This window comes from Quercus lobata, chromosome 9, assembly GCF_001633185.2.
Source record: "Quercus lobata isolate SW786 chromosome 9, ValleyOak3.0 Primary Assembly, whole genome shotgun sequence".
NCBI lineage: Eukaryota > Viridiplantae > Streptophyta > Magnoliopsida > Fagales > Fagaceae > Quercus > Quercus lobata.
In genome coordinates, this window is record NC_044912.1 from 19,444,522 (window position 1) to 19,516,610 (window position 72,089).

A 72,089-nucleotide genomic window follows, 5' to 3' on the forward strand; every position below is an offset into this window, starting at 1 on the left:
TATCATCATATCATACAAATAGACAAATAGTTTTCTATCCTGATAATCAACCATCACTCTCAAATTATCTTCCTTTACATTATGATATTATGGTCGAATCTTCAGAGATTTCGACTGAACTATTTGATATGGATAGTATAGCTACAGACTATTATTCAACAACAACAACAACAATATAAGGTTATAGGCTATATATCCCACCCCAGGTTCCTTTTATGTGGAACTATAGGTCTGGCAATACGTCAGTTCTGACTACTACCCATTCCAACTCAGAAGTTATGTAGTCCATTGTATAGTACTAGGAGTTCAAAAACTAAAATGATAAATAGTATTTTCATACATGGCACATGTTCACAGACTCTTATATTCTTTTACTTAAAAAAGGATAGCATTTTAAGTTGTAAATACAAGTAATTATGGTTTAAATATAAAATGCGTGTCCTAATTTTATGAAATATGAATTTTTTATTTTTAGTTTTTTATTCTTTTACTTTGAGAATGTGGTTTTTATTTTTAATGTGAGTTTGTGTGTGAGGTTAATGAGAGTAAAATTTGATGGACAATTTCAAATTTCTTAATTTACCTTTGTATCAATTTGTTTCGTTTGTTAGATTGCGATCAATCAAATTATTGATTATTTTTTAATGTACAGAAGAATGGATAATAAAGAGTCATATATATATATATATATACAAACATACGCACGCTCTCAAGAAAAAGAACAGCCAAAAAAAAAAAAAAAAACATAATGACTGGTAGAAAATATAACATGCATGTAACATGACTCTGAATCTGGTTGGCCCTTATTTGCTATAAAGAGGTTGGGTTTGGACCAAAACCCTATTGCATTTGAACATTCCTTTCTTTTTTCCTGGTTGCGGTTGCTGGGTATAAAAAAGCTAGTGGCCAGTCCTATCTTCAATTTCGCTATACAAAATGATTTAGTATGTATAATATCTCCATCACATCTGACCTACCTGTATTCATACTCTGGCTTTGAGTATTCCACACTCATGGAAGGTACATTATACGTTTTTTATATTTTTGGAATATCTATGCCAAGGCTACCCTCACATATCTAAGAAAGCTCGTAGAGAAAGGTTCAACTTATATATATAAAAACTATAAAGAAGTGATGTGACATGTTTTTGGACAGATTATTACCTTTTTTTTTTTTTTTTTTTTTGGTCAAAAAAATACTTCGCAAATTTTATGATTGATAGTATGGATTGAATGACTTTCAATTTATGTCAAGCCCCAAAGTAATAAGCACACTATGCGAGTAATCCAGTGAAGGTAGATCTTATATATCCATTGTACAAAGAAAAAGTGATACATAAAATAAGAGTGTTTTTTACATTTTTTTTCCCTAATGAGATTATATTTTATGTCTCGTATATGTATATACAACATCTCTCACAATATATATAACCTACTTATTATGAGGAAGTTGTCTATATTAGATACATGAGATAATTATTAGTAAAAGATTATAATTTTTATGCTAAAAAAGCAATTTAATGTATAATAAAAGTGGTGTTTGTAATGGAGTCATGCAAAAGTGATGTTGGTCCAACTATTATAGACCATATCAACAATGGTGAAAAATGTTGTCCCTAATATTATTCAACTAGTCAAAATTAGGACTATAAAAATGAACTAAAATATTTATGAATAACTCAAGTTTGGCAAGAGAAAATGCTTTTATATATTTGTCTGTCCAAGCAGAAACCCAAGTTCAGGCTAAACTATTTAACTAGCTAAACTCAAACATAACAATGCACTTGTGAAAAAACTCTTGAACATGAGGTTCGATTTAACTATATATAATATCATATTTATATGTATATTTCTCTAAAAATATACTTGATAATGGATTGTATAAATTTTTAAATAGATTCACATGATATCAAATCATTATTTGTAGTTTATATATATTGAAAAATATTAAATTAATCAAATAGTTTATGAACAAGCATGAATAAGAAAGTAAGTTCATTTCCTTATTCAACAACAAAACAAACCTAACTTAAACATGTAACTTTGTTTAGTAATAAGTTCAAGCTTAATACGTGTTCAAAATAAAATTAATAGATTTGAATTTTTATTACTTAACTCAATTCGACTCGTTTACAATCCTAATCAAGAGAGGAGAAATTTGTCTTTTCGCGCATTAACGTGTCAATAGGTACTGTCCACGTGGACTTTGATGGACCAATAAGAAATGAGGCAATGAAAGATTTCTCCGTGTATTTGGGGGTATTGCTAATGATAATGAAAGGGAAACAGTGACATTACAAGTGGGGCCCAAGGTACATTAGAAAAGCCGCATCACACACTATTTGTTGCGGTCAAGTTGAGTCACACCTAAACGGTAACACAGTCAGATTTGAAACGGAGTTACCCTTTTCTCATCACCGAAACGTTTCGGGGCCGAAAACAATGATGTTCACACAGCCGTCATGATTAAAAAATGTAGGACCCACACGATTGAATCTCGACCCTACATTTTCTGGCAAAAGTCCATTTTGTATTTTTGTTCATAATTTTGTATTCCTTTAAAAAAAATTTATGCACATGGAGACAGTTGTGTGTTATCCATGGTGGGTTTTCCATGTGACATGTTCCAATTAATTTGGCTATTGTTGATGATTGTTGTTTTTTTACAGTACTATTTTGATAAGAGTCACATTCCTTTTGAATTATGATTCACGAGCTTAAAATTGTCACCCTACCAATTTAACTGCTTGTGTCAAGAGATTCAGTGTGTTTGGATAAATTTCTCTGTTGATTTGTTGAAAGTGTGTAAAACTTTAAAAGTATGTAATATAAATTAATTAATTATAGTAAAAAATCTAATCTAAATTCACCTTAATTATTGTGTGGATGCATGCATCAACAAGAAAACTTTGTGTTTAAGCAATTATCTGACCTTTCCTTAAATGTACTTGTTACCAATTATGATCACACAATTTTTTAAATATATAGACTCTTATTTTCCAAGAGAAATATATGAATATTATTACATCATATGTTACATGTGATTCTTATTGAATTATATATTAGAAATGCATGTTTGCTAAAAAAAAAATCAACTTAAAAAGAAAATGAACAACTTTTCAAAGCATCAACTTTTTAAGATGTAAGTTATCTTTTTGTCATTTTTTTTATTTGACAATTTAATAGTTGAGGTAGAAAAGATTTGAATCATGTATATCTCTATTGAAAACACTAAGAAATAACAATCAATTCAGTAATAAGGCTCTTGGCGTCCAACTTATTTTTAAAGTAAAATTAACAAATGAAAATAAATTATATCAAACAAATATTAAACTAAGTATATGATTTAGAAATTAAAAAAAAAAAGTATATATGATTTAGTGATTTATGGAATAAGTAATTTTCCATAATTTCGGGTGCCATACAAAATTGCTAATTTAAAATACATCTTCTTGTTCATTATGGAATTGTATAAGATGTAAGTAAATACGTTTTCACATAGAACTACTCGTAAAAAAGAACTTATAGGCTCTTGTTCAATTATGGTGAAGATTTACTTTGTTAAATTAAGCTTTAATTTTGTTCTATGGATGTTAGAGTGGGAGAAGATAGTGGTGTAAAATTACTGTTTTGATCACAAATGAGACTTTTGCTTCACTTCACCCCCTCGTAAAATGAATGAAAATTACTTTGTTTCACACTTAATGTTTTTCTTAATGCTCTCGTCTAATTCCATTGATAAAAAATAAATTAAAACACTCCAAAACAATTGATTTTTTAAAAACCATATTAAACATAATCAAGAAAATAGAAAATCTCAATTAATTAGAACTATTAGAGTTGGTTCATATTTATTTATAAACCACTAGTTTAGAAGTCTTATAAGTATAGTAAAGTAGAGTAAAATAGAGTAAAGCGTAACAAGCAAAATAAAATGAATAAAGATGATTGTTGAGGTAAACATACATCCCAATCACGTAAATTATACAAGTTAATTTCTTTTCTTTTTTCTAATCTTGCACAAATTGATTCTTTCACAACAATCAACGACTAAAATGACCTAAATCACAGGAAGAGAGACTGTGGGACCTATCTGATATGCAACTTGGGTCAAGGCGGTGCATGCCTCTAGGCTGTACCAAAATCAAATCAAATGCTCCTCAAAACTCAAAACTCAAAAAGAGTTCTACAAGCTAGCAAAGCAAAAGGCTGTTTTTTCAGGCACTCACACAATAATTACAGTGCGAGTGAAAATCTTACAAAGTTATTTCCATCGCCACTCCACTCTTATTGTTATTTTATGTGGGCTAAAGTGCACGTGTGAGGCTTGAAAGACAATGAACCTGGTATGACCCAACTTGTTGGGACCACCCGCTTTGGGACCCACTAGGGACCTCGTGTGTGGGACCCACAGATGGACCCCACCACACAAGCTTAAACTAGGGTCTCAGCCAAACCAAGACCATCCAAGTTGCGAGCTCAATGATAGTGGCTAGCCCACGCCGGACCATAAGCCGCCAAGTACAGAGTCTCAGACTCGCAGGGCCATCATTTCCTACTGTGGGACCCACATTCCACCACACTGTACTGTACTAGACCCAAATATATTGGCTCGGCTCGGCTTGTCAGGCTCCACTTAAGCCAGCTGTGTAATTTGGAGCGATGTCTCATTCGTGTTGCCCCATATATCAAAGTCGGTTTTATTGTGGGACCTATCCCATGAAAAACCACCCGTGAAGACCCAGTAACTTCCTAGGATAACATTAAACAAACGAAAGGCCAATCAAAATGAGCCACGTATATAGCCACTGGCGGTATCAGAAATTCATTTTCACAAATATCCCTAATATAAAACCCATAATCTTTAACTATTACAATTTTCGTGTCATAACTTTGATGTTATGAGTAATTATTTGTTATTTTCATATAAATTTATTACATTTTCTTAATTACTTATAATCGATTATATCATAATTGTGATAAAAAAATTGTATCTACCAACATTCTCAATTCATTTGAAAAACTAGGGCAGGACAGGATAATTGGACAAAACGGTGGGCTGTTGGAACGGGGCTTGGGGCTCTGAAATAGTCGACTCAGTGAGAGAGATAGTAATAGTATAATATAATGTAATGTATAATTATGACAGTGGAAACGTATTGCTCAAGAGCAAAATTTGGTACGTTGAATAAAAGTATATGTTATAATAATAATAATATAGAGATAGGTTTATAGTTATAGGGAAGGGGGTAACATTGGTAGTGAAATTATTTACTTCTTAGTTGATACTTGATAGGAGAGTGCTTATTTGCATTCACCAGCAATCATTTGGATGTTTTTCTAAACCAAGGTTACCAACTGACAAGTGTTGAGGTTGGTTTTCTTTTATCACTACCTAAATATTGTGTTCAAAATGACTTTGGCATATATGTTTCTCCTAGGGACCATTTAGACTACCACCTTTTGAGAAGGACTCATTAGATTGTGATGCTCTTGGTTTTACCTAACAATGAATCTGCAGTCAAAACTTCAATTCTGTCAAAATTGTGACTTACAAGATGTTGTTGATTTTTGCTTGAAATATTTGTTCTACATATCATAAATAGTGAAGAACAAGAATTAAGTCAAATCAGTTTATCAGGGGGTAAAATCCATTTTTGGTATAGATTGTTAGTAGAATGAGATATCTTTAGTTACATGAAAAAGAAAGAGGTAAGATTAAAGGAAATAAGAAATAATTGTAATTAGTAACACACTCATTCGATCATGGATCATATATGTTTTTTGAAGTGGAGGTGGTTAATTCAATTATGTCAATCTCTATCCCTTGAGATAATTATTTATTTATGAGAAAAAACACCCCAAGAAATAAGGATAATATAAATTTCTTTTTCCCAACCATATTTTAGCACACTCTACGACTATTTGTGATAATCGAACGAAATTGTTTTATCCCATTAAAAGTGTTCTACTTTATGATCCAAAAATTAAAACTTCTTTTTTTTGAGAAACAAACACACACACATACAAGGGAGAAGAAAAGGGGTTCTAACATAAAAGTATATCACAACTCCACTCAAAAGCCACAACATACAAGAGAGAGGGAAAGGGGTTCTAATACAAAAACACACCACAATTCCACTCAAAAGCCATGATAACTTTTAAGAGAAGGTAGAGTAAGTTATACCACACACAACACTCTCTCTTAAGCAATGTGGGACAATTACCCATTTGATAGGCCATAAAAACCAAAACAAATTTCAAAGTTTCAAACATAAAGTTTGATGATGGGATATCCTATCCCAAATTTACGGTAATTATTAGTGTGATATAATACTATAATAGCACTAATTAGCAACCTTGTTAACCTATATTAATCTGGAAAGGGCAAAAGATCAACAACTATATAGGTATAGACAATGTCATCAATGTCCAAACTCCAAATGTTGATGTTGGACCAAGATTGCACGAGAAATCGATGAGACCAATTAATTGTCATGACCACCCCTCCATCATCTTCAACATCATCATCCCAATTTTGTTACAGTTAAGACTTCAAAGAGATGGTGGAAATGGTAGGGACTAGGAATGGAGTTCTAGCTAGTGAGGTCCACCATGCCCCATCTTGAGAGAGAGAGAGAGAGAGAAATGGGTTTGTATTGTAGGTGACTTTTTGGCTGGTGGCTGCTTCATTACGTCACCACCAATATCCTTCTATTTTATTCTCTCCTTTTGGGGTCTTTCTGGAGTCCTTTTAATATTGCTGATTGGTCTGTGCCGTTTAGGTCCTTCTTACTTCTCCGTTTGTTTTCTTTCTGAACAATATATATGACACTAAGCACAGACACGAAAGAAGTTTCCTCTTTCACATATATGTTTCACACAGCACAAGAGAGAGAGGCTTGAAAGGGAAACATATCGATATTTCTCCTGTAACTCTCGGTTGGGTCTCTATCAGTTGCGGGTAGAGGTGGCAGAAGAGAGAGCGTTCCTTCATTCCTTAGCTCTCTCTCCCTTCAGCCAATTTTTGCGCCACCTTTTTTCCCGCCCAAAAAGCTTTCCCACTAATTCAGCTTATCTCGATAATGAGAGACAATGATATAGAAATTAAACAAGCTATAGCTATAAGATAATCCTTATTTTTTTTTTCCAGTTTTTTTGTCATTAGGGTTTCTTTTTTTGTTTTGTTTCTGTTTTTGTTTTTTTTGCCTCTTATTTAACCCTACTTGTTTTATAAATATTCTTCCATTCCTCAGCCTTTCCTTATTTTGATGTGCCTCGGGATTTGGTCATAGAAAACACGACAGCCTTGAGTCAGATTTTTGGTACAAAAACAGTTGGGGGTTCAATTCCCGAGGAAGTACTTAAAAAATACAACTCTTTTGTATTTTTGTTGTCTTTGTTTCTTGTCTGATCTAGCTCTAGCTCTCTAGCTAGGAGGAGCTTCCTCTAGTGAAGTTGAGAGAGAATACCCAGATCATAAATCTCAATCTACTTTTGGAGAAAAAAGGGTTTTCTTGGTTGTTGGTGAAAGATTGACTCAGCCACTTAGTCACCTCAGATCTGTGGGTTACAACAAGAGCTGGAGACCATTATTCTTGCTTGATCTGTGAGCTCTCTTTTCTTCTTCTTATTCGTTTTGATGTTTTACATTTTATGGGGTATAATTTGTTTGTGTGTGAGACTTGAATGTGTATGAGGTTGGACAGCACGTATTTGGATCAGGAATCTTGACTTGCAGATCTAAAATGTCAAGGAGAATTCTCTTCTACTACCACATAGCTATTGATTTGTTAAACAAAGAAATAATATCAAAAGCATTCTCTTCTTTCGTCATATACGCTTCTTATCTCCTATTCATATTTTCCTTCTCTTTGGTCTGTATTTTCTTTTTTCTTCATTGCACTCCAGCCATTGTGGTGGGAACAACAATGAGTGACCCTCATAATTGGATGTCACTTTGTATTTTCATTCTAATGCTAGAAATGTCTATGGTCTTAGAAACATCTATGATGAGTTTCCCAACATATCACATGCTTAGTCAATTAATCAGATAAATGTTTCACACACACACAATATGAAATTTCATGTTGATCTATGTATTATGTTTTCCATCAAGAAATTATCTTTTTATTAACGTAGTAGTAAAGAGAAGATTGGAAGCTATGGATGATTCATGACAAAGGAAGGTCAAAAGAGTTTTTTTTTTTTTTTTTTTTTTTTTTTTAAGATCATTCAGCTATAGTTGATAGTTAATAATTACATGCCACTTTTTCATTATTACATGGGAAATAATATTCCCTTCTTCCTTCATTTAGTCAAATGTCTTTTAGAGATCATTCTTATTCCCCTATTTTTCCTCATGCTGAAAATGACTATTAGAGATCTTATGGACAAAATATTAACTCCAAGTTCCAGTCTATATCAGTATAATTTTATTTTGTTTGGGAGTCTTACTTCATCATATATATATATATATATATATATATATAGAAAATATTATTGCTCATATTGTCAATATCTATTGATAAATTAATGATAAAGGACTTTTAATGGATTGGGTCTAGCTTTAAATGCGAGAATTCCTACTTGGTGACAAAGGCTCGTATACAATCAATCAAATTATATGATTATGCAAAAAAGAGAATAAGTTGGATTTTATAATCATAGCTTCATTAAAAATATTTTTTGCATATGATGTTACAAAACATTATAAGATGCAATAAAAAATTATTTTGTGTATCTGCCTTCTATTGTGATTGATTTGCACTGCATCAGATGCCTCATGGATATTTATACTTTATGTCAATTGTAAAAGTAGAATATTAAATATACTTGTCTTATAAATAACCTGGTAAAGTAAAACGGAACACAAGTTTACTATGCTTGCTAGTACTTTACTTGAATATGTCTTGTTATATTTTTAGGCTTAATTAGTTCTCTTTTGATAATGAACCTTTATGAACTACCATTTTGATGTCATGCTAAATTCAGAATTCCAACCATTGTGTATGAGATATTGTCATTTAATTTATTCCCTTGATTTGAATATTGGGTGAAACATAACATTCTATACCTCGTTACCCCATTCATTTGAAGAAGTGAATATGAGCAATTTGGATAATTTAGGAATTGTCCTTCTGTATTTTTCTGCCTTTTTTTTCTTAGATCTATCCCTTGGAAGCGACTATGAAAATAATTCAAATTTTTCCATAACCCTTAGTGGCAATTCTGATAATATGGATGATTAGCAAATTTAATTCAACAATTTTGTCATATCTGTTTTGATTTTATTGTCATGCTGCCCATACAATAATCTATGCACTTTGTTTATATAGTCTTCCCATGAAGAAGGACTCAATGTGCTCAACATATTCATGACAGTCCTTTTTAGATTGGTTTTGCTTTTTATTATTCAATAAATGGACTCTCATGCATCTTGTATCTGATATAAGTTATCACCAAAAGTTCAAAAATCTATTAACTGAAAGTAGTTGTGGCATGTTTTATGCCACTGCAAATTGGCTGATAATCAAATTTCTTTAGCTCCTTTCAGAAGAATTATGATAATTGACATTGGAGACAAGAATTAGTCAATGTAGAATTTCTATCTAAATCTTTAGAAGAAACTTATGCATTTGATACGACATACTTATGATGATAAAAACATGTAGTATTCCTTCAAGGCTTTTCAGGATATTATCTTGAAATGTAAGTTTGAATATCAACTAATGATGGTGACAAGATAATAAACAAGATTCCAATTTGTGAAATTTAGTCAATAATTTCGTTCCTTTAGAAAAAATCATGTGTTACACACTTTGTTCAAGGAAGAAGACTTTTATTGGGGTAATGATACACATTGTACTATACTGATTTTACCACCATGTGAAAGGGCTACAATGTTAGTACATCTCATGCATTACTTAGGGTTTTTTTTTTTCATTTTTACCATCTCTTTAATTTTGTTTTTCCTTTCCTGGAAAATAAGCTCTACAATGAGAGTCAATAATACATCTAGTAATATCTAAGTCCATCGGTATCAGTACCAACTGAAGAATGAAAAGATTGAACAACCACTTCAATAACTCTTACAACAGTAGCCTATGCATAATCTTTCTTGAACTCACATCCTTCAATGTGATATTACCTTTTTTGTGGTCATTTAATACTTTGCTTTGTGTTGATGTACCTAATGAGATAGAGGAAATTACTCCTTATTGTTATACTCAAAAGTAATGTATCATTTTTTTTGTACACATTTTAAGTGGTAGTGAAGGGTATCAATATTGAGTATCTCCATTAAAAACACACAAAAAAAGAAGTAATTCAACCTAAAAGTCATTGTCAAAAGTAATGTGTAATGTATCTTTGGGTAAAGGAGATGCCTGAAATCAAATGAACTTGATTGCATCCAATTAATATTCAACCTTCTATAATTGATAAATTTGGAATGAAAGGAACATGCTTATGAGTATGCTTAATTTATGCAGTGCAGGACTCAAGACTCAAGTGGGGAGAATATGAATACTTTTTCTCATGTTCCACCCGGTTTTCGGTTTCATCCAACAGATGAAGAACTAGTTGATTATTACCTTAGGAAAAAAATTTCTTCACGAAGGATTGACCTAGATGTCATTAAAGATGTTGACCTCTACAAAATTGAGCCTTGGGATCTTCAAGGTATATAGTACTGATTTCATAAAATTTTCAATTTCCAAATTATTTTTTATGAAATTAGACAATCAAATAAATCTGGTTATTTTTGTACATTCTTGCAAAATTTGGAAAGAGCTATGCAGGATAGGAACAGAAGAGCAAAATGAGTGGTACTTTTTTAGCCATAAAGATAAGAAGTATCCAACAGGAACTCGCACAAATAGAGCCACAACAGCGGGGTTTTGGAAAGCAACAGGAAGAGACAAAGCTATATACTCTAAGCATGACTTAATTGGAATGAGGAAGACCTTAGTCTTTTACAAAGGTCGAGCTCCAAATGGACAAAAATCAGACTGGATTATGCATGAATACCGGCTTGAAACTGAAGAAAATGGGACTCCACAGGCAAGTACAACAAAACCCTAGGAGTTTAATTAAATTTCCTAACTTTCATTAACTTCAAATGCTCATGTACCTTTTAAAAATATGTTTTCCTTTGTATTACGTAGAAAACTCAACGTAAACTACCTGTCCTCATGCATAGTTTTGGTCTTTTAATTTATGCTCCCTCTTATGAATGTCAGCCAACTTCTTAGTTTCAGAACTTGTAAGAATTGCAATATAACTTAAAAATTCATTAGGCTGTCTATATCCATCTGAATTATAGACTACAGACCTTTTAGTACTTTAGACTACTTAATTATCTCAGAAACATTATTTCATGTTCAGTTGTTTGGAATATTGGTGCATATATATATAAGCAGGAGCTCAAATGCAGTATAAGTGCTCTCTACTAACTTTCAATCTTCCCCATAAGAACTAGAAAGGAAAATCTTGAACATATTATGAACCAATCTTTCTACGAATTGATCGCAACCCCCAGAAATTGAATTTTTTTCATCTCTTCAATGTATTTTAACACTTTACTATGTTTTAATATAATATGCAACATTGGCATATTTATAGGGGTATTAGATACTATCTAAGAGTATTGTAATTAAGTGCATGGTATCATACAGTTCTTACTACGACAAGAATCAGGGTTTGAATCTCTCTCTTCACTCTTTTAAAGCAAAAATTAGGTTGTTATTTGGAATCCTAATGTCCTAACAGATTTTGAGAGAAAAACAGCAAACTATATTGTTCATTTTCAGTTTGCCTTTTGGGTAACGAAATGAGTACTACTTTCTTTTGGTTTAACCTATGTAATGGTGTTCATCATCGGAAAGGAAAGTATATATTGCAGCAAAATTACTCATGTAATCTTTTTGTGCAACTGATCAGCAGGAGGAAGGTTGGGTGGTCTGCAGGGTATTCAAGAAAAGGATAGCAACAGTGCGTAAAGTAAACGAGCAGGGATCACCCTGTTGGTACGATGATCAAGTCTCATTCATGCCTGATTTAGACTCACCTAAGCATAATTCCCAGTCTAATTTGGTGTACCAGCTCCCTTATTGCAAGAAAGAGCTAGATTTGGTACCATACCATGCTCCACATGACCACTTCCTTCAGCTCCCACTCTTAGAGAGCCCAAAGTTGCTCCAATCAGCTCCCACTATAAGCTCCAATTCCTTAGCCCCATATGTTATAGACATCAACCATGCCACCACTTTGCAATCCTCATCAATCTCACAAGAGGAACAAATTCAACATCAACCCCATGAACAAAACTTTTATGTGGCTTATGCTAACAATAATTGCAATGGGCAAGCAGTGGATCAAGTTACAGATTGGAGAGTGCTTGACAAATTTGTTGCTTCTCAACTAAGCCATGAGGATGCATCCAAGCAAAATAGCTACTCAACTGGTACCAACAACATCTATCACACATCAAACAGCACCAATGTATTTGTCAGACGTATGGATAAGCAAGAAATGGTGCCAGAAAGTGTGTCTATGTCAAGCTCTAGTGGCCAAACTGAGTTGTGGAAGTGACATCTACCATGCTGATCATAGAATATTGAGTTTGAAAAGAAGAAGAAAAAAAAAAGGGAAGTAATGTTTCAAATTTCTGTACATAATGAACTAAGACAGTGTAACTTTAACAGTTGGTGAGCTTCTGGCTCTCCTACTAGCTAGTATTAAGTTAATACTACCAAATAGTTAGTGAAAAAAAATTATATTTCTTTGTATGATGAAGATATATCCTTGGAGGGTACTATGAAGCTAGCTGAGTGTAATAGATGGAGCATGGTTTGTGTGTAGTGAGCTTTGTTATTTCTTTTTATAAGTACAAATTAAGGGCTTTATTGTGTAGCTTAAGGACTTACAGCGTACATGTGCTGTTTATGGAGTCAGCCAGGTGGTCGATCACAGTTGTGTTTGTATGTTCAACTTCATGAATTAGTTTTAGAATAAATAAGATATATCTTTTTGTAGTTTATTGAGTTCCTATGATTATGCTTCAATAGATTGTTTCCTTATTTCCATCTTTCTTTCTTTTCTTCAATAGATTGTTTGTATGTTCCCTTTGATAGCAAAAGTAAGCCTAAGGAACCAAAGCATGTGATGCTTAATATCCTATGCCCCATCGCAAAATCCTTTGAAATTTGAATTATTACAACTATCCTTACAACTCCAAATTAAAAACTACGGACTCCAAAGTTTCCTTTTTTTTGTTTGTATCCTATGTGAATTTTGAATTAATTACCAGTTACTCTAAAATTAAAAGCTTGGCTAATTGATTGGTTACTCTAATGCCACTTATTGAGGAGAGAACATCTTAAAGAAACTCCAATTGAGATGTTAATATAATATATAAGAATACGACTTAAGCTAAAAGTTTAAACTTGTGAGTTTTGACCCGATTTTATATGTTATATTAACTATTCACTCATGTCATTATATTCCATACAAAACGTTACTATTCAACTAATTACACTACCCAAACGTGAATATTTTACAACTAAAAATTTAAAAAAAAAAAAAAAAGTAAGAAGTTAAACATGCACCTTTACTAGCCATATGTATCATGACAAGAAAATAATAATAATGATAACGAAATGCTTTGCTGCAAAGTTTTGCAAACTCACATGTGCATTCTATTCTTTATAGGTGTAGAAGGCAAGCAAGTGGTCATCTAGAATATGCTAATAAAGTTTGGCAATAAAAGAAGATAGCTTTTTGTTGCTTTCTTTCCTGCCACGATGAAAGCTTGTAAAATGTAAATTGTAATATCTAGCACGGAACAACTCTAAGCCTCTAATTGATGTGTACTCTAATACCTTGATTCCGGGCATGTTATTCACGTAATCATTATCAAGAGCTGAATTATGTGGAGGATATTTGACTGCCACAAGACAGAGAACCCGTAAAAATGGCCATGACTAAAAGAATATTCTTGGCTAAAAAACAATCACAACCACATATCGAAGAGACTGCATCGTCCAAACAAAAGTTATCTATCCCAGTAAAAGCATTTCACTTTATACTTCACAAATTACAATGAGTTGCGTAATGTGTTTGATTTTATTTTTTTGGTTTTTTTATATGAAAAAAAAAAAAAAGTAATAAACTATGATTGGTGAAACATAGAATAGAATACAGTAAGGATTGGTGATTTTTATTTGTGTTATCCTAACGATGTTAAAGATTTCAAAGGCAATATACTTTTTGTTATTATTATTATTTTTTAATAAAAAGCCAAAGAAATCCATTCCTTCAAAAATTCATTTTAGTCCTCTTACCTTCATCAGTATTTAACTAGTTGCAAAAACAAAAAGATGCATTAGACCAAAAAGAAATGGAACTTCTAGGAGCTCATGTAAAGAAATAAGCTCTTTTTGCTGATGCGAAGTACCATACACAGAAAACAAAGGAGAGAAAATTAAAAATAGAGAATAAAAAGAGAATTCAACAAACTGTGTACCATTCTTTTCTTATTGTCATCACGAAGATAACGAGTCAAAAATTGAAACAAATTGGTGACCTAAAAAACACAGCATCCTTATGGAACCTGAAGACTTCCAAGTCCCAAACTTCACTGCTATTGCTAGTTATAAGCAAAAGAAAAACTGAAATATTTTACTTCCAGTATTGAAACAAGTACCTGCATGCATGCCAAGTAGTTTGAGCCATTGCAGGTAGGGAATGCAAATGTAAGAGCACAAAGGATAAACGACAATGAGTGTTGAACTAAAATATTTCACGGATTCGTTGGGTATGGTTTAGAAAACAATCTTGGACCTAGCTGGTACTTGTGGCAATATAGAAACGAGAGCTTTCCAGTGATTCATAGGGATTAGAAATGTCAGAACATTTATTAAATGGATAGGTCGTTTACTTGTGGTGAAGTCAAGCTTATTGAAAGTCCCTTTTAAGCAATGAATGTTCTAGACAACGTACTCATTAGCCATGTTCGAGAGAGACTTGATTAACGTATGGAATCCAAGGAAAAAAAGGCTAGTGAACAGTCCTTGTTGCTACTTTATGACTTAATGTGGACCTGCATTTCCTTCCCGGGTTATGTTAGAGGTACAATATTTCTAAAGATGTCCACATATATCACTTATATGTTATAATTACTTGGTAATAAAAGCAAAATTAGTGTCAAATTGTCAATAATAAACCCAGATAAAAGTGATATTAGTCATATTACTCCAATTACAACAATTATGAAAAAAATATTGTATCCTTAGCATTAATCTTTCCTTCCTTCTAACTAAGAGAGAGAGAGTCCTCATGCAAAGTCAAAGGATAGCCTTACGCATCACAAGAAAAGCACTTGGTGGTGACAGGACGTGACTGAATAATTAAGGTCATTATTTTTATTAGTTGTTGTTTGAGAGAGAAGGAAGATAACATCATGCACCTCCTGAGTCAAGTCCATTATGTGATACTATTATATATGTCCTTTCCTTCCAAACATCCACCCTTGTGATGTGCATTCTATTCCACATATCTTTTGTTATACTTATTAGTTTGGTATATATGGTTGCTACAACTTGCTAGTGCAGTACTATTTACTAGCTAGGTACTAGGAACATTCTCTTTAACTTTGCTTTCGAAAGTACTGGTATACTGTCATAGCAACCAGTATTTTTTTATGAAAATCTTTAAACAGTTTATCTGGGAAGGTTAGCTAGCTGCTAGTGTATGCATGAACTCAGATATATTAACTACATACTTTCCTCAACAACCAAAAAAAAAAAAAAAAAAACACTACATACTAATACAAATCTTAGCCAAAAATTTTATGAACTCAGAATATATTTCCTCAAAATATAAGATTTTCTAAAGAATAATTTCATCCACAAGAAGCATTTTCATGTGAGATTTTTGCAGAATTTTTGACATTTCTGTAAGCAGATATAGAAGGGTTCGATGGATTTAAGCCAAGGTGATCTATACTATAGGCGCAGCACCAAATGAAAAAAAGAGAAATATTAGGCATACAACAAATTCTTGGTGGCAGACTATTATTGATAGATACAACCAATATATTTTACTACCTAAAATATGTTGTGAAAATAGTATTACTTATTTAAAACATTATTTTATGGGGAAGGTTTGGGTCTAATGCTTCCAGTGCATTGGACCCGATCAGATGATAACACGTCTAAAAATAGAAAAATGTCACAATCCCAGCAGGTCCAGTGTCACTAAACACTGGATACTAGACCTAATCTGGACCTTTATTTTAGTGCACTCTATCCTCCTATAAAGACTTTATATATTGCATCAAGAGCCAACTTAGTCAAGTTTACCGGGTTGGCCCAAGTTACTTTATCTATTTCATCCAAAACATTATTTTAAAGTTTCTTGGATCATTATAACATTGGATTGAGGGTTGGGCCAAGTTAGTCAAGTTTACCGGGTGTTTGAACAACCCTAGTTTTAACTTTTACCGAGTTGGGGCCAGGTTAATTTGTTGAAATTTGGGCTTAACAGAGTGCATCAAACAAAATAATATTCATTAAATATATAGATTTTTATTATACAATAATTATTCTTATCATCAAACCAAAATATTATGAAATTAAATTCATTAAGGACAGGGTGTAAATCATTCAGTTTACACCAGCCAATAAGAACATGCAACATTAGACTTTTACTTAAACTCATGGTAAAATCAATACATTTTAATATACCTAATATTATCTCAAAAAAAAAAAAAAAAAAAAACCCAATTCCATTGCTTTTGTATAGAACCTTGAGCAATGGCTTCATTCCTGCGTCATCTAGATAGCCGAAAATCATCAAATCCATCTGCAATCTCACAGCTGTCAACCACACTTTCTTAATTTTTATTCTTTTCTTTGATTTATATCCAAAGAGAAATAGAAATCATTTCAGAAAACAACAAAGTCTGAAAGAAAAGAGTAACAATCAAAATAGTTCTTGGGTCAATCAATTCCATCTTGTGGGACCGAGGCAACAAACTAAAATTGTTCTTCTGTCAATCGAGGTGAAGCTCAAGGTCGGTGGGAAGGTAATTGAGGTGAAGCTCAACGAAGGAGATGGAGAAATGTGAAATAGGTTTTTTTTTTTTTTTTTAAATGTTATTAGATGTATTAAGATATATTGATTTTAATTAAAAATCTGATGTGACATGTCCTTATTAGTTGATGTAAATCAAAATTTTTACATCCCGTCCTTATTGAATTTAATCTCAAATAATATTCAAATTCAATTGCTTATTCGACAACAAGAAACGTTACTAGTTAAATTAATTGTAACCCACATGTACTCCATATCTATATCTATATCAATCAAGATCTGTACGTTATTAATAATACAAATTATATTCACAAGAATCACAAATGATATTGACAAAATCTCATAATCATTACGACTTACTATAAATAATCTTTTTTTTCCTTTTTTTTCCTTTTTTTTTTTTTGAGGAAAACGATACATAATCATAAGTCCTCACAAACACATTCCATCAACATAAGCCAAACTCACAAACTATCACATTTCCACAAATCCCAAACACATACTCCAGAGTTGCGTATTTTATCCTTAAAAGTTAAATGAACTATCACATGATTCACATTATTCCTGATGTTAACAGACTACATTAGGCCAGTTCCACTGCTTCGGATGAAATTTACCAAACCTTATAAGTCAATTCTTCCACTTCGTATGAAATTACCAAACCTTGTTAGTCCTGCCTATATACAAAGCTTTAATTTCTATTTTAGTATTTGGATGACAAAGAATGTAAATTAATTCTTCAACAAATATTAAATTCCTCTTTCAACACTAAAATTAAAGAAGTCGAATTAAAGAGAAAACAGCCATGTTATTGTATTTTGAATCTTGTTTTTTAAACCCCGTTTGGTTCCCAAGAAGGCAAAGGAACAAAAAAGATAATTTCTAAAATAAACTAATTTCAAATATTTTATGTTATTATATTTTTAAATTAATGACGTGTGGTAGCCTAGTGGCAATTTAGGTAGTAAAAAATAATATCTTAATATCACTGTTAGTCACGTCATCTTTTTTCATATTGACTATTTTGATTTTTGACATAATATCAAAATGTTGAGAATTAAATTGACACATTCAAAACGTTAGGGAACATTTTGAAACACACGGAAAATGTGGGGACCAAAATGGTAATTTATCTTAGTTTTTTTTCTTTTAAATTTTTAACTTATTTGTTATGTAAGGATAAAAAAAAAAAATAATAATCTTAAGTGTGGGGTGCAAAAATTTAAATAAAGTACCTGCGTCACATGTTGTATCCATGTCCGAGGAGCCCACTATTGTGCTGAGGAGGCCACACGCTTGGATAGTAAAGCCATGTCAGTAACACATTACCAAAGAAGGTCATACAGTAGAGAAGGAGTTTCGGGGAGGAGGCTAACCCTAACATGACTGAAGGAATGATGGCTACCACCACATTCAATATATATCACCAAACCTCCTGGTTGCATTTATGTGGAGAAGACCTCTAAACAGTGCCACATTTACTAGCCCAACTCACCAAGGGCTTGGGAATGTGTCTGATGGGACAAGCACCCAAGTAGTGGCCTAGACGATCAACAAATGGAGGACCAAGATCATCTAAAAATAACTATATAATGTAGGAGACCCTCCAGGGAGAGGGGGTAGAAAATCTATACAAAAAACACTATAGCATTAAGAACAGCAATTGTAATCAAATTTAAAAGAAATACATTTAAGGACTACTCTCCTCGGACATTGCCGAGAAAGAATTTCTGTGTACCGCATTCGTCTATTTACTGTTGTTCCTTGCTCTCTTATCATATGTAGCCCATTGAGGTCGTTGTCCATTTCGTTGAAACCTAACCTTTTAGCCAACTCTCTACAAATTTATTGTATTGAGCTCTTTGGGTCTTAATTCATTCATCTTTTAAATCCAAGAACCAAAGCCCGCCCTTACATTAAGTATAACTATAATTTTGCCAACTTTTCAACAAAAAGTTAATTCAAAATCACTCTTAATTTATAACAATTTTAACTTTATTTGATGTTTTATAACATGTATATGCGTTTTATTTTACTCTTTTATAGAATTATTAGACTTGTAAACTATTAGAATTGATTACCGAACTATAAACTTAAGAATTTTTGTATTTTTTTTTTTTTTTTTGTTCTTTTATTTATATCAAAAGAAGTAGTATATGAAACAAAAGGTTAGAATGTATGATAAGTTTTTTTTTTTTTTTTTTTTTGTGTGTGTGTGTGTGTGAAAATAATACAAGTCATTTCGGTTCCCACCTCGTTGAAGACCATAATGGTAAAAGACTTGGGCGAAAAGTGAGGATAATATTTAATTATAAATTTTGGCTGCCAAAAATTACAAAAATAATAATAAACAAAATGGAGAAAACAAAAGAAAAAAGTATTCTTTTGCTGTCACTAGGAGTAGGAAGTTTATTGTCTCACAAGTTCACAACATTCAAACATGTTAAATAAAATTTAATATGTAGCTAACGCTTTCTTGGTAAAAATTTTGATCCCCTTGAAAATTAGCTGCAAGACCTTACTTTCCACAATTTATTGATACTGATTCTCCTATGTTGAACAGCTTTCTACACCTTAATAGGAAGTAGGAACAGCTCTTTAATTTGGAGGTTTTATTTTTTATTTTTTATTATTATTATTTTTTTTAACCCTTTGCAATTCCATGACAAAACACCTTATACAAACTCAAGAAGTAAATGTGAGTTGGTAACACAAGAAGCAACTCGCTCACAAGTCTATAGTCTATTCTCTATTTTTTTTCTTTTTTTCCCTAAGCATTTGGCATGCCTCATATCCACCTGTTTTGGCTTTTTGCAGAAACTAGCTGCTATAGGCATAGGGAAGGAATAAGAACGACCCTGTTAATGTGCCAATTCCATTGGTTGAAATGTTACTGTGATGTGGACAAAACACTCCTAGGAGCCCATTGGGTTGAGATGGGACAGGGCAATTATTGTAGCATGTCTCCATCTCAACCCAATAATTTTTACATTTGATCCAAAGTTTTTGTTTTTTTTGTTTTTTCAACAATAGTATGTACTATTTTTCTCATTAATTTTAAAGTAGATATTATGGTCTTATAAATTAAATATTAGGGTTTTTTTAACATTAATTGACTAAACAAGAGTATTAAATAATAAAATCATATATTCGATAATAAATATAACCTCATGTTTGATTGGCATGAACATTCTAAAAGAAGAGGAGACTTAAGGGATGAATAATTATCTTATGTACATGATGAAAAACATTATTCATCCACAATTCGTAAAGGATAAGACTTAGGTACAGTATTTAGGTACTAGGTTCCTCTCTTAAGATTCTGTCATGTGGTTTTTTTTTTAAATAGAAGTGTATTCTTTAAGTTAAGTAACCACATATCAAAATCTTAAGATTGGAACATAAGGAACAGGTACATAAGTTTTGTCCATCCATAAAAACTAAAAGAATGACTGTCAATGATCTTGTAGCCTAATAGCACCTACCCCTCTGGCTCTTATGACACATGTTGTGGATATGATGTGCCTCCTCTCTTAAAAAAAAATAATAATGAAAATAAAATCCATAATATATGTATATGGGAGAGATAGAAAATTTCTTATTTATAAATTAAGGACTCATGTCTGAACACCTTTAAAAAAAAATGCATGAACAAAATAAAAAATAAAATAAAAGGGACAATTTCAGTAACTTTATTCATACTAAATATAACAAGATTGGTAAAGAGAAAATAGGGTTATTAATGAAGTTTATTGTGGGAAAAAAGAAGAAGAAATAAGTATGATAAAAAAAAAAAAAAAGTCATAAAGATAATTTATCCTTATGAACACCTAATTAATCAAATTGAGAGTGTCTACATGCTATCTTCTTATTTGATCCCCCTTGCCATTCCATCGTACAAAGTACTCATTTCTTTCCATCTTTATCTGGAGAAACGAGATTTTTTACAAATTCGAATATACTCTTTGCGAGTCCCCACCCTGCATTTAGAGCCTCCATGCTCACCTTTAGCTTTAGGCCATCTGAGGGAACAAAAAAAAGTGCCAAAATAAGAAGTATTAAAAAATGGCTAATAAACATAAATTTGTTGCTTCCATTAGAGGCTGCCATCTTTTTCTTTTTCTTTTTTTCCTTTTTTCTTTTTAAGTATAAATGAACTCAAGGTTATGGTTGTGACAGTGCGTGGTTCCGGTGGTATATATACATGGCATAGGTGATTAAGTCAGCCATAAATGAAATTAATTGAAGAATTTATATTTAAGTTATGTGGACTGTTTGTTACTACTCAATTAACTACATTGAACACAATTAAATTTAACATGAACTGACAAATTTCCTCAAATGACTTGCAATTAGTCTTGGAGAACTGGCTCTGCACCTTCAATTTTGTTACCATACAATTTTACAGCCTGCTAGGCATGCTTCTGGCATAAAAAATGTTGTCCATATTTTCTTCCAATTTTGTTATTTTCTTTATCAAAGAAGCTAATTGTCTACATTGATGGATTCCAACAAAAGCATGCTTAAGTGGTGTTAGGCTGCTTAAATGATAAGTATATGTATACTGATTTATCAAACACCTTAAGACAAGTGTATGTTTAGTATAACTTATTTTGATAAGGACAAAACAAATTAGACTTGATAAACTACACCTAAAAAGATGAAATTTTCAATAGGGTGTGTACTTAACAAAATAATTTAATTTATAAATTAAACAGTCATTAACAGTTGATCAGTAAAATTAAATAAAATGTTTCTGCTAATCTATATATAATTTAAAACAATGATCACTTGGGTTAAATTCAAAAACTTAAAAATATTTTTTTCTCCACCACTTACCTGCAGTCATATTAAAGTTATGACATGTCCAAATATTTTCTCTTAAAAAACAATATTGACTAATTCTAATAATTTAGAACTTGAATTCTTCACTCTTTTCTAGAAACCAAAAAATACTAAATAAGATAAATCAAATGACTTGTGAGGTGAGGGTGATGTCATTTTATAGATTTTTTGTTTAAGAGTGTAGTGATATGTGTGGGTGATTTGCATGGGAGAACTACCTTTCGACATATCCAATTTCACAGCATGAGCTTCAAGATATTATTGTATGAGTACAACAACAATGGGCTCACTACAGTCTTAAATTTAAAATGTTTTGATACATTAATTTGGGAATATAAATAAAAGTGAATGTTTTGTTGTGTTAGCATTACTCTTTTTTTCTTGTTTCTTTTTTAAATCTTCAGTTGTCCACTGAATGTGATTTGGGTCAAGGCCGGCTCAAGGCCTAGGCAAGTTAGGCCCAGGCCTAAGGCCCACCAAAAAACAAAAAATTTCTTAAGAAAAAAAGGCCCAATTTTTCATAATTAAAGGTCCAAATTTTTATAAAATTATATATATATTTTTTCTAAAGGTTGTACATTTTTTTTTTAATTAGTGATATTAAGGGTACTACAAATTTTACTATTGATTTACAAATTGTCATGTTATTAATCACAAAAAAGTGATATAAACATTCATTAGTTAAATTGATGAAATTCATCAATGAGAGACAATGTCACATTATATTTTGAACATTTTATAGTGCTTTTAATTAGCACATTTTTCTTTTTCATTTCTATTAAGACTCTTAAATTACGAGACTAATAGAACCTTAACTCAATTGAAACCCTAAAATATTTCAAAAAGATGTTGCAAATGTGTAAAATCATCAATTATAGATTAATCTCCCTTGATAGTTTGAGACTTTGATTTTTGTAAACTAATATCCTACAAAGTCACACACCAAATAATATCTATCTCTCTCTCTTAAAATCAAAATATAAAATTAAAAATTAGATTACAACTTTATTTAACTATGCATCGTCTTATATCCAAAATAAAGTATCTTTTTCAATCGCAATATATTTTTATTTCTTTTTATTAATATTTATAATTCAACTATGATATTCAATTCTCTATATGAAATTAACATTAGTCTAGTTGGTATTATTTGTGTATTTAATGTATCAAATTAACCTTAATTTGATTAGTATTAAATAATTTTGTTTAATTAATATTTACATATTAAAGGCCCCGCATAAATTTTTCGCCTTAGGCCCCAAATTATGTTGGACCGCCCCTGATTTGGGTACAGCTTTAGCTTTTAGCTTTTTACTTTCTTTTTTTTCTTTCTTTTTTTTCCCTTTATCTTTTTTTCCATCATGTAAAGCTTTTGGGAATGTAAACTGTTGAAAATTCGCATATGGGGAGAAACCAAAAACTAAATCAAATTGAAGTTATTGGTTGCCTATTATATAGAACTACCCCAAGGCTTACTCATTTTGCATTTTTTATTTTTAGAATCACGATTCTTATATTAGAACTCCTTTTCCTTGACACATCACCATCATCTCTCAGCCATTTAAAGTCTATTTGGATAGAACTTATTTTGCTGAAATTGAAAACTGAAAACACTGTAGCAAAATAATTTTTAAATGTGTAAATAGTACTGTGGGACCCATTTTTAATGAAAAAGTTGCTGAAAAATTTAATTTGTGGGTCCGTGAACAGTACACATATACACTGTTCACGGTCAAAAGTTGCTGCTACTGTTCATAACAGTGATGAACAGTAGCGTTTTAGCGCGCCAAAAAAAAAAAAAAAAAAAAAAAAAAAGCTGAAACGTAAACGTGAAACGCAGCTTCAATGGATCCAAACACACACTATATCTCTCTTCATTCTTTTCCTATTTATTTTTTTTCCTTAATCTCTCTGCCATTCTCTCTTTCTCTCTTTGTCAGAAACCCAGAACAGTAAGAATAGTCATTATTCTTATTGTTTTTTTCTTCACCAACTCCATCCAACCATTTATTATGTTAAATAACTTTATACTAGTTTTTAGGATATTTTTTAAGTATCAAATATATATGATATCGATATAATATTTATTAATTTCAGAATAACTTATATAAACTTTCTTTTATCTAAGATTAAGATATAGTATACTCCACTTTAAAATGATGTCCACAATTATTCTAGTGAAAGTCATGTTCCATTAGTCACAATTTATTACCTCATCAAGATTTTTTTTTTCTTTAGAAAGGAATAGTGAAATTTATGTATTTATAACATAATTACTCTTTATAAAAAAAGAAAAAATATATATTTTCCTGTTTTAATTTAATATTTTTAGATAGAGACATATTAATCTCTTTACAGCTTTACTCTTATGCCACGTCCCAAAAAAGGCAAGGGAGAGTTTAACCAGTAGTGAAACATAGTATGTAGATATTGCAGAGATGGACAGTAACACTGTACAGAGACAAAAATCACTGTTCTATCACTGTTTATCACTGTAACAGCACTGTTCACACACTAAAAAATATTAAAAATAGGTTCCACGATACTATTCACACATTTAAAAATTATTTTGTTACAGTGTTTTCAGTTTTCAATTTTAGCAACAATAAGTTCAATCCAAATGGATCCATAGATAGGGACAGAATAGAACAAACTGGGGAAACTATACAAATGAGTATTAATTCCTATTTCTATTCCTACGTACTTATGTGCAATAAGTAATGATAGGACTAAAATTTATTGTACAATTTTTTTTCACAATTAGCTTTGCGGAATTGTTCACAACATCCTTTCCAACAAATGCTGTGGAGGTTGCTGAGACAGTGCAAAGATGTATCACTCAGGAGATGAATGAGCAGTTGACAAAAGAATTTCAGAAAGAAGAGATCATCCAAGTCATCAGTCAATTGCACTCGACAAAAGCACCAGGCCCCGATGGTATGTCTGCTATCTTTTACCAAAAATATTGGGATATTATAGGAGAAGATGTGAGTAATATTATTTTAAATATCCTCAATTCTAATGCACCCCTAACTGATCTAAACAAAACAAATATTGTCCTTATCCCAAAAACTAACAATCCATCTAAGATGAGTGAATTTAGACCCATTAGCCTCTGTAATGTAACTTACAAAATCATTTCAAAAGTCTTGGCTAATAGACTAAAGCCAATCCTGGATTCCATCATTTCAGAAAACCAAAGCGCCTTTGTGCCGGGGCGACTTATAACTGATAATGTTCTTGTTGCCTTTGAAATTATGCACTACTTGAAGAAAAAAAGAGACGATAAAGAGGGCTATATGCCTGTAAAACTTGACATGAGTAAGGCTTATGATCGTGTGGAATGGGTTTTCATTGAAAAAATCATGGTAAAAATGGGTTTCAATAATAAATGGATTAGCCTTATGATGAATTGCATCTCTACTGTCTCTTACTCTATTCTGATCAATGGGGAGACCCATGGTAACATAATCCCAACTAGGGGTTTACGCCAAGGGGATCCCCTTTCCCCTTATCTATTTCTTCTTTGTGCAGAAGGTCTCACGGGCTTGATTTTGGAGGCAACTAGAAGCAGTAGACTCTCGAGTATATCCATATGCAGGGGATGTCCAGCCATAACACACTTGCTATTTGCGGATGATAGTGTGATTTATTGTAAGGCAAATGGGCAGGAAAGTAGGGAACTTCAATCCATCCTTAAGAAGTATGAAGATGCTGCAAGCCAGAAATTAAATACAGAGAAATCCTCTGTCTTTTTCAGCATAAACACTGATGAAGAAACCAAGAAGGAAGTCATGGAAGTTTTGGGGGATATGCAAGATGCCCAACCAAAGAAATATTTGGGCCTTCCATCGCTAATCGGAAGATCAAAGAAACAAGTTTTCAATGAGATAAAGGAGAGAGTGGGAAAGAAAATGTCGGGGTGAAAAGAAAAACTCCTTTCAACTGGAGGAAGAGAAATTCTTATTAAGGCAGTAGTCCAAGCAGTGCCCACATATGCAATGGGATGTTTTCTTCTCCCAAAGAGTCTATGTGAAGACATTGAAGGGATGATGAGGAATTTCTGGTGGGGGCAACGGAATAATGAGTCAAAAATGGCTTGGGTGGGTTGGTCAAAAATGTGCAAATCAAAGCTAGAAGGAGGTATGGGCTTTAGAGATATTCAAGCCTTTAACCTTACCATGCTAGCAAAGCAAGGTTGGAGAATGTTATCCAACCCTTCATCTTTAATGGCTCGTCTGTACAAAGAAAAATATTTCCCAAATGGTGATGTGCTAAACGCCAATATTGGTAGCCGCCCCTCCTATGCTTGGAAGAGTATACATAAGAGCTTGGAAGTGATAAAGCAAGGCACTAGATGGAGAGTGGGAAATGGGAAAACAATTCATATATGGGATGATAAATGGCTACCAACCCCAACCACTTACAAGGTTATCTCCCCACAAAAGGACTTTGGCGATTTCCCAATGGTTTCGGCTTTGATTGATCATGACACAAAGGGATGGAGACGAGACAAGTTAGAAAGAATTTTCTTGCCTTTCGAAGTTGAGACAATCTTAAACATACCAATCAGCTATCATGCTCAGGAGGATCAATTAATTTGGGTGGGAAATAAAAATGGAACTTTCACAGTGAAAAGTGCATACTATGTGGCTAGAAAAATAATTGAAGGAAATAGCAGGGGAGAATCTTCTGTTGGAGATGTGAGAGCTCCATTATGGAAAATGATGTGGCACTTAAATATAGCAGCAAAGGTAAGAATTTTTGCCTGAAGGCTATGTATGAATGCAATCCCTACAATGCTGAATTTAAATAAAAGAGGAGTACAAGTAGATCCTATATGCCCATTGTGTAAAGATGATATAGAATCTGTTGAGCATGCCATTTTTAAATGTGATATAGCTGGTTGTGTGTGGAAGATGTGGGTGGACTGCCCCATTAGCTTGATGGATATCAATTGGGATGCTTCTGATATGGCTATTGAAATTCTGCACCAAGGAACCAAAAGGGATCTAGAGAAGTTTTTTGGGGTGGCTTGGAGGATTTGGCTAAATAGGAACCAGGTAATTTATGAGGAAAAGGGAGAACCAACAGCTCATATTTGGACGTCTGCAATTCGTATGACTGAAGACTACAAAGATGCAAATGACTTGAAGGCAAAGCACAAAGTGATCAAGAAGCAACATTGGGAACCTCCACCTGTGGGTTTCTACACTATTAATGTGGATGGAGCCATTCCTTCGACTAATGATCAATCCGGGGCGGGATTGTTAATTAGAGATTGGAACAGAAGAGTGATAGCAGCTGTGTCTATGCCCCTTCCAGGAAGATACTCTGTTGAAGAAACTGAAGCAATAGCAGTCGAACAAGGCTTAGTTTTGGCGAAAGAACTGGACCTGGAGAAAATCATTGTTGAAGGTGACTCCCTCCTAACCATCCAAGCTGTTGAAACCATGGATGTTAGGGGGGTGGCTGGCCACATTATTAAAGGTATTGTGCAGACCTGTAGTAGCTTTCAAGAGGCAAAAGTCAGACACATTGACAGGAACAGCAACAAAATAGCCCATGAACTTGCCCAACATGCCAAAAAATCTAGAGAAAAAGCTGTCTGGAGGAGTGAGATCCCAGGTTTTTGTTTGATCTGCTTAAATTAGAGGGATCAATCTAGGCGAGGTTCTTTGTTTTGGTCTATGTTGTTACTGTTCTGTTTGTTGTTGGTGTGTTTTGTTTGCTTAGTGTATCCGGTTTCTGCCTATTAATGAGAATTCAGTCTCTTTTCAAAAAAAAAGCTAACATCTTTGTCCTTTTTTCTTGCAAGTTCTGCCACTAACATGTGACACCAAAGTAATTCACATATTTTCTCTTTTTTACATCATCACTAATCTAGAGCTATAGAACCGTTATTAGAGCTCACACACACACACTCATTTTTACTGAGCAATAGATATATAGAATTACTATTCCACTCACTCCTTTACTGATTGAGCTCTGTATGTATTGTATAGAACTCCACTAGCTCATTTACTCAAATCTGATCACATAGAGCTTTAGAATTTAGAGTCACCCATTTTGACCACCACAACAAACACAAAAATAAGCAAGGAGCTAGCTAGACTCATTGTTTTCTCATGGAACCTAAAGTAAGTACATCTCGCCCGAGTACTAGCCAATCACCCTCACACTTCTTCAAGATCATCCTCCCCTCCACCATTGAAAACATGAAACTGGTAATGTACCTAGCTTCCACTAGCTGTATAAAAGGGTGTTGAATTCATATTATTTGCTTTGTGATTTTGTAAAATATTAAATTTCACTGTGGAATGTCTTCTTGCTCTGGTTCGTCGAATTGTTGGCTTTTGTCATCAGATCCATCTTTGTTGTGCTATAGTTATATTTGTATGTTTTGCTTTTGCCCTTTTTTTTAATGGGTTCCTCAAATTTGTAGGCTTTTTTCAACAGATCCATCTTTGTTGTGTTACAGGTTGGGCTTGTTGAGATTTTATTGGGTTGTAGATTTTATTTTTCCAAGTGGTTGATCATGTTGTGTCTCTACATATTGCAGAGGCTTAGTCAAAGATTTTTTTTTGTTTTTTTTTTTTTTTTTTTTTTTTTGGGACAAAGGGCTTTACTTTCTTCTAGAGGTTTGGAAGAAATTGCTGAATTATCTTTAAAAAAAAAAAAATGTTAGGCTTTTTTGACGAAGTTGTTTCAACACAAGAAACCCTAATAATAATTTAACCTATCCTTGAAAAAACCTTCAAATTCGCATAATTAATGAAAACATCAAATAAATTTTTTTTTTTTTACAATATTGGAATTCAGCCTGTTAAATTTCCTAAATAAATTATTCTGAACAATGTTTATAATTTAATTTATCGTAGCTAATGTTGCTCTTTACAATGATTTTTCTTTGTTTCTAAAAAAAATTATTTTTCTTTTTTCATTTTTTTAATTTTAATTTAAAAAACAGATAGATTAATATTTTATTGCCTCAAACTCAAGTGCTTTTACATCTTCATTTAGTTGGTCCATTAGATAGCCAGGGGCCTCCTTTACGGCCAAAATGGCCAAATGGCCATAAAATCCTAACTATGTAGTTAGTAGTTTTGGTTTTCAAACTATATTTTTTACTAGCATTTCGAGTCTAAGAGACTCGATTTAGGGTCTATAAATCGAGTTATTGGGACTCGATTTTCATGGGTTGTTGTCTGTGGCACTTTTTCCATGTGGCATCTACATGGAATCGAGTTTCTAAGACTCGATTTACATTTAAAAAGAAAACAAAAAAAAAAAAACCACAAGGACAACCAGAAAAAAAAACCACAACAATAGAAAATATATGTTCATCCGTGAAGAAAGAACGCGACCTCGGTCGCGTAGTGCGACCAGGTCGCGCGCCGACCTGGGTCGCGTGCGGCCTGGGTCTCGCGATGACCTGGGTCGCGTGGCGGCCTGGGTCGCGTTGCAACCTGGGTCGCGCGGTGGCTTGCTGGTCTTGCGCGGCCTGGGTCAGCTTGAGCTGCATCTCCATTTCTTCTTCTTCTTCTTCTTCTCTTTCTTTCTTTTTTTTCTTTCCACGTTTTTTGCTGTTTCTGCATTTTGGGTCATTAATAATATTATTTTTGGGTTAGAAATCGAGTCTTAGATACTCGATTTCCATGTAGATGCCACCTGGAAAAAGTGCCACATCAGACGTGAACAACCCATAAAAATCGAGTCCCAAAAACTCGATTTATGGACCCTAAATTGAGTTCTTAGACTCGAGATGCTAGTAAAAAATATAGTTTAAGAACCAAAACTACTAACTACATAGTTAGGATTTTATGGCCGTTTGACCATTTTGGCCCTCCTCTACATACAAACTTTTCATTGCACTGTGAATATGTATCTAGCAAATTTATGAGTTGATTTGTTGGCCTCCCTCCTTATTTTCGTAGCCAACTTCCTAGCTAGTAGCAAAAACTGTGCAGTGCTTTTATCTTTTCAATCACATTAGCAAGAACAGTCCAAATCCTTAAAAGTTGCTCTGTCAAATTAAAATTGGTCTTAAACTCATTAAAATAGATAGTCACTTGATTCTCGATCTGGCTACATCACTTTGTGGCCTGTTCCTTTGCTCAAACACCCCTTTGATTTCTGTCACACCATACATATCCTCCAAGCTGTCATGAAAAATTGCTCTTGAAATCTAGACACTACTCCAATTCTATCTTTTCCAGATTTATTTTACTACAGGACAAGATTTTTTGGAACTTATGACTCCATATTGCGTGAACTTCATTCATTTTTCAACTTTAATGATTTGAATCCCTTTTTATCTACCTCATGGAAGCACATGTTTCCTTGATTTCACTTAATGTAATATGAAGTAATACTTAATTTGATGGTTGCAAAGAATCCCTCCAAAGTTTGTGCTAGATTTTGGGGATGAGCTTTTCACTTTAGCTACACTCATTGTTCCTAGCGGTGGTACTTGGAAAGTGGGATTGTTGAAAGCTAAGGGGAGCATTTGGTTTTGTGATGGTTGGGAGGATTTTGTTGAGTTCTATTCTATTTCCGTTGGGCACCTTCTGGTCTTCAGATATGAAAGAAATTCAAATTTCCACATTATTATATTTGATAAGACTGCCACTGAGATTCAATATCCATCCAACAAGAATATTGTTAATTTGGAAGATATTGTGGACTTAACCGAATTAGATAATATAAACATCTCGAGGCATGACAAACAGCCTTCGGACACTTCTTCAAAAGGAAGAGAGAAAGCAATCCAAGCAGCCAAAGTGTCCATGCCTAAAGTTCGTTCTTTCATGGCGATCATGCAACCGTATAATATAAAGCTTAACTATGTTGTAAGTCTTGTATATATATAGATGATTTTCATTATGAAGTTCTTTAAATATGGCCTTGAAAATATATGTGCTTAACTATTGCAATTGTTCTTTCTTGTGCAGTATGTGCCTAAGGAATTGCTAACAAGCACATTGCTTGGAATCAATTTGTGGATCTTCAGATTTGTGGAGAAAAACAATGGCGTGTCTGATGCTATCGCCATACTGGTACATCTTCAGCCATGAGAATAGGGAAAGGATGGGCTGCATTTTCAACCAAAAATCATTTAGAAGAAGGAGATGTTTGTGTTTTTGAGGTGATCAAGACAAGTCCTGTTTTGCTCATAAGGGTCTCAATATTTAATGTCAATGACTATGCAGTCAATTAATTGTGTCTTCAGCTATTTTGTAATTAGATTCATGCAAAGTGTCCTTCCAAATTTTCAGTTATAATCTAATTTTGAGTAAATTATATTTATTTATAAGAAAATTTGTGCATTTAAACTTAGAAAATATAAAAATACTTAATTCAAATTTATTTTTTATATATAGGATTAACTTTGTTTGCACAAATTGCCGAAATTTCTAAATCTATTGTGAATGAATGATGTGTTAAAGCTACATTGATTCTCACTACTGATAAATGGCATATTAAAAGTTAAAACTAGTTCTTGCTGCTTATATATACATACACACACACACAAACATATATATATATATATATATATATATAAAGACTTTAATGAATTTGGACTTTTTTCAGGCCCACATCCCATAGCAAAACCCACAAACCCAGAATAGCCAGCACAACTCCTGAATGTGTCATGTGTTCCAACATTAATATTTACAAAGGGCACGGCTTCTTTATTCTTATTTGGATTGTGTATATAATATATACAGATATTATAAGTTTTTTTTTTTTTTTTTTTTTTTTTTTTAAGAAAGAACAATATTATAAGTTAGTTAGGGGTTGTTTGGTTTTTAAAAAACCATCACTCATCACTCTTCACTCAATTTTCATCATTTATCACTGAAAATACCACAACTTCCTAAGATGGCATGTTTGGCACTTGTTTCGAATTTTGATAACTCAAAAAATTTTACTTTTTGTAGGACCCACGGATTGACTTGGTGCAGCTTTTACTTCTTATTTATTTATTTTCCTTCAACCCCCAATACCTAAACTCACCGAACCCAGTGAAAAAAAAAAGAAAAAGAAAAAAGATCACTCTATAACTCATCACTTACACTGAAAATACCACAACTTTCTAAGGTGGCATGTTTGGTACTTGTTTCCAATTTTGATAACTCAAAAAATTTTACTTTTTGTGGGACCCACAGATTGACTTGGTGCAGCTTTTACTTTTTATTTCTTTTTTTTTTCCTACAACCCCCAATACCTAAACTCACTGAACCCAGTGAAAAGGAATGGAAAAAAAGAAAAGAAAAAAAGAAACCAAACCCAAAAACCCAATGTGAAAAGGAAAGAAAAGAAGAAGAAGAAGAAGACCAGACCCAGCGTGAAAGGAAAAAAAATAAAATATAATAAATTAAAGAAGAAGAAGACCAAACCCAGCATGAAAGGGAAGAAAAAAAAATAAAAAAAGAAGAAGAAGAAGACCAGATCGGATTTGATTACCCTTTGACTGTGGGTCCCTCAAATATGTGCGTATTTACCAAAATGCCATCATAACTTTGTTCCATAACTCAAAAACACCTAAAAGTTGTTTTCAGTTTTCATAACTCATTACTCAAAAATCAAATAATTGAGTGATGGAAACAAAAACTGAAAACAAATCCAAACAAACCAAACAGCCATGGGATCCACCAGTTTTGAGTTATGGGTGATGGAAAGCACTAAATCTAAACAACCCCTTATTATCTTTTCTCTGAAAAAAAGAAAAAAGAAAAAAACTTAGTTATTATCTTAATAATCACGTTCATTGTTTATAAATAATTAAAATATCATCTAAGTAAAAATACATATAACTGATTAGTGAATAATTAGTCACATATTAGACGAGATTTGACATAAATTCCTTTGGAATAATTTTGAGAAAAAATTTATCCATTTTATACAAGTTAAAAATTACTTGAAAGCTTGTTTCAAATTTGTATTTGTTAAGCTATTGTTTTTGTGTACCATTTTCCATTGAGAGATTTATACACTTATCAATGAGAGGAGATTACTATCAAAATCATTTGATGAGGGAAATTTTGGCTAAACCTAAAAAGGGAGGACTGATCCTCAGAATGGAAGGTCGACCCCTTAAAAGGGAAGGTCATTTTGAAAGGGACAATCACCACCTGAAAGGGACGATCCTCCTAGGGGCCAACGAATCAGGTAATCCCTGATTCGGAAGATCCATCACCTAGGGTTTCCCATGGCTCGTGTGGGGCCCACTCACACATCCTAACATGGAAACTACTTGCACATCACGACCAAAGGCCTTACCACGCAATCAAATCTTTCATATATGGAAAGGTTATTACTAGGTATCTCGGGACCCTTCTCTCTACAAGGAAATCTCCCCATATCAAGGGATTCGGGTCATTTCTCTACCACTATATAAATCACAAGCCTTACCCTTCTTGAGGTACGTGAATTCTCCCTAACTCTTGCACTCTTGAGTTCTGAGAGATTCTTCTATTACTAACTTAACTTTTGGAGGGTCTTTGGCCAGTACCCCACCGGTGCCCTTTGCTTGGTTCTTCTTTTTTGTTCTTTAGGTACATCCATTGGCACGTGTGTGGACAATTAACTCACTGATGATTTTTGTGCATCACCATCATTCTTGAGTGTTTGAAAGTTGATCGGAGCTTGGAATCATTTGGAGCAATACCACAAATCCTAGAAGACTTGGTGGCTAGTGGTTGGCGACTCAACGCCCATTTTTGGAGACTAGTTAAAGGAAGGACTTGATGAAGTCAGTTGTTAGTAGGAGCCTGGAGGACTTGAGTACTAGGAAAGCTTTAGGCTTGGAGGGCTTTTTATGTATCTTGTACTACATCTACTCACTAATGGAAGTTTCAATATCACTACTACATAGAGGTTTTCCTAGCCTGATTATTGGGTTTTCCTTTTTGATAACATTTCATTGTTATCGCGAGGTTTGCATTTCTTTTCTACTATTTATATTACTTTATTTGCTTTAGTGGTTTTATGAATATCCAAGCAATATGAAATTGGTTAATCACTTACATTTGACATTCAAGGTAGTTTAGATTTAAAAGTGATTAGGTGGTAAATTTTGGAATTTAGGTCTAAATACATACCTAGGGTGTTAGGTATATCTTTCAATTTTACACTATGTATTTGGCCCTAAATTAATAGTAATAAACTAACAGTAACAAAAGACATGTATGAATGAGACACTTGTGGAAATTAAAAATTTTAGGGTAAATATTATTTTGATTCTAAAATTTTACCAAAGGTCTGTTTTACTCAAAATTTTATTTTTTGCAGCTATTTTAATATCATCTGTTTATATATTTTCTTGAGAGGCATGAGAATTGAAATAAGAATATAATATAACATTAGGCGAAATTTTATTTTATTTTATTTTTTAACAATTGTTGTTGTAAGTTATGATTAAAGGCACCAATTACAACAATTCATTTTCATAATTAATTATGTAAAAGATTGCAATAAAAATTTGTGTTGATATTAGACGTTAGATTTTTTTTTTTTTTTTTTTTTCAATGAGTGAGGTTGAGATAGCGTAAATTCTTATACATTAATCTTACAAATTGTTGAGTTAATAATAAATAAATAAAAAATCATTCAAATGTTTATATATTGTGTCATTCTTATTGTGCTTATATTAGAGGTTTGATTTTATATATTTTTTGAATGAGTGGGGTAGAGATAGAGTAAATTCTTTTACAATAACCTTACAAATTGATGTATTAATCATTCAAGTGTTTATATGGAGCCCATTTGGGCTAAGTTACAATTTTCCGTTTATTTAAGTTTTTAGCTTTTTTTTTTGTACTATTTATAGATCCCATTATATTATTCAGTTAACTTTAAACATTATTTTTTATACTTTCAACCAAAAAAAAAATTTCAAATTCAATTAAACAAATTGTTCTCAAGTGGACATAGTGGGTCACTGAAGTCGAAGATATATATATATATATCAGCAGTTGCTGCATATAGGGACAGATGTCAAACTAAAAGTGAGATACATGTGCAAGGTCAAACCCCTTCTATCTCTCTTTAGTCTCTCTTCAAAACCCCTTCAACACCTCTCTCTCTCTCTCTCTCTCTCTCTCTCACACGTGCACGGCAGTGATGGCACCCCTCTCTCTATCTTCAAAACCATCAACGCCTCTTTCCTCTCTCTCTCTCTCATCCTCCTTCTCCTTTGGGTCGGATTTTGACACGATAATCAGGCGAAGAAGAGCCGAGTCCGAGGACGAGTATGACGGACTTGTGGGCGAGCTCAGCTCCTCTCACGCAATGCAACCCAGATTCGTAATATTGGTGCTCTAATTCCACCTCAATATATATTAACAAAACTAAAACTATATATCCCACACATTGATTGCATCGGATTGGAGCAATATTGCTGAGAAGAAAAGGGGGAAAGTAGAGAACACTATTTCAATGCTTTTGCTTCTTCTTGAAATAATCAATACTCTCCTTTTTTTAAGTTCTCATTTTATGGGAAAGGTACACTTCCTGAACTGCTGCAGCAGGAAATCCTTGTCCTATTTAAAATAGATGGTATTAGTCTGTAAACATATTTTAGTCTAACATTTCGTAGGTTTACTTTTTAAATCTTTATATCTATTTCGTTCAGCAGGTATGAGATCCTGCATCTTCCCAAGAGTACTGCACTCTGCACTTGCGTGTTCGATCTTCTATTTCACTACCAAAATGCTATGGAGACTTGACAAATGACAAGTGGTCAAGTACACCTTTTAGATATGATATAACAGTCACAGAGACAGAACTGAGAAAACTGAAGATTTGGTCAAGATGCACAAGGGAATGGACTGGCGTATTCACTGCTCAATCTACCCGTATCCGTGTGTACTGCTTTATATAGATACAGTACATATAAACTCATTCAAACCACGCAACCAACAACTCATTCTCTAAAAATCCATATGGCCCCAGAAGGAAGGACGCACCGGAGTAGAGCAGGGCCCAACTGGGACCATCACCGGCCGTCAAGGTGTAAACACTCACACTTCTTCAAGATAATACTCCCTTCCACCATGCAGGACATGAAACTGGTAATGTATTACGTAGCATTGTTTTCTTTTGGTTAAGTTTATCTGAAATTACTTGCTTCTTCTTTTTTATTTTTTATTTCCCTGCTGTTCTTTGTTGCTATATATGAGTCTTGTGCTTTTGTATGCACCGGCAGCGCCACTGTAAAAACGGGTACCCTGGTTCTTGTTGGTCACTGACCTCTGCTTTGTAATGTAGGAAACACCTTTATCCGCTATCCAGTTAGATACGTTGCTATTTCCAATATATTGTTTGTCTAGATTGAAATGTTATGATGGTTAGGAGTTTTGTTCATTTAAAGTGAGTCAAATTAAAGCCAAGTTTCTTGACCTGTCACAAGGAAAGTTTATTCTCACAAAATTCGATGTTGCATGTGATAATGAATTGGAACTTGGAAGCATCGTTCTGAGTTTATTTTATGGTAGAACAACTGATTTTCTTATGCAAAATTTCAAATATATGGCTAACCAAAGTTTCTAAACTCTCAAAAAAAGCCAGAGTGGTGGTCAATGATTAAAATGTTGGAGAAAATGATGAACCATGAGATAGTTAAAGAGTTTCTCTAGATCGCATGTTTTCCTTATAAATACATCATTGTTGAACTGTGTTTGTCAAATTTTTATTGATTAGATTGTTCTGTAACTGATTTCATCAAGCAACTTTGAGTATTTGATCGGACTAAAAACACGGACATTTGGTAAAACTTAGAAATAGGGTAAAAGCCTGAAAGCCTGGTCAACTTCTAAAATGTTTCATTCAAGTTATGGTTTGGTGTAGTATTGCTACAAAGATCACTAATGTTGCAATTGTGATGATCAGAAGCCATTGATGTAAACCTTGGAAGCACAGTTTTCTTGATTTAATTTTATATTGGAATTAAGAAAATGTAACTAGATTTTGTGCCCACAGAGGCTTCCTGAAAAGTTTGTAAGGGAACATGGGGATAAACTTTCCGGTGTTGCTACACTTGCTGTCCCTAATGGTTGCACTTGGCAAGTGAGGTTGGAGAAGGCTAACAACAATATTTGGTTTCATGGCGGCTGGAGGGATTTTGTCGAGTATCATTCTATAAATTATGGGTACTTCCTAGTCTTCAAATACAAAGGGAACTCAAAATTCAATGTTCTTGTGTTTGATATGACTACTTCCGAGATTAAGTATCCATCTAATGGGGATAAGAAAAGGCAGGGTAGTTTGAATGAAAATGAAATGTCTACTCCACAAGAGTTGTGTGTAAAAGAGGAAGTAGGTACTGAATTGATCGTTATAGAAAACCTTCCCATGTCTTCAACAAGAGGATCTGTGTTATCTGGAGGAGGAGAAAGGGCATTGCAAGCAGCCAGAATGTTCAAGCCACAAAATCCTTCTTTCATCCGTGTCATTCCGGCATATAGTTTAAAACGCAATTTTGTGGTGAGCCTTTATTGTATATAGATGATTAGCTCTTGAAGTATTTTAAAATTCACCTTGAAGTATGCTTATTTGCAATTCTACTTTCTTGTGCAGTATGTCTGTCCTGCATTTGCAAAAAAGTATGCTTGTGGGAAAAAAAATGTCATGCTTCAGGCTTCTAGTGGAAAATGGTGGCCTTGCCAGTTTAGTTTCAAAAATGGTACAACTTCACCTAGGACAATCGGCAAGGGATGGAAACCATTTGCTAGAGACAATGGTATAAAGGAAGGGGATGTATGTGTCTTTGAGTTGATCAACAGGATGGAAGTTGTGCTGAAAGTTTCAATATTTCGCGTAACTGAGTTTGCATGACAAGTAAACCAACCTTCAGACTTGGACAACTTGCCTAAACTTGTGATTGGTGATTTTGACGTGAAACTAAACATGGTACCTATTTTCTTTTTGGGATTTTGATTACTAGAAGGACCATGTATCTTAACGCCAAGACCTTTTGGTAAGTTTTGTCTATTTACTAGATCTTGTTGAAAAAAGTTTGTAATTCCAAACTATGTTATTAATGCTTAAGCTATTTTGTAATTGCCTACACTTACTGTGGAAAGCTGGGAATTATGCCATACAATCTTTGAGGAATCAGCCTATCAGAAGGCAATTAGAATCCTTATCACATCAATTCATAACAAATTAAAGAAGTGCCATGGAGCCATAGCTCAGTATTGTAAAAAAACTAGATGGTGAAATTATTGTTGCTTTCAGAAATCTAATATTTTAATGTACAATCAAATAATGTGGATGATGCACAAATCTACTGCAAACCAAATATATCTTGTTCTAACAAGCTTTGAGAAGGAATTTGGCGCATGTAATATATATGAGAGAGCAAAATAGACGAGGAGCATTAAATTAGTAGAGAAATTATGGTGCTTAAAAAAGAGTACTGAACTCTGAGATAAATATAGATTAGACACTGTCACATATTGCACCTGATCCAAATCTTTGTCACGTGTACAAGGGTCATTGTCACTTTTTTTTTATAAATAGATTTGTAGGCTCATTCTGAAATTTGACAAAGGCAACCAAAATCCGAAGAGCAATGCTACAGACACGATAGTTTTGACAATAAATTTAACACTTGTTGAATTCGCAATTAATTATTGATTTTTATATAGCTTATCATTGACATTACTTTATCATTCACCATTGATAACTTGCCACTTCAAATATGTGTGAAATTTGTTGTCAATTTTGATGTGCCTCTAGACATATTGAAATCTGAGATAGGAGAAATTAGGAGCAAAATGAAAATGAAAGACACTTTTAATGCGCCTTGAATTTATATAGAATTCTTGTAAATTGATTAAGGAACAAATTCCTTCATTTCTTGTTCCTTAAGGCCTTTCTACCAAATACCAAAAATATTTTTATTCATCCCCTTTAATTATTTTTTTGCTGAATGAAAAAAATGAGTAGAGAAATTATCTGAGTTAGCCTCTTCCACCTAGACATAACAACAGAGTATATATATTTCCAAAAATGACTAAGGAATTTTGTGTCTCGATTTGATGTGATAGACTTTAGAATACAATGATGCTTAACCACTCCATTGGAACTATAAAATTCAATGGTCAGTGTAGGATCAATTTTGTTCTTTGTGAATCCCTAAAAATAAGTTACCAAAATTGTCCTATTAATTTGGACACTCAACAATTTTAGAAATGAGGACAAATTCTTGATAGACAATGTTTTCGTCCAAACCTATGTAGAGGAATGTCCTTCAACTCAATTAATAAAATTATTCGCATAGATTAACATGACTCAATAAATAAGGTAAAAAATACGAATTTTTTAAAATTTAGGAAAATAATAAAATATAGCATATACACCTTTCCAAACGAGATAGATAACTATTTTAAGACAACCAAATATGGGATAGTGGACAAAGCAGATATGTCATGTGAGTGAGAAATCTTTTTGGAAAATTAACTTACAAGGCTTCAATACAAAAGTGAAGGGGGAAGGGAGGAGTTAGAGGGGATGGGGCATGGGGTATGGCACAATTCAAATTCTAAAATAATGACATATCCATAGTTCAATAGAACCCATGGTAAAATGTCCTGTATGCAGTCCGCTATATAGTAGCCCCAAAACAATTTACACCGGAAGATCATGTGAGCAAAAACTAGAAACTTTATTATAATTTATTTATCCCTGTCATTTGAAACACATACCACCCATATTGAATGGAATTATTACCCAAATGATGACAAAAGATGTCCATAATAAATCAAATAGCATTGCATTTGTGTGGTATATTATGAATTCAGTAGAACCTCTTCTCAATAAGTCAAATGGTATTAAGAATGAATTAATCACAATTAGTGTAACTTAAAGACTAGAAGAAATGATGGATAACCAGTTGCCTAAATTACAAGAAATAGGTGTAACCCCAATGTGTTTTTTTTAAAAAAAAAAAAAAAAAAGGAGGAAAGGAAACAGTTGTCCTTGCCAGAAAATTTTGTACTGACAAAGGTTTGCACACCTAAACTAAATATGTCTCACAAACATCTCCAACACAAACATCACACCTGCAACAGAGTCAAGACAAAGCCGTCACAGTTTGGTATCATATTTCTCACCAATCAGCAGCAAAGCTTAGCTTGAAATGTTAATCAAAGCAAAGAACGCCACCAGCAAAGTGAAAAGCAGTTTTGAGTTTCCTCTTAAAACTGATCCTGCAGAATTGTTTTGATCCCTAAAGGTGCCAACAAAAGAAGAATTAAAGAAGTTAGTGTGTATGAATGTGAGTGCACTAGAAAGAGAGAACGAGTTTCTAAGTTTCTAGACATACTTTGCTAAGTATTGGAGGGCACCACAATATAGAACATTTTCAGGTTTATCCATCTCCGTTGCACCATTTTCCTGTGGATTGATAATTTTCATATAAGTTTCTTGACCTAGATACCATCTATCAAGATTTTCGGTTCTAATGTTCCACACTCCAGCGTTGTCCAAAGAAATAAGGACTGCTGTCCATCCCCCAGGGAAAACCTACACATCAAAAAAACTGAAGAGTTTAACACAAGACATACAACTGGACCACACAGAAACCATCATTAACAATATAAGAACACTAGCATTTCTCACTTCTAAGAACCTCAAATTCTTACAGAAATTTTAAGAATTATGAATCTAACGGTTGAAAGAAATTTATTCACATTAGCTCCATGATTCCCTTGTATTACATGAAAAACGAACCTGTGTAGTGGAGCGAGAAATTGAATCCCACTTGTTATATCTACTTCTACTGTCTACTGTCCACTCATCAGTACCCATCCTGCACTCAATCAATCAATTTCTTACAATGCTTATACCTTAAGGCAAATGAGATATTGTATAAACAAAGGAAAGATTCTTACCCAGCCACAAAAAATGAATAGCCATCTACATGAAAACTCTGCATCACGGTATCGTTGTTCTGAAATATGATTTCTATGAATCCCTTATATGTAGCATTAATAACAGATCTGTCCACCCGGGGTGTTCTGTTAAGAGGCTGATCAGGAAAATCAAGCTTATAAGCTCCCGTCACATTATACTTGTCAGCAAGCCTGATTGGTGTGTCAGGATTGACAAATGAGATCCCGTTAAGTGTGGTTCGAAGCGTCCCATTAATTATTTCTGGTGGCACAGTCTTTATCACATAGGTCTGAGTCACATTAATTTGACCATAGTGAAAGGAACCTTGAGGATTAGGGCGAGCTCCACTTGCAGATACATTTTGCCTAAACAGTATAGAATGGAATCTTTAAATATAAGCATATTAACAATTAAACTTCTATTACAAGAATTTCACTGAAACATAAATCAAAAAGAAAAGAAGGGGAGTGCAACTAAAGTTGCTGCCCCATCATTTATCTGCATCGACTTAAAGCATGAATTACACCTAACTGCACCATCTGCAGAGGCAGCTACTCAAAGAAGATTCTGTAATTTTTGGGCATGAATTACACTAACTGCCCCATCATTTATATTAGGCTTGATTACTGCTTGTGATGTGTCATGACTCATGAGAAACCAAGCTATCCAAGACATCATACTCCTAAACGAACAAGGTGTTATGAAAACAAACCTGATGCTTAATGCTTGGTTCATTGACCATGACTTGTCATAAAAATCATTTGGTGGGTCAGGGAGAGGACCAGTTGCTGGTCCTTTAGAATTGGAATAGCGTAAAACAGCAACACCGGTCACTCTTTGCCAAAGAGATTCATTCACAAATCTAGCACTTGCCACGATGTAGTAATCAGAACTTGCATTCTGGTCCATGGTAACCAAAAACGAATAAGATTGCCCAACATGAATATCTAAGGAAGTAAAATTTTGTTGCGTTGTATAGTATCCTTCTGTTTCTGCTAGAAGCAGAAAATGGTTTTGAATTCTAAAGTTCAAACTAGTTGAAATTCCAACATTGTGCACACGAACTCGATATGTTTTGCCTGCAAAACATAATGCTATAGCCAATTAATATCTCAAACTGCTAAAACCATTTGCAAGGAAACATAAACAACAAAGAAATCCATATCATAAAATCAAAAATGAAGAACCAAAATAATATGATGTAGTATGGCCATTCTCCATATGCATGTCTATGTGTGTTCTACAAACCTCTACAATCTCAAACTGATACCAGTAATTTTATAAGTAGCACAAGATTGGTTACTATGGGCCATTGGAAACCAATGAAACTTAAAGATTTAAATTTAGTAGGCATAAAAATTAAACAAAACAAGATGTCAAGAAGTTGATTGAGAAAAATGACTTCCAAATTCCAACAAAATCACTAAACTGAAAACGTTAAATAAAAAGAGGAACTCAGGCATTAATTGATGACCAGATACACAATAGCTACCCAAGAGAAAATAAAGACCGGTGTGCCGTGGAAATTTTTTTTTTTTGTGAAAACAAAAACAAGAATAAAAAGAAAGCAAATGGTTTAACACATTTTCCCTACCGATGCTGAAAAAACATTACCTGGATCAACTTGAATGGTTTCATACTCAATGCCATCAGGTACAAGGGTGTTGTTGTATCTGTAAGGCCCCTTTCCATTGATGAGAACTCCATCAGGCATCGCAAGGCCTTTTCCAGCATCAAGAGCTGATCGTAGTGCCTAAAATTTGAAAAAAGTTAAATCTACAATCCCACTACAATGTCCACAAGCAAACATCAACATAAAAACAAATACTGACCGTATGGTTCTGGGTATACCAGTCACCTATTGTAATGGTGATATCCCCATCTGGCTGTGCAAAAGGAATTGCAATTATAACCCGATTATTAATAATGATAGGACCAAAGCCACCAGATGCTCTCTGAAAATTGAGGGATGGGAAGTAGAAAAAGCTCCCAATTTGATCCTTCATTTGAAACTGGTAAGTCCAATTCCTTTTTGGTAGAATTGGACAATTTGTGCCAAGAACACCATCCTGCCAAGAGTCACGCCGCATCTGAATCCCAGACCTGCCACAAACATTAATCCCAAATATGTCAAAGGCCACTCCAAGCCAAAATTAATGTTTAAAAAAAACTAAAATAATATTATATTGTGCTGAAACCAACCAGGTCATCAGGAGATTTTCATCCAAATCATTATGTACATTGACATTAACATTGTCATTAGTAGTAGAATTGATTAGGGGACCTGGAAACTTTCCATTAACCGCAATAACCTGCAAACCATAATTTAATAAAATAGATAAAGTCACTCAAATTTTGATCAACTTCAACATTACTCTTTCTAATTCAACAAATATTGGGTCATAAAACCTTTGAAGAAAATTTAAAAGGAAGCAGGGAACAAAATCATGTAATTGCATTAAACAAATATTAATTAGAAAAGAATCACACCAACACAAGCACAGTTCTTGAATGGTGAATCATAATAATGACAAATGAATGATAATAACAACAGTGACAAGGACAAAAATATTGATAATTTTTTTTATAGGTAGATTGTAGATAGTGGGGGAAGGAGAATGGGGAATGGGGTTCGAACCACATAAACGAGACATCACAAAGGATTTCCACAATAAAATTGATAATTAAGAATGAATAGTTGAAACCAATATAGCATGCATCAAAATACAAAAGGATCCCAAATCACAAAGGTAACTGCAGAAAGAGTGGATAACAACAAAAACACAAGCCCCACATTGTTAACATCGTCTGTATTTGTATTAGACTACTTCTGCACTTCACCAATAAACTCTCTCTCTCTCTCTCTCTTGGGGATTGTTCCTTTACTTCACCTACTACTCAAAGCACAATATCTGATAGAAATAAAAGTAATCAACTTAAAAAAAAAAAATTTTAAAAATAAATAAATAAAAGAACAACCCAAAAAAAGGGAATATATACAAAACCAAACAAAAATAAAAATTTTACAGTGACACTTTTGCATCCTAATCTAATTTCAATAATAATCAATTCCCACTATCAGATAAACATATACAATATACACAAAGCTAACTAAAGAGAAAAAAACATACATGTACATACATACATACATATAAATAAAATCTGAAAGTCCATATAGAAAAACCACCTGTAATGACCTGTTTGGACCTTAATCTACTTCAATCAACTTAAACTTCATTCTCCAATATACAGAGCATAAACCATACATTGCTAACAATAAACAAGACCACATAGAAAAATCATCTCTAATGTCACTTCCAAAAGATTCAAGCCACAACAAAACCCAATTTTTTTATTTTAAAAAAAAAAAATCAAAATAGACCCCCAGTTTTACAATCTACAAATAAAACAAAGCACACCCACATGGAAAAAAACAAATCTTTATAAAATAAAGAGAGAGCTGAGAAGTGAACCTGTTGAGGAACGCCGAGAGGTGATGCAGTGATGTAAGAGAGACGAAGGTCATAGAAAATACTTGGGTCAGCAGTAAAACAGAGGCTTGGAAACAGAGCAACGAGTAGCAATGAAAACAGAGTAAACAGAGAGACTCCAAACAGAGCCATGAAATTTGAATGCAAAATCTTGGGTTTATGGAATAGTAATAAGCAGAGCAGAAGAAAAGATACTCTACAAAGATTTTAGTTTGGGGTTTACATAATAAGCAAACAAAGGCTCACAAAACAGAGAAAGTGTGTGTTTTTTTGTGTGTGTGAATGTATGATAGTATTTTCTGAGAGTTGCTCTGTTTTTCTTTTTCTGTTTTTTTTAATCTGTCTGAGAGTGGTTTTTTTTTTTTTTTTTTCGAGAATCGTCTGAGAATGGTTCTTAGTCTGTAAGAAAGAATGAGAGAGTAATAAGTATCAAGAAATGTGAAGAGAGGACTCAAGGCGTTAGTCTTTAAAACGTTTCTTTAATTTTGGAAAGTTCTGAGCGTAGTCCGCGTATGGTGACAGGGCACTGGCTAAGCCGGTTGAGTCTCTGGTGCCTCTGTTTGTTTGTATTTTTTTTGAGGATCTCTTTGAATTTTTTTTTAATAGAAAAAAAGTATCTAAATTTCTTTTAAGTATTTGACTATTCCCTAATGCGTATGAAATTTTTCCATTCCACACTCAGATATTAGTGGGATGAATATTTTGAAGGTGGTCTCAAGATGTTGACAATAGATTTCGATCTTAAGATTTCGTTAATTTCATAAGACTTTAGAAACTGCTTAGTCAACCCCTTAAGATTTCTTTGAAATTTACTATCCAACTCTATTTTTTTCTTAATTTAGTTTACAGTGAAATAATAATAATGACAGGAAAGAAAAATAATAATAATAAGTAAGTAACAAAACAAATTTTAGAGGAAATTGAATATTATACTTGCAGTTGGTATAAAATAAAGATTGTATCACTGGCCGATTTTTATGAAATTAATATTACACTAATCACAACTTACCTTCCTAATAAGTTATGTAAAATGTTGTGAAATTTTTCATTTTCTAATTTTATTAAAAGAGGGGTGAGGGTAAATTATACTTTTAGCTCCTAAATTTTGGTGTAAGTTAGATTTTGGTCCCTCAATTGTTCAAAGTTCATATTTGGTCCATGATATATATAAAAAATATATGTGATTTGATTCCTTCATATATTTTTATATTTATATGATTAACGGAATTTTAAGAAACACCATTTTCAAGGACCAAATAGAACCAACCACATATTTAAAGAGCCAACATTAAAACAAGCCTATACATGAAGGGACAAAATTATTCTCTCTTTAAAATTTTAGGGACCAAATTAGAATTTTAAAATTTTTAGGACCAAAATCAAATTTGTCTCAAATTTTAGGAACTAAAATTGCAAGTTAGAGGAAAATAAAAAGGATCATTCAAATCAAATTAGCAGCATTTTTTTTTTTTTTGCTGGGGTCTTTTCCACAGATACGAGTGGGAGTCTAATGATAGGATAATAGAAATTATGAATTTACTATGGTTTTAGAGATTAAGAACCTTAAACTCACAAGAAATGTTAAGGTCAAGATGCCTTATGAAATGATGTAGTAGTGATCAAAATTTAAAAGATATATATCTCGTTGGTGTGGGATTAAAGACTTGTGACTTTGGGTTCAAACTCGTCATTATCTAACTACTAATTTACAAACATTTTATCTTATTTGAATAAATATTGTGGTATGTATGCACAATGTTAAAATGGTGTTGTCACATTTTATTTTACTGTATTGCAAACCAACCACCGTCAATATTGTAGCTATATATGTACAACAACAGCTAAAAAATAATCTTTTCTTATTCGTTTTAGGAAAAAAAAAAGGGTTTTCCTTTATTTAATTTATTTGTATCTTTTTCAATATCACAATCTAGGTGAAAGAGTTCATTATCCTTCAAATTATCAATATTTACATCAAAAAGTAGTTAGTAGACCAATCACATCTATTGTGCAACATTTACAAGTAATCATCCTTTTTTTTCTTAAATAAAGTAAGGTTTACCATCCCAATGCTTTTATTTTTTATTTTGCATAAACCATCCTAATGTTCAATGTTCACTTTTTATTAGTTAGGACCATTACAAATTAACTCGAAACTTAATATATATATAAGCCAAGCAAATACCAAACCAACAATCCAAGATACCTTTGATCGAAAAAAAAAAAATCCAAGATACCACATAATTTTTATTTATTTATTTCCTTTTGATATAACCAATAACTCTAGCCTAACAATAGTTTCTAAAACCACCATGTATTTATATATTAAAAATACAACCTTGACCCTTCACACTTGTATCTATGGCGAAGAGAAAGTACACAAACACATAATTATTAATCAATAAGCCATGTTTATGTACAATAACCAATCATATATTCATATCAAAACCATGACATGCAAATGCTATAAACTCAAATCACAACTAAAGAGTGACATTGATTCTCACCTAAACTTGTTAAAAGAATTAAAGTACTAAACAAAATTAAATTTGAAACAAAAATACATTTTTAACCCTATAGTTTAGAGACGCAACAAATTAAACCTCTAAGAATGAAATTACATTAAATAAGAAAATTGTAAATCAAACTCAAGTTCTTCACCATTATAGAGTTAAATTTGTTATTTAATTTGTTACATTTTTTAAACCTTAGGGGTTAATTTATAATTTTAAAATCTACAATATAAAAAAAAAATTATTTTTTGAGAAAAAGGTAAGCAAGGATTTTATTAATGAAACAACTACAAAGAAACAACCAACAACTCAGGACAGATCTGACTAAAAAACATCACCCACCTCCTTAGGTAGAGCTTCTATCCAGACCTCAGATAAAACTGCTTTTTTATCTAAAAAAATTATAATTTAATTGATTACAAATACATTTTCCAAATTATAAGGTATAAAATAAATAAAATAGGTATGCTAGGTATGGTATTACAAGTAATTTAAATGATAAATGCTGTATTTACCGGTTACAGCCGGTGACAGGTGGAGAAGAAGAAGGGGGTGAGAATCATGAGTAATGAATGAGGAGTGCCAACGAGGAGTCAGCTTCCACTGCCTTCCCTGCACAAATTTCGGCGCCTTGCTTGCTCTCAGACTTTTCTTTCTAGATTTTCTCTAACGTTCACTTTTTTATTTTTTTATTCTTTTTTTAATTCATTTTTCTGAATAAGCAACCACATGCACAGCCTGAGACCCCACCTTAATGTGGGCCCCATAATCTTAGTCTCTTTTAATTTTTTTTTTTTTTTTTTTTGAGAAACTTCTCTTTTTAAATTTTGTTAGCCTAGTTGGCAAATATTTGTATGAAGTGCCCCACCAAATCAATGGGTTAGGTTTAGGTTGTTTAGGGGATTTTCTTTTTTTCCTTTTTGGTTGATCAGAATCTTAGAACTTTGTACTCAACATTTTTTGTACTTTTGTACAACACAACAATTGGAAAATTTTAAATAATTAATCCGAAATATACAAAAACAATTCAACATAATATAATTTTTTTAATATTTATTTATTTTTAAATATTAAATTTGATAATTATGATAATTATTAATAAAAATTTATTATGATAGTCTATTAAGTTAGGTAGACATTTATTATAAATTTTTGTTGTGTCTATGACATTACTTAAAACCATATATTCTAACGTTTATCAAAAAACTTTATATTCTAACATTATTTATTTTATGTATTTATTACAATTGTGTTTATATATGAAATTATATAGTGTACTTTTTAAATAAAATTTAATGTACCAAGATTTTAATGAAGAGTTTAATATAGAATCAAATTTAAATTCAATTTAAAATGCATATATATATATATATATATTTTTTTTTTTTTTTTGAGAAAAAAAATGCATATATATAGTTGTGAGGCTTAAAAATTTTATTTGTTATAATATTAATATTGAAAGATCAATCCAAAGTAAAATGGCTATATATATTGTGGGGCCCAACAATTCGTGGACTAGGCCCATTTATCCTTAGAGCGTCCGAAGGCCCAATCCGAGGAGAGCTGTGGCCCAAGCTCTACAACGCAGAGCACAAAACAATTTTTGGGAAGCAGCCGAGGACAGTTTAGTCCTCGGCAGATCCATAATCCCACCAGAATAAAGGGGCAAAACTGGAATAGGGACGAATTAGTAAGGAAATCCAGAATATCTTGAGGAAGTTATCCATACTACCCTTCTAGATAAGGCTCGACGCCTGACAGAGCCGTACTCTGCAGCTTTATCAAACCATCCCCAACAATTCCGGGATTGGACTGATGGGACAAATGTCAATGTTCGTAAAGATTGACCCTACACGTGGACGAAGGGCAATGAATGCAAGCTAGTATAAAATAAGGAAGTAAGTAGATCTGAGGGAGGCCCTTTTTTCCACCTCCGAAAAAAGAGAGACTACATGGGAAAATATCTCAGGAACACCGGACTTCATGGAAGAAAGTCCGTCGTTGGGCAACCGAGAGAAGACCTCAACAGGTCCTCGGATCAACTCCGAGGAGCTCCATCCCACGGGGAACGACGCCTTAGGGCTTAAATGTTCATACCCAATCCCCTTTTTCTACGTAGATTCCTCTAAAGCCATGACCGGACAACGCCACTTGACCAACGGCTAGCTTTTCAAGCCCACTCTCTACAAATCATATTGTGAGGGATCTTTCGTACGCGAGCCCAACATCCTTATTGGGCCGCCAGAGAATTGTGTCCTTACAATTGGCGCCGTCTGTGGGAAAGCTTGCGCGTTGGCGCAGGTGGCGGTGGAGTCAGCTCTCTAGCAAGCAGAAATTTCCGGGATTTCCCCCGTCTCCGGCGGCATATAGTTGTTGCTCCGACGTAAGCCTCTGCTAGGGGCTACGCCTCGCAGTGCTAAGGGCGCGGGCGTCTCTAGGGGCTTCCGGTCTCAGGCCAACTATTCCCGCCTTGGTGAAGGGGCTGGTGGTTGAAAAATAAAACACATAAAAGAAATCTTACAAGTTTTGGACAGAACCAAGGCCTTGCATGGTCCACGGACTCAAGCCTATGGGGAAACCAAGTACATAAAAGAAATCTTACAAGTTTTGGACAGAACCAAGGCCTTGCATGGTCCTCGGACTCAAGCCTATGGGGAAACCAAGTACATAAAGAAATCTTACAAGTTTTGGACAGAACCAAGGCTTTGCATGGTCCCGGACTCAAGCCTATGGGGAAACCAAGTACATAAAAGAAATCTTACAAGTTTTGGACAGAACCAAGGCCTTGCATGGTCCTCGGACTCAAGCCTATGGGGAAACCAAGTACATAAAAAGAAATCTTACAAGTTTTGGACAGAACCAAGGCCTTGCATGCCTCGGACTCAAGTATGGGGAAACCAAGTACATGAAATCTTACAAGTTTTGGACAGAACCAAGGCCTTGCATGGTCCACGGACTCAAGCCTATGGGAAACCAGAAAGTACATAAAAGAAATCTTACAAGTTTTGGACAGAACCAAGGCCTTGCATGGGCCTCGGACTCAAGCCTATGGGGAAACCAAGTACATAAAAGAAATCTTATAAGTTTTGGACAGAACCAAGGCCTTGCATGGTCCACGGACTCAAGCCTATGGGGAAACCAAGTACATAAAAAGAAATCTTACAAGTTTTGGACAGAACCAAGGCCTTGCATGGTCCACGGACTCAAGCCTATGGGGAAACCAAGTACATAAAAGAAATCTTACAAGTTTTGGACAGAACTAAGGCCTTGCAAGGTCCTTCGGACTCAAAGCCTATGGGATGGAACCAAGTTACAATTAAAAAGAAATCTTCAAGTTGTTGGACAGAATCAAGGCCTTGGCAAGCGTCCTCGGACTCAAGCAGGGGAAACCAAGACATAAAAGAAATCTTACAAGTTTTGGACAGACCAAGGCCTATGCATGGTCCTCGGACTCAAGCCTATGGGGAAACCAAGTACTCAAAAGAAAAATCACAAGTTTTGGACAGAACCAAGGCCTTGCGTGGTCCTCGGACTCAAGCCTATCGGGAAACCAAGTACTCAAAAGAAAAATCACAAGTTTTGGACAGAACCAAGCCTTGCATGGTCCTCGGACTCAAGCCTATCGGGAAACCAAGTACTCGGAAGAAAAATCACAAGTTTTGGACAGAACCAAGCCTTGCATGGTCCTCGGACTCAAGCCTATGGGGAAACCAAGTACTCGAAAGAAAAATCACAAGTTTTGGACAGAACCAAGGCCTTGCATGGTCCTCGGACTCAAGCCTATGGGGAACCAAAGTTAACGATTAAAAGAAATCTTCAGTTTGACAACCAAGCCTGCATGGTCCTCGGACTCAAGCCTATGGGGAAACCAAGTACAAAAAGAAAAATCGCGTAAGTCTTGGACAGAACCAAGGTCTTGCATGGTCCTCGGACTCAATCCTTTGGGGAAACCAAGTACGAAAAGTAAAATCGCGTAACTCTTGGACAGAACCAAGGTCTTGCATGGTTCTAGGACTCAAGTCTATGGGAAAACCAAGTAATAAAAATTTACAAGTTTTGACGAACCAAGGCTGCACATGGTTCCTCGACTAACCTATGGGAAAACCAATGTACATAAAGAAATCTTACCAAGTTTGGACAGAACCAAGCCCATTGCAGGTCCTCTGGACTCAAGCCTATGGGGAAACCAAGTACATAAAAGAAATCTTATAAGTTTTGGACAGAACCAAGGCCTTGCATGGTCCTCGGACTCAAGCCTATGGGGAAACCAAGTACATTAAAGAAATCTTACAAGTTTTGGACAGAACCAAGGCCTTGCATGGTCCTCGGACTCAAGCCTATGGGGAAACCAAGTACATAAAAGAAAATTTAAAGTTTTGGACAGAACCAAGGCCTTGCATGGTCCTCGGACTCAAGCCTATGGGGAAACCAAGTGCAAAAAAGAAATCTTACAGTTTTGGACAGAACCAAGGCCTTGCATGGTCACGGATCAGCTATGGGAAACAAGTACATAAAAAATTTACAAGTTTTGGACAGAACCAGGCCTTGCATGGTCCTCGGACTCAAGCCTATGGGGAAACCAAGTACATGAAAAATCTTACAAAGTTTTGGACAGAACCAAGGCCTTGCATGGTCCACGGACTCAAGCCTATGGGGAAACCAAGTACATAAAAGAAATCTTACAAGTTTTGGACAGAACCAAGGCCTTGCATGGTCCTCGGACTCAAGTCTATGGGGAAAACCAAGTACATAAAAGAAATCTTACAAGTTTTGGACAGAACCAAGGCCTTGCATGGTCCTCGGACTCAAGCCTATGGGGAAACCAAGTACATAAAATAAAAACTGTTACTAGAGCATTAAAATCCATCCGAAGAGGACTTCTCGTTAACAGTTGGGTCAGTCTTTAATTGCACGGGTTCCCCGGTCTACCCGCAGATCCCCAGTGCCAAAGGGGCTAATACGATACGGCACAGTATGTTGTCCCAAGGGCACGATCCAAGTCCATCGCTGCTCGGCTGCTCTCTCGGGTATTCGTCTAGCGTGCATCACGCAGCGCTCAGCAGCTATCTCGGTTAGTTCCATAAATTCAATCTATTGAGGATTACCATTGTTACACTTGATAATATTTGCGAGTTTAAACTAATAAGGGTTTGTATTAAAGTGTTCTTCCGTCCAGAATATTGTTAAAGGCATGTTTAGACTTAATATTCAGACCCAAAGTGGTTGTTGCAAAAAAAATAACATATGCATAAAGAAATAAACACATCTTTTATTAAGACGAAAGAACAGTACAGTGTACAATAAAAGCTGAAACCAGCTTACATTAGAGTTAACTGCGTAAGCAAAAGAAAAGCACAAAAGAGTAAAGATGATGCCGAGGAGATATCTCAGAGGAGAGGTTGGCTACTGTTCCAAGATGTCGTCTAAGGAAACTATTCCTTGACGCTTCTACATGCCCATAACTCAGGCAGCGAAAGAACCTGACCTCAGGCTAACACCATCTACAGCAAAGATGCAGGGAGCCGGCAGTTGGGAAGCCCCCGCAGAAGTTTGCCTGCTACAAGGCAGACGGCGCTGATGGCGGAAATTCCTTCTTCAGGCATGCCAAAAATCTGGCATGACCAGAACCTGCTTCGGATTTTGACTAAAAGAAGGAGAAACATCCTTTCCCCTCTCTCGAATTGAGATATTCTCTTGAGTCTACGCCTCCTTGGCCTGTACCTCACTATCTGGAGTCTCAGGAAGACACAACGCTTTTGTGGCGGAGAGAGCTCCTTTGCCCCAATCCTCGCCTCAAACATGATGTACTAAGAGAGGAGACTGAAGAATTCGTGTGAAAGTAAAGCAACCTCCTCTCCTATTTATTTAAAAAAAGAGGTGATGGCATTTAATTCACGCAGCGTCCCAAGGAACGCTACAGACAAAATGTCTCCGGCTCGATTTCCAATGCCGTCTGCAACCCTGAGATTAAAGGAGCCTCGTAAAGGCACACCTCGAATACTGGGACGCCAAAAAGTACCACGTGACCAAAGGCTACGGAAATGCCTCTAAACCTATGGGCCTAATAAATTCGCGGCTCAGGCCCGTTCTGCATGGAAGCCCACGGACTATGGCCCACACCAAGGAAATAACCATTACCGAGGACAACTTCCTGCTCGGCAACTTATGAGACACCTGAGGAAAGACAGGTGCAAAAAGAAAAAGGGAGGGAATAAAGTTTTGGACAGAACCAAGGCCTTGTATGGTCCTCGGACTCAAGCCTATGGGGAAACCAAGTACAAAAAATTATTATTATTATTAAAGTTTTGGACAGAACTAAGGCCTTGTATGGTCCTCGGACTCAAGCCTATGGGGAAACCAAGTACAAAAAATTATTATTATTATTAAAGTTTTGGACAGAACCAAGGCCTTGTATGGTCCTCGGACTCAAGCCTATGGAGAAACCAAGTACAAAAAATTATTATTATTATTAAAGTTTTGGACAGAACCAAGGCCTTATATGGTCCTCGGACTCAAGCCTATGGGGAAACCAAGTACAAAACATTATTATTGTTAAAATTTTGGACAGAACCAAGGCCTTGCATGGTCCTCGGACCCAAGCCAGGGGGGTAAGTATTACTTTTTATTGGTCTGCCTTATCATGCCAGGCACTTCCATTAAAGTTATGGCAACATCTTTTTATTATTAAGTATTTTGGTCTTAGTCGTCATTGATTTAGATGCTATATGATTGTGCCGAGCGGCGCTTACAAATTTATAAAAAACAAAGAGACAGAACATGCAAAGTGAAATAGAAACAAGTTTTATTAATATGAAAAATTATTACAATATACAAAGAGAGGCTTCAACCAGCCTATACAAAAGAGGGGCTGCCGAAGCAGTACTAACATCCACAGTACAGATAAGCAAACGGTCAAGCGCCTTTTTAAACTTGTCTTCAAGGTCCCTCCGATCTCTGCCTCATAGCTGCTCATACTAAGAGAAGAACTCACTTTAAAAAAAAAACGAAGAAGAAGGAAATAGTAAGGAAGAAATCAATGAAGAAGATGGAGGAGATGGATGAAGAAGATGGAGGACATGAGTAAGGAAGGAGGAGAAGAAGAGAGAAGAGATAAAAAGAAAGAAAAGGAGCAAAAGAGGGAAAAGAGAAAGCACCAGAACGGAACTGGTGCTGGGAAGACTATAAGAAGAGGGCGGGGGAGGGCACCAGGGAGCAAAAGAGGGAGAAGCAGAAGCACTTAGCCCCTGCCTCAGCCCTGACTCCTAACACGCTGGTGCCATATTAGGTACGCTCGTGAGGAGCCGGGTGGTGCTGGTCTTGGTTGTTCTCGACTCAGTCACGCCGAGAATTCGACATGACGAGCCCCTGCTTCGGATTTTGGCTAAAAGAGAGGCGGAACAGATCTTAAGTCTGCGCCACCCTTGCCCTGACCGAGCCATTTCAAGTTTTGTCAGGATATGGTGTTTTGAGGAGGAGTGTGTCTCCTTCATCATTCGTTATGGAGGACGTGTACGGATATGATGTATAACAAACAGGCTAAGCAGACGCTAAAAGAGGCTACGGGTTTCAGATCTCAGAAGGAAGGGGAGGAGTCTGTACGAAAGTGATTGCCTCCTGCTTGCCTTCTTATAGGAAGAACCAAACAGAGGGAATTAAACGCATTCAAAGTTTCCAAAAGAATCTGAAGAAAAAGAGGCGTCCATTCCGCTTCCCCACCTTATCAGATGAGCCGCCGGACATAAATGAGCCTCGTAAAGGGGATTTACTAAAGGCGTGTCTGGGATAGTCAATCGGCAGGAGCAGATCACGAGCAGATTAAACGGACTCCCTTGAAAAACGGCTAACTTCGTGGACAGGCGGAAAACCGCTCACATAAATGCGGGGTCAAATTAAATGGGCCATATTGAGGGCCCGGGTTTGCCAAAACCCTCCTTTCCAACCCGGAAGTCGGACAGAAGGGTTTTGAGGGGCTATTGTGGGGCCCAACAATTCGTGGACCAGGCCCATTTATCCTTAGAGCGTCCGAAGGCCCAATCCGAGGAGAGCTGTGGCCCAAGCTCTACAACGCAGAGCACAAAACAATTTTTGGGAAGCAGCCGAGGACAGTTTAGTCCTCGGCAGATCCATAATCCCACCAGAATAAAGGGGCAAAACTGGAATAGGGACGAATTAGTAAGGAAATCCAGAATATCTTGGGGAAGTTATCCATACTACCCTTCTAGATAAGGCCCGACGCCTGACAGAGCCGTACTCTGCAGCTTTATCAAACCATCCCCAACAATTCCGGGATTGGACTGATGGGACAAATGTCAATGTTCGTAAAGATTGACCCTACACGTGGACGAAGGGCAATGAATGCAAGCTAGTATAAAATAAGGAAGTAAGTAGATCTGAAGGGAGGCCCTTTTTTCCACCTCCGAAAAAAGAGAGACTACATGGGAAAACATCTCAGGAACACCGGACTTCATGGAAGAAAGTCCGTCGTTGGGCAACCGAGAGAAGACCTCAACAGGTCCTCGGATCAACTCCGAGGAGCTCCATCCCACGGGGTACGACGCCTTAGGGCTTAAATGTTCATACCCAATCCCCTTTTTCTACGTAGATTCCTCTAAAGCCATGACCGGACAACGCCACTTGACCAACGGCTAGCTTTTCAAGCCCACTCTCTACAAATCATATTGTGAGGGATCTTTCGTACGCGAGCCCAACATCCTTATTGGGCCGCCAGAGAATTGTGTCCTTACATATATATATATATATATATATATATATATAAAGAAGAAAGAGATAAAGATATGTCTAGAGCAATTCATGCAGTTTTTCAACTTTGGTAAGGATTAATGGCTGACCCGATTTGTGGATTCAATTGATTTGGTTGTTTATGTACTGGAATAAGTGCTATTCGAAATATTCTCTTTAATTTTTTTTAAAAGAAATATATTCTCTTCTTAGATTTTTTTTTTTTTTTTTTTTTTTTTTTTTGAAATCATTCTCTTCTTAGATTTAGATCCAATAAAACCCTTCAAATAAATTTATCATCTCTCTCTCTCAAAAAAAAAAAAAAAAAATTATCATCAAATTCGTTTAAATTTTGAAACAAGTAAATATGTCTATGGATCAAAATCCATTTTTTCTCATTTAAAAATATATGGATATTATTTTAGGAACTTAGCTCAAAGACTCTAGAATATCCTAATCATTCTTTTTTTGATGGCATCAGTCAATAGTTAATATATATATATATATATATATATATATATATATGTCATGGAATAATTATTACTTGAATAGAAAAAAATGTGTTAATTATGTTCATTTTATAAAACGTAATCATAATGCTACATACATAGTATTCAGCAAAAAATGCTACATACATAGTAATTTTTTTTTTGAAGAGCTACATACATAGTAATTTTTACAACATTTTGAGTTAATAGACTTTTATTGATTCTCACTTGATCCTATTGCTGGTATCACTTTATAATTTCCTATTAACAATATGCTAACTTGATATTTATTACATTTTTTGTATTTTAGAGGAAAAAAAAAAGTTAAAGTGGAATATTATTCATGTAGAATAGGTGAGTAACTATTTCTATCCAGGCTTCGGTTAATGTGTGTCCTTAAGACACATTGAAAAAACTATCAAAATAGTTAATTATTTTTATTTTTTTTATAAATTTTTTTTTTTTAAATAGTTTATCAATGTATGTCCTGAGAGCACACATTAATAAATCCCTTTTATCTATAACTTATGCATTAATTCTTTTTTTTTCTTTTTTTCCTTGACATAGTAAAATAAACCATATTTATAGGGAATAATTATTCTGTTATGATTAACTGACTTAAAAGTTAACAGGAGTTGTCTACGCGGCTACACCTCAGAATTAGTGCCATGGAATTGGAGACAATATGAAAAAGGCCATAATGCCATCTACCTTCCAGTTTTTTCTTGCCATTCTGTCCCATACGGTCTGATCTGTATATCTTGACTCAAAAATCAAAATGCAGTCCAAAAACATATTGCTGGAGCCAAATAGAATCTTTAAATTAGTGTATTAATTTAAGGCAAGTGCCTAACTTCTTTTAGAATAAAATCTTCTTAGGAATATGCTCTTCTTGTATGCCTTAAACTTCATTTTTTTTTTGGAGAAAAGTATGCCTTAAACTTAAGCCTCTAACAATCAACATTTCATTTTTCTAATGGTAAAATAAGATTTTCAAATTTATTAATATAGAATTTAATAAATCTCTTATCCATTTTGGTTGATTTTAATATAACAAAATTAACTAAGAGGGTCAACCGAGATTGAACCCGTGATCACTCGATTTGCAGTCAAATGCTTTACCATTAAGCTATGGACTCAATTTTATGATTAATGATTTTCATAGATTTTTTTTTTAATTTTTTATTACTATACACATGTGTTTTAATAATAATTATTATTATTGAGAAGATTGCCTTCCCTATTATGATTTTCCAACTTTCAATGCTTATTGAGAAATAGCATGACTATATTGGTTAGCTTAGTTGTAAAATAAGATTTCAAATTCATTAATATGTAGATCTTTATAAAAAACTTGCCTTTCTCGGTTGGTTTTAGTATTAAAATTAGAATTGCTAATGAAAATTAATAGTTAAAAAGGGTGCAACTGGGATCGAATCGGTGACGACTTGATCTGCAGTCAAACACTCTTAACACTGAGTTATATATAGACCCAACTTCATAATTTATAATTTCCATTGAATATTTTTAACATTTTTTATTGGCCATACATGTGTAGTTAAATTGTTAGTGGATACCACAAAATCACCAGTTAGCAACAAATCTTAAATAAGTTACTATTGAATTGCCTTCATATGTAGATCTCATAAATCTTTTCATTGGTATGAGCTACATGTTGATGCATGTAAATAACGTGACAATCCTAATGTTATTAATATGTTTTTTAAACTGCATGCTGCTTAGAGCTAGGCCATCCAATGAGAGGCCCGATTTCAAACTCTTGGTCAAAGTAAATATTGTTGGATATTAGTAGCCTTTTTTCAAAGTTAAGGTGGAAGAGATTGTCTGACGATGCCATGCTAGGTTGTTTATCATGACAATGTAATTTGAATGAATTCATATGACGTGAACAAGAAAATTCCCCCAATTTTATTTATAATGACTACAACTAAGATGTTAGGTTGTTCATCATGATAATGTGGTTTGGATAAATTCACGTGGTGTGAACAGGAAAATTCCCTAATCTCGTCTATAGTGGTGGCTGCAACTAAGGTGACAATTATACTTAGTAATATAGATTATCAACAAACCTATAAATTTAGGGTCTCACAATCTGTACGCTAAAAGAGTATTTTCTCTAGTAAGATTACCATCTTAAACATTGGTGCTTCCTAAGTTGAACTCTATGTCTTGCAGGTTCTCTATCACTAGGTCAATCACATAATCAATTTATCATCTTAGATAATCTTTTTTTCTCACAACAAGTGGGTATTAAAGAAATTCGAAACTATTTTTTATTATTATTGGAAAATCAGACAATACCCTAGTGTGTGTTATTGATGGTTGAATGAAGACCACAAAGATTGGAATAATGTACTTTTTTGTGTGGGAGTTTTAAACAAGATCAAGTGGTGTCTTCACCAAGAACATCAATCCCCTCATAACTTATAAGCAATGTACATTCCAGATTCATCCATGCATAAAGATCATCTGATCTATCTAGGAAATCGGTGACCATTTACCTATTGTTGGCTTTTGATTTGAAATCGGATTTTGTAGCCTGTTGAGGAAGAAAGAGGAAGCAAAAGAGAGATAACGCATTATCAATACCAATGAATTTTTAATGCACATACGAGCTTTTATAACTTGATTTTAACCTACATTTGTCTTATTCGTACTATGTATATGTCAACAAAGGCTCTGGTGAACTGTACATGTTCTCATGGCACTTAAAAGACCAAGGTTCTGCACTTTGCAGTGGCATGTGCACAATTCTTGGACTCAGATTTTTGGGCAGCTTTTGACAATTTTTTCTATAATTTTTTGTTAAGTGAGACTTAAAAAAGAAAATTTTAACAAGCATCACACAGTACTTGTTAACATTTCTCTTATACACAATTTTTCTTTGATGTTACTATAATATATATATATATATATATATATATTTGAAGTAGGGAAATGCTAATGAGTGCTCTTAGAGTATTGATTAATAATCAATTTTAGGAAAGTTTTGACATCACTTTTATGAGAAATGAAAAAAACTATTAAATATTAATTTTTTTTTATAAAAACTTTATTTAATTGAATTGTTAATCAATACCCTAAGAGCACTTGTTAGTATCACCCCCTTTGAAGTATACCTCTGGCACCCACCAAAACAGAAAGGATTATGCTTGGAATGTAGCCAATATATAGGCAACAAGGATCTGATGATGGGTTTGCACTTTGCAATATAATGCTGAAGCAATAAAATTTAATGGGGGAAGCAATAGTAGTGGATAGAGAGCATTTATGATTTGAGGTAATGATGAAAACATATCGTGATCGGTTTTACTGGTATTGCTTTAGAAAGGTTAATGAAGAGTCAGTAAAAGTCACAATCATGCTCTTAGTCAAATGATTTTGGTGGGTGCTTGGAAGACTTTTGGTTTGGTTTTTTTTTTTATGTTTTCTTTCTCTCTATTTATTTGTTTATTTTGGTATCACATTACTCTTGATACATTATGTCTTTATATTCAACGTAAAACTAATCCTCCATACTCATTTTTTTAAAAATTCTTTTTGGGTAAGGCTATACACGACTATTTTAAAACATGTGTTGTGTTTGTTTCCGTATGCCTAATCCTTTTTATTTTGAGAGGGATTAGAGTAGAAGTGAACTTCACACATGCTATAATAATATTTCATATTTCTCCTTTCATATAATAGTATTTACAACTCAACTCTACAAAGTTTTAGCATCAATTAAATCATGGTTAATTAATGAGTCCTTCTCAATGACTCCAATTCGTCATTTTTTTTTTTTTTGGTTTTTATTTTATCAAACCGATAGAATGGTGAAAAGATCTATTTATCCTATCAAAAATCATGTAGTATTTCATAAAGTTTAATGTTGTCTCTCTTAAGGAAAAATGATATCATATAATGAATATATGATATATCAGCTCCCATTTAAGAGATAAGATACAAGGAAGTTTCCAATTCAAAGACCATCTTCCATTGTTGAGAGAGAGAGAGAGAGAGAGAGAGAGAGAGATTTTGTATGTGATCAAAGACTTATAAAACTGCTGTCAATGGCATTACTCATTAATGGGGTAGTGCTTTGGAACACTTGAGCACAAATTGACATTTCATTTCAACGAAACTTCTTAAGCCAATTCAAAGGACAATCAATAATAGCATTTGGGAATTGGGAATACAACAAGGTGATAAGATATTGAAATTCCTAATGTGTTGCATACGCCAATATGCAGGCTACGGAAATAGCTTTTGCAAAACTATTTGATGGAAAGTGTCTTTTTATTATTTTGGCAGAGTAGCTAATTTTGTAACCTACTAATAAGCCCAATGGGCTTTCAGCTGTATTAGAATGGCTTCTATGAGTTCTATCCCTATTCTTGACTTGCCTCCCTCTCTTCTATTGGCAAATGTTGAAATTGGGTAAGGGACAATCCCTCTTGTTATTGTTTCCTTTTAATTTAACAAAATCTTTATTCGGGAAACAAAAGAAGGAAATGACCCTTAATAATTAAGGAATCTAATATAATGGAAATAGAGAAGTGTATGTAATTTAAAAAAAAAAATATATTGTAATATGTGCTAATCTTGTAGCTTAAAATATTTCCCTCAAACTGTCAAGTTTTGTGCTGGGGAGTTCTAATTTAATTATTTAAAGCTCTTGCATGTGTATAACTTTTCTTATTCAGCATAAAACTAAGAAAACTAACTTTTGTGTTGATTTTGAATATTGGAGCAACTACCAACTTGCACATGCAGGTTAGAGAATTTGCGGTCACATATGCTCTCTCTTTTCTTCAAGGTTGGCCCAGAATTCCTTTATTTAAGGAAGTGGACTATTATTATATTTTTAAAATGATACAAGTACTATTACACATTTTATTATATAGTTTTTACAAACTAATGTGTTACCAATTAAAAATAATAATTCAAATGAAGTGACACTAATCACATTCAATATTACATACATTAATTTGTAATTTTTTTTTTTACAAGAAAATATATAATATATTCAGCATTTTTCTTATATTTATTTGATTATGTATTCTTTTGAACGTTTTATTGCTGAGTTGTGGGGGTTACGTGATGGTTTACACCTGTGTTACTGCAGAAATTTTGATTCTTTAGAAGTAGAGATTGATGCCAAAGCTGTCCTGGATGCTCTTCTTAACCCGGAATATGATAACATGATCGTGTCTCCCTTATTAGATGACTGTAGAACGTTGGCTACTCGATTCCATCGCATCTGTTTCAAACACTGTTACCGGGAGGCGAATTGGTGTGCTGACAAGCTGGCTGGGATAGGAGCTAACCAGTCTTTAGATTTTATTATTTTCCAAAGTCCGCCTGTGGACATTTTAACTTCCCTTGAGGAAGAGGCTAGTGGATTGTACCGCTCCAGGCTGTGTCCTGAGAGCTCTGTTTCTTAGTTTTTGATACTCCTCTGTTTTACCAAAAAAAAAAAAGAATTCCTTGTTTGTAGGGTTCAGCATGTGTGTCCCTATTTTCTTTTTTATTTGATTTGGTGTCCCCATTTTCTGGTCCTACGTCGTGCTAACCTTTTCTTCAAAATGACACAAACTCTTTGAAGTATAATGTGTTACCAATTAAAAATAATAATTCAAATGAAGTGACACTAATCACATTCAATATTACATACATTAATTTGTAATTTTTATTACAAGAAAATATATAATATATTCAGCATTTTTCTTATATTTATTTGATTATGTATTCTTTTGAATTCCTCGTTTGTAGGGTTCAGCATGTGTGTCCCTATTTTCTTTTTTATTTGATTTGGTGTCCCTATTTTCTGGTCCTACGTCGTGCTAACCTTTTCTTCAAAATGACACAAACTCTTTGAAGTAAAATCTATTTTTTAGCCATAGTACTAGAGAATGGTATGGTATAATTTATACATGGCCAGCTTCCACAGCAACCTAAAATACTTAAAAAATTCATGTCACTAATGCCTTCTAGCTTTTGTAAACAAAGCAGTTGGAGCTTTTTGTTGATCTATTTATTTATTAAAAGTGGACAAAGTCACAATTTTACCTTAAAAAGTGTTAAAAAATTATATCACACATGAGACACTACCAAAAAAAAATACTATTGGGCTATCACTTGAATCTTATTGGGCTATCACTTGAATCTTATTAATATGCATCTTAAATTAAAATCTTGGTATCAAACAACTGTTTATTAGTCTTAAATGTCATATTATAGTATTCAGTTAATTAAAATATTGGAAACAAGACATTTGACCTTTGTTGCTTTCAAGGCCTCAATAAACTAGTGATCATATAGCATTGGTCACTTATTCTGTGTTCTTTTTTTTTTTTGCTGAATTTATTCTGTGTTCAAATGCTAAGAAAGATGGGGGAAAATATAATACATTACTACTATCTTAACTCCAAATTGTTCGAAATCTCTCACTGTTTTGTCCAACATTTAAACAACCACTAAGACATTAGTGTTAAAATATTCCTCAAAAGTACAAGGGTTTTATGACTTATCTCCTTATAGTCGAATAAAAAGATTTTCTTCTACATTGGATGCTGCCTCATGAGCATCCGAAGAAGGGACAAATATAATGTAAACAAAGGGTGTAAAATAGTGAACTTTTTGGATGCCTAGAGAAGAGAAATAAAGAGTAATGGATAAGATTGTAAATAAATAATTACATTATAAAAAAGAAAAAGAAGAAGAAGCAAAGAAACAAAAGACAAAAAGTAGTAATTAAAAATTTAAAAGGGAGGGGGCTTCCATGCAGAACCCTAGAAGATATGTACTATTATATATTTGGAGCATAGCAATAGCCCATAAATTTAGTAACAATTGGTTTCATTGATCTGTCCAAAGAGAGGAAGCGTTAAAGCAAACTCAAATCCATTTAGAATATTTAAATAAAAAATTTGTAAAATAAGCTAACGGTCAAATTCTATCTACTTCCATTGTTGTTGCCAGTTCATAAGAAATTAAATAGAACATGGAATATCACACAGAAGGTTTAGCACATGACCAACATATATCAGACCCAGAAAAAGGACACAAGAATTTTAAAATGAAGCAAGGATTTTGCAGCTTTGCCTTCAAAAGGGAACCCAAAAATATGGAACAAGAACAAGAAGACAAATTATTTGAATTTCAGTTTCTATGCTAGTCTGTGAATCAAGACAATAAGTACACTAATGGAATGTGGGTTGTTTTACTTTTACAAAAGCAGCCAAAAAATGATCTTATTATTCATTTGTTTTATCTCCAATTTTTAGAGAAATGACATGACTATCTTCTTTAAATGGGAAGTTTAGATGTGAATAAATTGGAAAATAAAGGTATGGATGGGTGAAAGTTCTTCTCTACCATATTGCATTTTGTTATGTATATTGAGAATATAATACATATGGCATAGTGGTTAAAATTAAGTGAGTATTGAATCTTAAATTGCCTTCTATTGCAATTTTATAGATTATTACAGGCCTTGATGTCCTTCTTCCAGTACATGTACCCCAAAGGCCCACCCTAGAGGAATTGGAAATTAATAACCCACTCCTAAACATAAGGATAGAATCATATCATCGCCTCCCTCCTATGATGAACAATAATCTCATAAGCTACATACTATTCACAAAATTAAGCTAATTTTAAATTCATTCTCATGGTTAATGTTATGGTCCATAATGTGACTAAATGGACCCTTCTGAATTCTTTTGAGGGATTGAATCATCTCTTCCTTATTAGATTTTTGCCCTGGATATCAGAATGAAGATGGGTTTGATATTCCATCATTGTGTAATATATTTTATGTTTCTCTTTCAATGAAATTTATTTTTACTTAGCACCAAAAAAACAAAAATCTCAAATTACATATTTGTTTAAATTAAAGATGTATTTGATGGGACCTATGACCTTTGCTAATGGGATATAAAGTAGTCAGCCCTAAAGTTGAAACCCATAAAAGAAAATGGAGGCCCAAGAAGCTCTTGATCTCCTTACTTTGGCCCAAATTGAAACCCATAAAAGAAAATGGAGGTCCAAGAAGCTCTTGATCTCCTTACTTTGGCCCAAGTTGAAACAAATATTGACAACATGTCAGCTGCTATTGCGTTTGGGCTCAATCCCCCCCTTCAAGAAATCAGCTGTTAGTTATTTGCGCACATCACCAGTTTTCGCCGGAAAAACTCTAAAAGGTACGCTTCTTCCATTTCCTTTTCGTGATTGTGATTGGATCCTCTTGTAAAACTTTTTAAGATTTTGATAAGTGCGTAGTGGTAGTAGCTTTTAAGAATATCAGTGATAGATTAAAAGGAAAAAAAAAAAACATTTTGATATATATTTTCTTCCAATTCAATTTCAACCTTGAGCCAAAGTCTGGAATTTTATGTCGTAGGACACCTAAGAAGTACTAATATAAGGAAGAAGCCAAAATATTTACAAGAATGATATTAACATAAAATTAAGCACTACAACCTTCAACACTAACAATACAACCAGTACCAAAAGCTTACCGATTGTTGGGACAGTCGGTAATTTAACATGCAATGCAGGGGTATAATTATTACAACCTAACTTTTGCATAAGCAACAGAGAAAGCCTCATTTTTGCACAAACTACAAGTCAGTTACAAAGAGAGAGAGACCACTTTTAACATTAGAGAAACTAAAATGCTCACATACTCAAAAAAACAGGATATTACAGTAACCATCAGCTAAGGGCTCTCAACTAAATGCAATATGTCCTCTCAATACCCCAAATTAACACACACAACTTTGTTTAGGATGGATGGACCCTTTCATTTTGCTGCTACCTGCCATTTTGCCTCTAATGAGTTGATGGTTTAATTTGTTACTTTTTTCTATACTTTTGATTTGTTACCTTCCTAATTAAAGGGTTTAAAATGTAACTCTTTAACCAGTCGTTCTTTCTCTCTATATATATTGATTACAGAGAGCCAAGGACCTGAACTTGAAGAATGCGAATCTGCAAGGCACGGTGCCTGCGAAGCTTTACAATTCCAAATGACCTCATACTTTCAAGACTACGAGTGAAGTCTCTCGTGCGATTCGTATCCAAAGCATGGCATGCTTTGATCAGTAGTCGCCAATATGCTAAATGCCACTTTCAGAGAGCATCTCAAAACCCCAACCGCATGAACCTCCTTGTTTTGACTGACAACTGTGTTCTATCAGTAGGTTATCGAGCACTGTTTCGAAGCTGTGTTGTTCATGGTCAACCTGTTGATGTTGATTTTCATGGTTTTCCATTGTGGGGTGAAGAAGATGTTGAGACAAACTTGGCTTCTTGCAATGGCTTGCTATGTTTTGAATTATATAATGCGAACATATATACATCCCAGTATTTGGTTTGGAACCCATCTACCAAAAGTTACAAAAACATACCAAGACCAACATCAACACCTGATTCAATTTCTTGTCGGCTTTACGGTTTTGGTTTTGGCTACTATTATTCCACTGATGATCACAAGATAGCAAGGCCCTACCAGATTTTCCCTTTTGACATATTGCAGATCGAGATCTTTTCACTCAAGACCTTTACTTGGAGGACAATTCTGCCGGATGAGGACAATATTTTTAACCGCGTCGCTCCATTTAGTCCAAGGACTATATTCTGCAATGGGGCAATTTATTGGAGTATTAGCCATTATATGAAGCCGTCAATCATTTATTTTGATTTAGCGGATAAGATATTTCATGACCTGCCATGGCCAGAATCTGTTTCTTATAACACGAGATGAATCATTAGGAGAATATTACGATACGTCAGATTTATGGGAGTTGGGGACTTTTGGACACCGGGGAGTCCCTGCAATAATTTTTGTGTTCAGCTACGGGTGATGAAGGAGTCTTGGACTAGATTGGCGACCATTCCATATTGGAGCAGTTGTCTGAGGCCTATATGCACGTCAAAGAATGCTGAAAAAGTTTTAATGCTGGAGACAGAAGTTGAGCGTGTTGAAATGAATTTATTATGCAATGTCAAATTGATAGTCTGCAATTTGAAAGAATACACCTATAGAAGAATATTTTATGATCCCAAGCCAAGAATTGAGGAAACTAACATATGTGGAAAGCCTCTATTCAGTTGACTGCAATGATGGGTTTGATGTGGGAAACTAAGAGCTAGAAAACTGATCAATGGTACTTTCTAACTTTAGAACAACATGCTATTTTTGCTGTCAAAGTCATACTTGTTCTAGTGTCCTGAAAATAATATAATCTAACGGCTACAAAGGACATGTGTCACATTATTTTTCTCTTCGTTTTCCACTCTCCTCTTCCTTTCTTCAGATTTACCAAATTCAAAAAATATCTCTCTTTCCAATCAGAAAAATTTGTGGCTGAATCCTTTTTCTCTTCATCGCCGAATCTCCATGGTTGCACGCAGCAGCAACCACCGGGTCCAGCACACCACCATCTTCGGTGCTATTTGGTCTGGCTTTTTCCTCTCTTCTGGCTTCTCTCTTTTTTCTCGTTCTCTCAAGTCTTCTGTTTGCACCGACGACGCCACTGCCATTGGCGGCACTTCTCACCGTCGCAGACATTTTAAAATTCTTTCTATTGCACTTTTACAGATTATTACAGGCCTTGATGTCCTCCCAACACATGTACCCCAAGGCCCACCCCAGAGGAATTGGAAATTAATAACCCACTCCTAAACATAAGGATAGAATCCTATGGCGAAAATGGGTAATTACCCATAAAAATCTAACTATTCAGTTAGTTGGCCCGGTTTGGAAACATATTGGAATTCTAGCAACTCGAGCTTCAAAGGCTCGATTTTGGGCCTGTAAATCGAGTCTTTGAGGCTCGATTTGCATGTTCTACTCGGGTCTGAGTTGGCATTATTTATCTACTTGTAAATCGAGTCTCTAAGACTCGATTTACATTTACAGTAAAAAAAAAAAAGATTTGGCCTTTACACCTTCTCACCTCAACAACCACAAAACCACAGCAACAATAATCCTAACAAAGAAAACCACCAAGAGAAGAAAGAGAAATTCAAAAAAAAAAAAACCTAGAAACGGTCGTCTGCGACCCAGGTCGCGTGACCCCAGGCCTGGGTCGCGCGCCTAGGTCGCCTACGACCTGGGTCGCGCGCCTGGGTCGCCTGCGACCCAGGTCGCGCACGACCTGTTTTTGGGCGCGACCCCAGGCCACGCTAGCCCCAGGCCGCGCTGGTGAGGTGAGCTTTCTCTAGATTCTTTCTCTCTTTTCTCTGATCTGGGTTCTTCTCTCTTTATTTCTGGTTTTTTTTTCTTCCTTCTCTGGGTTCTTCTCTCACCAGCGCGGCCTGGGGTCGCGCCCAGAAACAGGTTGCCTGCGACCCAGGCCGCAGGCGACCCAGGCGCGTGACCCAGGTCGCAGGTGACCCAGGCCGTGCGAGCCCAGGCGCGCGACCTAGGCCTGGGGTCGTGAGGCCTAGGTTGCAGGCGAACTGTTTCTGGGTTTTTTTTTTTTATTTTTTTTATTTTTTATTTTTTTTTAACTTCTCTTTCTTCTCTTGGTGGTTTTCTTTGTTAGGATTGCTGTTGTTGTTGTGGTTTTGTGGTCGTTGAGGTGAGAAGGTGTAAAGGCAAAATCTTTTTTTTTTTTACTGTAAATGTAAATCGAGTCTTAGAGACTCGATTTACAAGTAGATCCCACGTGGAAATAATGCCAACTCAGACCCGAGTAGAACATGCAAACCGAGCCTTAAAGAGTCGATTTACAGGCCCAAAATCGAGCCTTTGAAGCTCGAGTTGCTAGAATTCCAATATGTTTCCAAACGGGGCCAACTAACTGAATAGTTAGATTTTTATGGGTAATTACCCATTTTCGCCGAATCCTATGATTGTCTCCCTTCTATGATGAACAATGATCTTATAAGCTACATACTATTCACAAAATTAAGCAAATTTTAAATTCATTCTCTTTTTTTATGATCCATAATGTGATTAAATGAAACCTTTTGAATTCTTTTGAGGGATTAAATCATCTCTTCTTTACTAGATTTTTACCCTGGATATCAGGATAAAGATGGGTTTGGTATTTCATCAATATGTTTTATGTTTCTCTTTCAAAGAAATTTATTCTTGCTTAGCACCAAAAAAAAAAAAAAAAAAAAAAAAATCTCATAAGCTTAGGGGTTGTCCCAAATCTCAAATCACACATTTGTTTAGATTAATGATGTTTTTGATGGGTCCTATAAGCCTTCGATAAAAGGGATAAGAAAATGAAGGCCCAAGAGCTCTTGATCTGCTTACTTCGGCCTAAGTTGAAACACATATTGACAACAAATCAACAGCTATTGCGTTTGGGCTCGAGCATGACACTCAATCCCCCAATCATGTTGAAAGTCAAAAGTGTAACATCTAATATTGAATTATGCTTAGTGCAATGATTATTAGCAAAGAAGAGTGAAAGTAAACTTGATTTATGTTTAAATAAATATATGTTTTGGGGTAAATTGTTTTAGGAGAGGCTTGAGCTTGACACCTGACCTGGACTGGGCTACCAAGCACACTTAACGAGATTGGAAGGAAGAATGTCAAAGCAAACCATTAACCAGCGACTCATAAAATCATTTACGGTGCGGTTTTGAGCTATTTCTAGCATTGTACTTTGCGGTGCGGTTTAACCAAAACCATAATTGTATCGCATATTATTTTTGCGGTTACATGTGCGGTGCGATATAGTTTAGAGTTTAACTAAAACTATAACTACACCATATTTCATTTTTGTGGTCACATGTGCGGTGGTATATAAGAAGTGGCTTGAAGTCGGTATATTTTTCAAATTTTGGGCTTTTCCTACCCAGTTCAAAACTAATTTTTCCATTTATTTTGGGCAAAGTTTTAAACTATTGAGTAAGGTTTTTTTTTTTTTTTTTTGAAAACTAGAGTTATTAAACTATTATCAATTTATTTAATTTTAAAAATAAATAAATAAACATATAGAGAGAGTGCGGTGCAATGCGGTTTGTATAGTTTTCTTATTATAAAACCGCAAGCCGCACTGCACCATGTGGTGCGGTGCATGGTTACTTGCGGTGCGGTTATGCCATTTTGCAGGCGGTTTGTGTGGTTTTTTTTATTTTTTTTATTTTTTATTGTTAAATATTATACTATTGCGTTATAAAATCTATATCTAAGTCTTGCCCTATAAAATCTATATCTATATATTACTAAAAGCTGAAACGTAGTGTTTAATGTTATTGTGCTCACGTTGAGCCACATCAGCATCCATATCATTATCCTTTTTCTTTTCAATTTTCCTATAATTTTTTTTTAACATTTACTTTTTTTTAATAGTTGCACTTTCTCCAACCTTTCTCATGTCTTTATCTTTTCATCTCCCCACTACCCTCAACCTTAATATCACTTTTCATCTTTCTTTATTTTGTCTCTTCATCTTTCCTTCCCTTTCCTTTTCATCTTTCCCCTACCCTCAACCTTAATGTCACTATTAATCTTTTCATTCATTTTCCTTTCTTTTGTCTCTTCATATTCACACCATCTTCTATAAATTTGTTATTCTCTCTTCCATTTTTTTGCATAGTTTTCTATTAGAGAAAGGTTGTTTCTCTCTCTCTCTCTCTCTCAATTATTTTTGGAGTATCTTTTTTTCTTGCATCTCTGCTTAAGTTGATAAATTTTTGTGTTTGTTATAACTCTACATTGGGTTGGTACAATTTAGTTTTGTGTTTTAAGTTTTTTTTTTTTTTTTTGATTGTTAAATATTATACTATTGCATTATAAAAAAAAATTAAAAAAGATAATATATAAGAATATAATATATATTATTCTATTACATAACATGATTTGAGTAATTTGGTGTTTACTGTTATATATATATATATATATATATATATATATTATATTTACTTTTTTAATCTTTTCATCTTATTTTATTCAATATTTAAACTCAGTCACATCCTCCATATAATTAAATTATTTATATATATATATATTTTTTTTAATTAAACATATAATATTTTATTTAAATTTAAATAAATTAAATTGCACTCACTTTTTTTAACATTTACACTCTCTCCAACCTTTCTCTTTCTCTTTACATTTTCATCTCCTCACTATCCTCTATCTTAATATCACTCTTCATATTTCCCTTTATTTTGTTTCTTCTTATTGTTATCCTTTTAGAATAAATTTGGCATTCTCTTTTCCATTATATGCATAATTTTTCTTCACAAAAAAAATTATTTCTCTCTCTTTCTCTCTCAATTTTTGGTGATATATATATATATATATATATAATTTGCATCTTTGCTTTAGGTTGAGAATTTTTTGTGTTTTTTAGAACTCTACTTTAGGTTGATCCAATTTAACTGTGTTTAATTTTTTTTTTTTTAATTTTATCATATTGCATTGTAAAGAATTAAAGATAGTATATAAGAATGCAATATTTTAATATTACATAATATGATTTAAATAATTTGGAATTTATTTAGAGATAATTAATTTGGTGTTTATTGTTATATCTTTTATTTTTATTTTTTTCTTCTCATATTATTTTATTCAACATTATTATTATTATTGTTGTTGTTGAATTAATATATTAGATTGTATATTTTTTAAAGTCAATATATTAACTTGAAAGAAAATGAAAAACCTACTATTAACCAATAATAACTAAAACAATAATATTATCATGCGCAACGCGCAGGTCTACGACTAGTATATTTAAAAACTGAAACATAATATTTATTGTTGTTATGTTCTTGTTAAGCCATATCAGCAGCCATGTCATCATTATCTTTTTCTTTCTAATTTTTTTTTACACTATTAAATATATAAATTATTAATATTAAAACATTGAAAATTACAATCATTAATATCCACATCAATTACTTTGATTTTTACATATACATACAACACTATTATGTTTATAAATTATTAATATTGAAATAGCTAAAATTACAATCACTAATATCTACGTTAGTTACTTCATCTTTCCGTATACATACAACTATTCGGTTACATTTCACATTTTAAGTTTTAAACTCATCTATATATATAATAATAGGTGAAGCTAAGAGAAACTCAAATTAGAATTCTAAATTAGAGTTCTAATTTTGCGCCATGTGTCCTAAATTATTTATTCTTAAAGAGTTTTATTTCTTAATTTTAGAATCAAATATGGGTCCACATCATAAATATTCATCCAAGTGAGTTATTAAGTACAAAAATCAAAGAGTATAGAATAAATGAATCTAAAAAAAAAAAGTGCTTCACAATAATTTAAAAAAAAATACATGGACAATTTATATTTTATACCTAATAATATCCTTATAATTTTTTTTAAAGAGTTAACAAAATATAAAAATAACTATCACTAGTATTTAAATTATATATATAGGAATTATATTATGCATCTTATTGTATATCTTTAAAGGTCCGTTTGGTTGGAAGGGTGGAAAAGTGGGAGGATAGAAAATTGTGGAAGGATGGAAAAGTGGGAGGATAAAAAAGATTTTATTTTCTCTCATTTTTGTTTGGTTGGGAGTGGAAAAGTGGAGGGATGGAAAAAATGAGTTTAAATAAATTTACTTGTATACCCTTGTTAAAGAATGATGCCAAATTAAAAAAAGTGACAAATAACCACACAAAAAAGAGCATTCACCCAAATTTTTTTATAAAAATAAAAAACATGTTCCAAAAAAAAAAATCACATCTAGTACAAATAAAAATAAACTATCACGTCCAAGCCCTAAAAAATCAAAAGAAAAAAAAATTAGAAAAAAAAGAGAGGCAATGTTAATGCCCAAGAAAAAAAAGAAAAAGAAAAAAAAAGTGACAACTCAACCAAACAGTGGAAAATGCTATTTTCCACCCCATTTTCCTCTCCCTATTTTTTATCTTCCCTATTTTCACCCTAACCAAACATGCCGTAAGTATATTCATGCATATACACGGGGTTACTAGTTAAAAATAAAACACTACAAATACAATTACAATTAAAATTACAATTGCAAATATA

General features: G+C 33.8%; 5 protein-coding genes across 7 annotated transcripts; 4 read left to right on the forward strand and 1 right to left on the reverse strand.

The window, feature by feature from the left end:
• The first annotated feature begins 7,445 nt into the window (after positions 1–7,445).
• LOC115959355 (NAC domain-containing protein 7-like) lies at positions 7,446–13,040 on the forward strand. Of its 3 annotated transcripts, none has more exons than XM_031077713.1 (4): positions 7,446–7,609; positions 10,499–10,683; positions 10,793–11,064; positions 11,944–13,040. In XM_031077713.1, the coding sequence occupies exons 2-4, from the start codon at positions 10,524–10,526 to the stop codon at positions 12,592–12,594; spliced, it is 1,083 nt and encodes a 360-aa protein (XP_030933573.1). In that variant the 5' UTR covers positions 7,446–7,609; positions 10,499–10,523; the 3' UTR covers positions 12,595–13,040. The 3 variants fall into 3 exon arrangements, with proteins under 3 accessions (XP_030933573.1, XP_030933571.1, XP_030933572.1); XM_031077711.1 differs by having other exon boundaries at positions 7,522–7,609; positions 10,494–10,683; XM_031077712.1 differs by having other exon boundaries at positions 7,522–7,609; positions 10,494–10,683; positions 11,947–13,040.
• Positions 13,041–25,943: 12,903 nt separating this feature from the next.
• On the forward strand, positions 25,944–31,019 carry LOC115961345. The gene is made up of 4 exons (XM_031080342.1): positions 25,944–26,696; positions 26,862–27,570; positions 30,361–30,794; positions 30,897–31,019. Exons 1-4 carry the CDS (start codon positions 25,944–25,946, stop codon positions 31,017–31,019), a joined length of 2,019 nt encoding a protein of 672 aa, XP_030936202.1.
• Positions 31,020–35,375: 4,356 nt separating this feature from the next.
• Positions 35,376–37,934, forward strand: LOC115959118 (B3 domain-containing transcription factor VRN1-like). The gene is made up of 4 exons (XM_031077421.1): positions 35,376–35,451; positions 35,582–36,020; positions 36,928–37,431; positions 37,525–37,934. The coding sequence occupies exons 2-4, from the start codon at positions 35,892–35,894 to the stop codon at positions 37,780–37,782; spliced, it is 891 nt and encodes a 296-aa protein (XP_030933281.1). The 5' UTR covers positions 35,376–35,451; positions 35,582–35,891; the 3' UTR covers positions 37,783–37,934.
• Positions 37,935–39,890: 1,956 nt separating this feature from the next.
• On the reverse strand, positions 39,891–44,694 carry LOC115959117 (monocopper oxidase-like protein SKS1). Its single transcript, XM_031077420.1, has 9 exons — positions 44,319–44,694; positions 43,048–43,157; positions 42,678–42,948; positions 42,460–42,598; positions 41,558–41,924; positions 40,845–41,210; positions 40,684–40,762; positions 40,277–40,476; positions 39,891–40,180 (listed from the first exon to the last, which is right to left on the reverse strand). The coding sequence occupies exons 1-9, from the start codon at positions 44,466–44,468 to the stop codon at positions 40,081–40,083; spliced, it is 1,782 nt and encodes a 593-aa protein (XP_030933280.1). The 5' UTR covers positions 44,469–44,694; the 3' UTR covers positions 39,891–40,080.
• A 20,371-nt stretch (positions 44,695–65,065) lies between these two features.
• On the forward strand, positions 65,066–65,848 carry LOC115961346 (F-box/kelch-repeat protein At3g23880-like). The gene has a single exon (XM_031080343.1). It carries the CDS (start codon positions 65,066–65,068, stop codon positions 65,846–65,848), a length of 783 nt encoding a protein of 260 aa, XP_030936203.1.
• Positions 65,849–72,089: the final 6,241 nt, after the last annotated feature.

What these genes read in the sequence shown, in the direction of transcription:
- LOC115959355 (XM_031077713.1), top strand. Translation starts at nt 10,524, where the DNA reads ATGAATACTTTTTCTCATGTTCCACCCGGTTTTCGGTTTCATCCAACA. An exon ending in TGAGCCTTGGGATCTTCAAG is followed by an intron (nt 10,684 to 10,792) that starts GTATATAGTACT and finishes AAATTTGGAAAG; the next exon opens with AGCTATGCAGGATAGGAACA. An exon ending in AAGAAAATGGGACTCCACAG is followed by an intron (nt 11,065 to 11,943) that starts GCAAGTACAACA and finishes GCAACTGATCAG; the next exon opens with CAGGAGGAAGGTTGGGTGGT.
- LOC115961345 (XM_031080342.1), top strand. Translation starts at nt 25,944, where the DNA reads ATGGGATGTTTTCTTCTCCCAAAGAGTCTATGTGAAGACATTGAAGGG. An exon ending in ACTTAAATATAGCAGCAAAG is followed by an intron (nt 26,697 to 26,861) that starts GTAAGAATTTTT and finishes TGTGTGTGGAAG; the next exon opens with ATGTGGGTGGACTGCCCCAT. An exon ending in CTGGAGGAGTGAGATCCCAG is followed by an intron (nt 27,571 to 30,360) that starts GTTTTTGTTTGA and finishes AGTTTGTGCTAG; the next exon opens with ATTTTGGGGATGAGCTTTTC.
- LOC115959118 (XM_031077421.1), top strand. Translation starts at nt 35,892, where the DNA reads ATGGCCCCAGAAGGAAGGACGCACCGGAGTAGAGCAGGGCCCAACTGG. An exon ending in CCATGCAGGACATGAAACTG is followed by an intron (nt 36,021 to 36,927) that starts GTAATGTATTAC and finishes TTGTGCCCACAG; the next exon opens with AGGCTTCCTGAAAAGTTTGT. An exon ending in GTTTAAAACGCAATTTTGTG is followed by an intron (nt 37,432 to 37,524) that starts GTGAGCCTTTAT and finishes TTTCTTGTGCAG; the next exon opens with TATGTCTGTCCTGCATTTGC.
- LOC115959117 (XM_031077420.1), bottom strand. Translation starts at nt 44,468, where the DNA reads ATGGCTCTGTTTGGAGTCTCTCTGTTTACTCTGTTTTCATTGCTACTC. An exon ending in AACCAAGCATTAAGCATCAG is followed by an intron (nt 41,211 to 41,557) that starts GTTTGTTTTCAT and finishes TATACTGTTTAG; the next exon opens with GCAAAATGTATCTGCAAGTG. An exon ending in GCCCTCCAATACTTAGCAAA is followed by an intron (nt 40,181 to 40,276) that starts GTATGTCTAGAA and finishes TGGCACCTTTAG; the next exon opens with GGATCAAAACAATTCTGCAG.
- LOC115961346 (XM_031080343.1), top strand. Translation starts at nt 65,066, where the DNA reads ATGCGAATCTGCAAGGCACGGTGCCTGCGAAGCTTTACAATTCCAAAT.